Genomic DNA, 72,089 nt, shown 5'->3' with positions numbered 1-72,089 from the left:
CCGAGCCGGTCACGGGTGCACCTCAGCCACACTCAAGGTACTAAACGACATCATAACCGCCATCGATGTGGGTCCTGTGTGGCTCAGTCGGTAGAGCATGGCGCTTGCAACGCCAAGCGTCGTGGGTTCGATTCCCGCTGGGACCACCCATATGTAAAAGTAGTGGCCCCAGCCGACTTGTAAGTCGCTTTGGACAAAAGCGTCTGCTAAATGGGATATATTTATTTTTTATATTTATCGATAAAAGACAGTACTGTGCAGCCGTCTTCATCGACCTTGCCAAGGCTTTCGACTCTGTCAATCACCATATTCTTATCGGCAGACTCAGTAGCCTCGGTTTTTCGGATGACTGCCTTGCCTGGTTCACCAATTACTTTGCAGACAGAGTTCAGTGTGTCAAATCGGAGGGCATGCTGTCCGGTCCTCTGGCAGTCTCTATGGGGGTGCCACAGGGTTCAATTCTCGGGCCGACTCTTTTCTCTGTATATATCAATGATGTTGCTCTTGCTGCGGGCGATTCCCTGATCCACCTCTACGCAGACGACACCATTCTATATACTTTCGGCCCGTCATTGGACACTGTGCTATCTAACCTCCAAACGAGCTTCAATGCCATACAACACTCCTTCCGTGGCCTCCAACTGCTCTTAAACGCTAGTAAAACCAAATGCATGCTTTTCAACCGATCGCTGCCTGCACCCGCATGCCCGACTAGCATCACCACACTGGATGGTTCCGACCTTGAATATGTGGACACCTATAAGTACCTAGGTGTCTGGCTAGACTGCAAACTCTCCTTCCAGACCCATATCAAACATCTCCAATCGAAAATCAAATCAAGAGTCGGCTTTCTATTCCGTAACAAAGCCTCCTTCACTCACGCTGCCAAGCTTACCCTAGTAAAACTGACTATCCTACCGATCCTCGACTTTGGCGATGTCATCTACAAAATTGCTTCCAACACTCTTCTCAGCAAACTGGATGCAGTTTATCACAGTGCCATCCGTTTTGTCACTAAAGCACCTTATACTACCCACCACTGCGACTTGTATGCTCTAGTCGGCTGGCCCTCGCTACATATTCGTCGCAAGACCCACTGGCTCCAGGTCGTCTACAAAGCCATGCTAGGTAAAGCTCCGCCTTATCTCAGTTCACTGGTCACGATGGCAACACCCATCCGTAGCACGCGTTCCAGCAGGTGTATCTCACTGATCATCCCTAAAGCCAACACCTCATTCGGCCGCCTTTCGTTCCAGTACTCTGCTGCCTGTGACTGGAACGAATTGCAAAAATCGCTGAAGTTGGAGACCTTTATCTCCCTCACCAACTTCAAACATCAGCTATCTGAGCAGCTAACCGATTGCTGCAGCTGTACATAATCTATTGGTAAATAGCCCACCCATTTTCACCTACCTCATCCCCACAGTTTTTATTTATTTACTTTTCTGCTCTTTTGCACACCAATATCTCTACCTGTACATGATCATTTATCAATCCAGTGTTAATCTGCAATATTGTAATTATTCGCCTACCTCCTCATGCCTTTTGCACACATTGTATATAGACTCCCCTTTTTTTTCTACTGTGTTATTGACTTGTTAATTGTTTACTCCATGTGTAACTCTGTGTTGTCTGTTCACACTGCTATGCTTTATCTTGGCCAGGTCGCAGTTGTAAATGAGAACTTGTTCTCAACTAGCCTACCTGGTTAAATAAAGGTGAAATAAAAAAAATAAAAAAAAATAAAAAAAAATCTTTAATGGAGCCAACATGGCTGACTGTGAGGTACAGGGGCTAATCTTTAATGGAGCCAACATGGCTGACTGTGAGGTACAGGGGCTAATCTTTAATGGAGCCAACATGGCTGACTGTGAGGTACAGGGGCTAATCTTTAATGGAGCCAACATGGCTGACTGTGAGGTACAGGGGCTAATCTTTAATGGAGCCAACATGGCTGACTGTGAGGTACAGGGGCTAATCTTTAATGGAGCCAACATGGCTGACTGTGAGGTACAGGGGCTAATCTTTAATGGAGCCAACATGGCTGACTGTGAGGTACAGGGGCTAATCTTTAATGGAGCCAACATGGCTGACTGTGAGGTACAGGGGCTAATCTTTAATGGAGCCAACATGGCTGACTGTGAGGTACAGGGGCTAATCTTTAATGGAGCCAACATGGCTGACTGTAAGGTACATTTGACACACCCTTCCCACACAATTTCGCCTGGTGGACTGTGATATAGATCACGATGGGCTTAGATTTCAGCGCGCATACAGGTGCACACAGCATTGAGAACAAGCCGAGCACTTGCTCGAGTCCAGATCATGGAATCTATTTTCAACACACCACCTAACTACATGTTAGATGTTACTGTTTCATCGGGGAGTAACAGAGAAGAAGATATCTCATGTTCATGTTTTGTTTGCTATTTCATGCAGCCACAAATGTTGCATTGTTTGAAGTTAAGAGATACTGTATCATCATGAGACTGGGTGTGTAAGTATGCCTCCAGGATAATATGATAAAGTTTGCATCATCTTAAGGCCAAATGACGCCACTGGGCCCTCAAACAAATAAGACCAAGGACATTCAAAATCGATTAGATTAACAGTTAACGAAGACAGTAATGCTGATACCAAATTCATAAACCTATATAAAATACCAGTAATACGTTTGGACACACCTATGAATTTAAGGGTTTTTCTTTATTTGTACTATTTTCTACATTGTAGAATAATAATGAAGACATCACATCTATGAATCACACACATGGAATCATGTAGTAACCAAGAAAGTGTTAAACAAACCAAAATATATGTTATATTTGAGATTCTTCAAAGTAGCCAGCCTTTGCCTTGATGACAGCTGTAACGACCGTTGGTGGAAGAAGGTGAGGACCAAGATGCAGCGTGGTAAGTGTTCATCATTATTTTAATAAACTGAACACTAAATACAACAAGAAACAACCGAAACAGCTCCGTCAGGTGCAAAACACACTACACAGAAAATAACTATCCACAATGTGGGCAAGAGCTACCTAAGTATGGTTCTCAATCAGAGACAACTATAGACAGCTGTCCCTGATTGAGAACCACTCCGGCCAAACAACACAGAAATAAAAAACATAGAAAATGAACATAGAATGTCCACCCTAGTCACACCCTGGCCTAAACAAAATAGAGAATAAAAAGCCTCTCTATGGCCAGGGCGTAACAACAGCTTTGCACACTCTTGGCATTCTCTCAACCAGCTTCATGACGTTGTCACCTGGAATGCATTTCAATGCATTTCAATGAACAGGTGTGTCTTGCTAAAAGTTAATTTGTGGAATTTCTTTCCATCTTAATGCATTTGAGCTAATCAGTTGTGTTGTGACAAGGTAAGGGTGGTATACAGAAGATAGACCTATTTGGTAAAAGACCAAGTCCATATTATGGCAAGAACAGCTCAAATATGCAAAGAGAAATAACAGTCCATCATTACTTTAAGACAGTTAATGTTGAAAATTTCACAAACTTTGAGTGAGGTCGCAAAAACCATCAAGCACTATGATGAAACTGGGGACGCCACAGGAAAGGAAGACCCAGAGTTACCTCTGCTGGAGAGGATAAGTTCATTGGAGAAACCAGCCTCAGAAATTGCAACCCAAATAAATGCTTCACAAGTAACAGACAAATCTCAACATCAACTGTTCAGAGGAGACTGCGTGAATCAGGCCTTCATGGTCGAATTGTTGCAAACAAACAACTACTAAAGGACACCAATTAGAAGAAGAGACTTGCTTGGGCCAAGAAACACGAGCAATGGACATTAGACCGGTGGAAATCTGTATTTTTGTCTGATGAGTCCAAATATGACATTTTTTTGTTTCCAACCGCTGTGTCTTTGTGACATGCAGAGTAGGTGAACGGATGATCTCCACATGTGTAATTTCCACCATGAAGCAAAAGGGAGGTGGGATGGTGTCGGGGTGCTTTGCTGGTGACACTGTCTGGGATTTCTTTAGAATTCAAGATACACTTAACCAGCATGGCTACCACCGATACACCATCCCATCTGCGTTAGCGCTTAGTGGGACTATCATTTGTTTTTCAACAGGACAATGACCCAACACACCTCTAGGCTGTGTAAGGGCTATTTGACCAAGTAGGAGCGTAATGGAGTGCTGCATCAGATGACCTGGCCTCCACAATCACCCGACCTCAACCCAATTGAGATAGTTTGGGACGAGTTGGACCGAAAAGTCTGAACGTGGAGGTGCATTGAACAGTCCTTGCACTTTGAAATCCATACCCATTGTGATGTACTGTATAGCACCCCCCACCGGGCAGAATGGTGTGAAAAGAGTGTACAGGGTTTAGTCTAATGGAGCCAAAATGGTTCATTGGCTTACCTGGGTACTTTACTGAAAGTCCCGGCCACACCTCCTATTAGAGGAAAAAATTGGGGTATTGCCATTAAAACAAATTCAAAATAGATGCAATTTGTACATTTCCATTTTTTTTGGTGTTATAATTGTATCTACAGTGGTTAGTCTGTAACGGACCCAAAATGGCTGAGAGATTGTGCCTCTCTCCAAAGCTGTAATTTCAATAAACCAGCAAGTACACCTGCTTTAAAAGGTCAAAAGTACAACACAGCGCATGGATTCCTAAGGTCCATCCATCCATCAAAAATAAGTGGCCATCATGAAATGGACATTGTGCTAATGGGAAAGTGTTAATTGTTGTTATTTCAATTAGCATACTGGCATTATTAACGTCACAATACTATGTTTACATGAAATGGGGAGAGACATTAATTGCATTTCACTGTTAGTCTACACCTGTTGTTTACGAAGCATGTGACAAATACAATTTGATTTGATTTGACAATCTATGACAGAGAAAAATGGTGTCAGAGAGAGCAAGAGTGAGAAAGACAGAGCGAGAGAGAGAGCGAGAGAGAGCGAGAGAGAGAGAGAGAGAGCGAGAGAGAGAGAGAGAGCGAGAGAGAGAGAGAGAGAGAAACAGAGAAAGAGAGGGGGGGAGAGAAAGATAGTTGATGATCTGATACTGAGTCCACACACACCATCGCAGGCAGTGGTACGGTAATGACATGGAAATTATATGGTAATGATATGGTAATCTGGCAGCGTTATTCTACTCACCAGATAAGGAGAGGGAGAGGAACAGCCACACGCTGCACACAAACACACACACACACATTTACAAACTCACACACTCACACACTCACACAAAGACAGAACACAAACTAACTGACTGAGGGAGAGAATATTGAGACTGGGGACTGGGGACGGGGGTGGTGATGTGTTCTATCAAGGTGTAGGAGAGGAACAGGCTGAAAGCTGTGGGGTAGGGAGGATAGTTTGAATTCTCTCTCAGCAAAAAGGTCAGTGGACTTCTAAAAGGTCCTGTTTTCAACACAATACAGCAGCACACAAACTGAACCACATCACCAGAAAATGTATTTAGCCTTACCTGTGAGCTTGAACTGAAGGTGTTGACCTGTAGAGCGTGCCGTCTTTTCCTGTTCCTGTCGGAGGATGGTGTGGAGTCATGTGTAGAGCATACAGTGCCTTCAGAAAGTATTCACACCCCTTGACTTTTCCCACATTTTGTTGTGTTACAAGGTGGGAGTAAAATTGATTTAATTGTCTTTTTTGTCAACAATCTACACAAAATACTCTGTAATATCAAAGTGGATGAAAAAAAATAAATATATATATAGATTTTTTTTAAACGCTTTATATGGACTATATAACTATCCTACCCCCTTGGTCAATACATGTTAGAATCACCTTTGGCAGTCTTTAAGAGTGGTTCACACCTGGATTGTAAAATATTTGCACATTATTCTTTTTAACTTTTTATTAATTTAGAAGTGCTCTTATCAAGAGCGACTTACATGAGCAATTAGGATCAAGTGCCTTGCTCAAGGACACATCGATAGATTTGTCTCCTAGTCAGCTCAGAGATTCTAACCAGCAACCTTTCAGTTACTGGCCTAATGCTCTTAATCGCTAGGCTACCTGCCGCAACTCTGTGAAGTTGGTTGTTGATAATTGCTAAACAACCATTTTCAAGTCTTCCTATAGATTTTAAAGCCGATTTAAGTCAAAACTGTAACTAAGCCACTCAGGAACATTCAATGTCGCCTTGGTAAGCAACTCTTGGTAAGTGTAAATTTGGCCTTGTGTTTTAGGTTATTGTCCTGCTGAAAGGTGAATTTGTCTCCTGGTGTCTGTTGGCAAGAACATTGAACGAGGCTTTCCTCTAGGATTTTGCCTGTGCTTAGCTCTACGCATCTTCTTTTTATCCCCCCAAACTCCTCCCTAGTCCATGCCGTTGAAAAGCATACACATACATGATGCAGCTACCACCATGCTTGAAAATATGTAGAGTGGCACTCAGTGATGTGTTGTGTTGGATTTGCCCCAAACATAACGATTTGTATTTAGGACATAGAGTTCATTTCTTTCGCACATTTTTTTTGCAGTTTTACTTTAGTCCCATTTTGCAAACAGGATGCATGCTTTGAAATATTTTCTGTCCAGGCTTCTGCCTTTTCACTCTGTCATTTAGATTAGTATTGTTGAGTAACTACACGTTTCAGTTTTCTCCTATCACAGCGATTCAACTCTGTAACTCTTTAAAAGTCACCATTGGCCTCATGGTGAAATCCCTGAGAGGGTTCCTTCCTCTCTGGCAACTGAGTTGGTAAGGATGCCTGTGTCTTTGTAGTGACTGGGTGTATTGATACACCATCCGAAGTGTAATTAATAACTTCACCATGCTCAAAGGGATATTCAATGTCTGCTTTTAAAATATATATATGTTTTATCGACCAATAGGTGCCCTTCTTTGCGAGTCATTGGAAAACATCCCTTTCCTTTGTGGGTGAATCTATGTTTGAAATTCACTGCTCGACTGAGGGACCTTACAGATAATTGTATGTGTGGGGTACAGAGACGAGGTAGTTATTCAAAAACTCATGTTAAATGTTACTATTGCACACAGAGTGAGTCCATACAACTTATTATGTGACTTGTTTAGCACAGTTTTACTCCTGAACTTATTTAGGCTTGTCATAACAAAGGGGTTGAATACTTATCAACTCAGCTTTTCATAATTCATGAATTAAAATAAAAAATCTGAAATCATGATTCCACTTTCAAAGTATGGGGTATTGTGTGTAGATCAATGACACAAAATCTCAACATAATACATTTTACATTCAGGCTGTAACACAACAAGATGTGGAAAAAGTAAATGGCTGTGAATATTTTCTGAACTGTCAGTGCAACACTGCCTCCCTATGGTCAAACTACACTACTGCAGTGTAACAAGATGACTGATAGCGAAGAATGATCCTAAAGTGGGAGATAGAGTCCGCATTCAACAAATGATATTTCTGAAATAGACCAGACAGACACACTTATGAATATGACTGTCATGACCCTATGAATAGAATAACAAGCTAAATACTTGGGAAGGCCTGTTTACTTAGTAATGAACAATTGTACATTTTATAATATCTGCCTGTGCCTTTTATTTTAAAATGTACCACATTTTTGAAGCATAAAGAACTGAAACACATGAATAATTCAAAATAGTCAGAATACAAACAAGCAACATTGCCACGCTAGCACCACCGTTCCCTTTACCAGCCAGCCTCCCACTGTTCCTCCCAGCCCTCCTATCACCATTCCTCCCAACCAGCCAGCCTCCCACCGTTCCTCATACCCAGCTCTCCTCACAACCAGCCATCCTCCCTGCCCTCCTACCACCGTTACTCCCAGCCAGCCAGCCTCCCAACCCTCCTCCCACCGTTCCTCCCAGCCAGCCACCCTCCCTGCCCTCCTACCACCATTCCTCCCAGCCAGCCACCCTCCCTGCCCTCCTACCAATGTTACTCCCAGCCATCCTCCCAGCCCTCCGACCACCGTTCCTCCCAGCCAGTCACCCTCCCAGCCCTCCGACCACCGTTTCTCCCAGCCAGCCTCCCAACCCTCCTACCACTGTTCCTCCCAGCCCTCCTACCACCATTCATCCCACCCAGCCTTTCCAACCCTCCTATCACCGTTCCTCCCACCGTTCCTTCCAGCCCTCCTACCAACCAGCCAGCCTCCCACTGTTCCTCACACCCAGCTCTCCTACCACCATTCCTCCCAACCAGCCTACCATCGTTCCTCCCAGCCAGCCAGCCTCCCAGCCCTTCTACCACCGTTCCTCCCAGCCAGCCTCCCAGCTCTTCTATCACTGTTCCTCCCAGCCAGCCTCCCAGCTCTTCTATCACCGTTCCTCCCAGCCAGCCTCCCAGCCCTTCTACCACCGTTCCTCCCAGCCAGTCAGCCTCCCAGCCCTCCTACCACGGTTCCTCCCAGCCAGCCAGCCTCCCAGCCCTTCTACCACCGTTACTCCCAGCCAGCCAGCCTCCCAGCCCTTCTACCACCGTTTCTCCCAGCCAGTCAGCCTCCCAGCCCTCCTACCACGGTTCCTCCCAGCCAGCCAGCCTCCCAGCCCTGCTACCACGTTCCTCCCAGCTCTCCAACCACTGTTCCTCCCAGCCAGCCAGCCTGACAACCAGCCTACCAGCATTCCTCCCAGCCAACCAGCCTACCAGCCCTCCTACCAGCCCTCTTCCCAGCCCCCTACCCTGCTCTGTCTGATTGACAGGTGGCTATATTCATGCAATACCACCAGGCGCACGTTCCTACTCCCTCCCGGCCGCTCCATCCGACGGCCAAATTAACCTTCCGTGCCGACGGGAGGGGTTGCTTGGCGAGGGCCAATCAGCAGGTGATTAGGGTGGGGGTGGGCGGGGTGAAGGTTCACAGCGACTGGGCCATCACAAGCCTGATTGGTTTCAATCAGGGACAGCTGGGAACTAAGCCACAGCGGGGCACTAATCAAAGCATCCCACAGCGAAGCATGAACAGTTACACACACACACATACACACACTGAGGTCGGTGCACAAACACACACTTGAACAGATACACAGCGAGGTGTGAGGATTGGGGAGAAATGAACAGTCAAAGACAAATGGGTAAACAGAAAATCCGGTAGGCGGACACACTCACAAACAAACAGACAGAGAGAGAAAGAGAGAGCGAGGGGGAGAGGGGGGGAGAGAGAGTGAGGGGGAGAGGGAGGGAAAGAGAGTGTCTTGCAAACACATAACTATGTAGTAACTCTGTCAGAAAGAGAAGGCCTCAGTAAAGTGGAGGAATAATTTGGTAAGGCTTGTTAATTTGTCCACCAAAGGATTTGTTAGGGGAACATATCATTGGTTGGTGTCGCTCTGTCCCGTAGCCTACTCTGACACATTGCCTGTGTTGGTCTAACAGTGGGACAGCCCATATTCTCCATGTTATATGTCACACTGAATCTCCACTATGGTTCAGACCAAGCATTTTTAGAATAATTCCTCTTGGTTGATTGTAAAGAGTGGTGGTCGGTGTTGTTCTCTGATTCAACACTGAATAAATATATAAACACAACATCAAATCAAATTAAAATGTATTTGTCACAAATACAACCGGTGTAGACCTGAAATGCTTACTTACAAGCCCTTAACCAACAATGCAGTTTTAAGAAAATAGAGTTAAGAAAATATTGACTAAATATACTATAGTAAAAAAGAGTAACACAATAAAATAATAATAATGAGCATATATACAGGGGGTACCGGTACCACGTCAATGTGCGGGGGTACAGGTTAGTAGAGGTAATGTAGGTAATTTGTACATGTAGGTAGGGGTACAGTGACTATGCATAGATAATAAACACAGAGTAGTCCAAGTAGCCATTTCATTAATTGTTCAGCAGTCTTATGGTTTTTGGGGTAGAAGCTGTTATGGAGCCTTTTGGAACCTAGACTTGGCGCTCTGGTACCGCTAGCCGTACGGTAGCAGAGAGAACAGTCTATGACTTGGATGACTGGAGTCAGGTTGCCCAAAAAGTTACATATTGGGCCACTCCATTAAGTTTGCTGACGACACAATCTAGTATAGAGTATAGAGGTCCTAGATGGCAGGATGCTTGGCCCTCCTTTTCCTGTCATCTACAATAAGCTCCTTTGTCTTGCTCACGTGAGGGAGAGGTTGTTGTCCTGGCATCACACTGCCAGGTCTCTGACCTCCTCCCCATAAGCTGAGCAGTTGTGGGTGAACTGGGAGTACAGGAGGGGACTAAGCACATACCCCTGAGGGGACCCCATGTTGAGGATCAGCGTGGCGGATGTGTTTTTGCCTTCCCTCACCACCTGGGGGCGGCCATCAGGAAGTCCAGGATCCAGTTGCAGAGGGATGTGTTTAGTCCCAGGGTCCTTAGCTTAGTGATGAGCTTTGTGGGCACTATGGTGTTGAACGCTGAGCTGTAGTCAATGAACAGCATTCTCACATAGGTATTCCTTTTGTCCAGGTGGGAAAGGGAAGTGTGGAGTGCAATTGAGATTGCATCATCTGTGGATCTGTTGGGGTGGTATGCGAAACTGGAGTGGGTCTAGTGTTTCAGGGACGCTGGTGTTGTGAGCCATGGAACCATTTCAAAGATTTTACTGAGTTACAGTTCATTTAAGGAAATCAGTCAATTGAAATCAAGTCACTAGGCCCAAATCTATGGATTTCACATGACTGTATGCACAGATTACTTCAAAAATAGGTAGGGGCTTGGACCTGAAAACCAGTCAGTATCTGGTGGTACAGTCGTTTGCCTCTTGCAGCGCGGCACATCTACTTAACATAGAGTTAATCAGGCTGTTTTGGGGGCCTGTGGAATGTTGTCCCACTCCTCTTCAATGGTTATGAGAAGTTGCTGGATATTGGCAGGAACTGGAGAAGGCTGTCATACACGTCGACCCAGAGCATCCCAAACATGCTCAATGTGTGACATGTCTGGTGAGTATGCAGGCCATGGAACAACTGGAAAATGTTCAGCTTCCAGGAATTGTGTACAGATCCTTGCGACATGGGGCCATGCATTATCATGCTTAAACATGAGGTGATGGCGGGGGATGAATGGCACTACAATGGGCCTCAGGATCTTGTATCGTTATTTAGTGACGTCACCAGGAAATTATTTTTCTAACTAAATGTTGGATTGTCCACAGGTGGAAACACCACAGAGCGCCCCACTCTGCCCACTCTGCCCATCCTAGCCAATGTTACCATTCGGAGGTAACCGAAAGGTTGTAAGTTTGAATCCCCGAGCTGACAAGGTACAAATCTGTCGTTCTTCCCCTGAACATGCAGTTAACCCACTTGTAACGACTTTCCTCTGATGAAGAAGGAGCGGACCAAAATGCAGCGTGGTGGTTACTCATGTTTAATGATGGAAAAAATGACTTGACATGAAAAAAACGAAATGTACAAAAACAACAGATGGAAACGTGAAAAAACTATACAGCCTATCTAGTGAAACTAAACACAGAGACAGGAACAATCACCCACGAAACACTCAAAGAATATGGCTGCCTAAATATGGTTCCCAATAAGAGACAACGATAATCACCTGACTCTGATTGAGAACCGCCTCAGGCAGCCATAGACTACGCTAGACATCCCACAAAACCCCAAGACAAAAACACACCACAATAACCCATGTCACACCCTGGTCTGACCGAATAAATGAAGAATAAACATAATATGTTTCGACCAGGGCGTGACAGAATCCCCCCCCTAAGTTGCGTCCTAGGATAGTCCACCTTCGCCGCCGACCATGGCCTAGTAGTCCTCACCCAGAACCCCACTGGACTGAGGGGCAGCTCGGAACTGAGGGGCAGCCCGGGACTGAGGGGCAGCTCGGGACAGAGGGGCAGCTCGGGACAGAGGGGCAGCTCGGGACAGAGGGGATTCTCGGGACAGAGGGGAAGCTCGGCACTGAGTGGAAGCTCAGCACTGAGGGGAAGCTCAGCACTGAGAGGAAGCCCAGCACTGAGAGGAAGCCCAGCACTGAGAGGAAGCTCAGCCAGGTAGTTGGATCCGGCAGATCCTGGCTGGTTGACGGTTCTGGCAGAACCTGGCTGACTGGCAGATCTGGAAGAGTCTGGCTGACTGGCAGATCTGGAAGAGTCTGGCTGACTGGCAGATCTGGAAGAGTCTGGCTGACTGACGGATCTGGCTGCTCCATGCTGACTGGCGGCTCTGGCTGCTCCATGTAGACTGACAGCTATGGCGGCTTCTTGCAGACTGGCAGCTCTGGCTGCTCCATGCAGACTGGCAGCTCCATGCAGACTGGCAGCTCCATGCAGACTGGCAGCTCCATCCAGACTGGCAGCTCCTTGCAGACTGGCAGCTCCTTGCAGACTGGCAGCTCCTTGCAGACTGGCAGCTCCATGCAGACTGGCAGCTCCATGCAGACTGGCTGCTCCATGCAGACTGACAGCTCTGGCTGCTCCATGCAGACTGACAGCTCTGGCTGCTCCATGCAGACTGACAGCTCGGGCTGCGCTAAACAGGCGGGAGACTCCAGCAGCGCAGGAGAGGAGAAAGGCTCCGACAGCGTTGAACAGGCGGGAGGCTCCGGCAGCGCAGGAGAGGAGGAAGGCTCTGGCTGCGCTAAACAGGCGGGAGACTCCGGCAGCGCAGGAGAGGAGGAAGGCTCCGGTAGCGCTGGAGAGGAGGAAGGCTCGGACATCGCTGAACAGGCGGGAGACTCCGGCAGCGCAGGAGAGGCGAGGCGCACTGTAGGCCTGATGCGTGGTGCTGGCACTGGTGGTACTGGGCCGAGGACACGCACAGGAAGCCTGGTGCGGGGAGCTGCCACCGGAGGACTGGTGTGTGGAGGTGGCACTGGATAGACCGGACCGTGCAGGCGCACTGGAGCTCTTGAGCACCGAGCCTGCCCAACTTTACCTGGCTCGATGCCCACTCTAGCCCGGCCAATATGAGGAGCTGGTATGTACCGCACCGGGCTCTGCACCCGCACTGGAGACACCGTGCGCTCCACAGCATAATACGGTGCCTGCCCGGTCTCTTTAGCCCCCCGGTAAGCACAGGAAGTTTGCGCAGGTCTCCTACCTGGTGTAGCCATACTCCCTGTGAGCCCCCCCCAATAAATTTTTGGGGCTGACTCTCGGGCTTCCAACCGCGTCGCCGTGCTGCCTCTTCATACCATCGCCTCTCCGCTTTCTTCGCCTCCAGTTCTTCCTTGGGACGGCGATATTCTCCAGGCTGAACCCAGGGTTCTTTACCGTCCAGTTCGTCCTCCCATGTCCATACCTTCTCTCGCTGCACCTTGGGGTGGCTACACTCCCCTGGTTTAGCCCAGGGTCCTCTCCCGTCAAGGATTTCCTCCCAAGTCCAGAAGGTTTTGTCAACCTGTTCCTGCTGCGGCTGTTGCCTGTTACCACGCCGCTTGGTCCTGTTGTGGTGGGTGATTCTGTAACGACGTTCTTCTGTTGAAGAAGGAGCGGACCAAAATGCAGCGTGATGGTTACTCATGTTTAATGATGGAAAAAATGACTTGACATGAAAAAAACGAAATGTACAAAAGCAACAGATGGAAACGTGAAAAAACTATACAGCCTATCTAGTGAAACTAAACACAGAGACAGGAACAATCACCCACGAAACACTCAAAGAATATGGCTGCCTAAATATGGTTCCCAATCAGAGACAACTATAATCACCTGACTCTGATTGTGAACCGCCTCAGGCAGCCATAGACTACGCTAGACATCCCACAAAACCCCAAGACAAAAACACACCACAATAACCCATGTCACACCCTGGCCTGACGGAATAAATGAAGAATAAACATAATACATTTCGACCAGGGCGTGACACCACTGTTCCTAGGCCGTCATTGAAAATAAGAATTTGTTCTTAACTGACTTGCCTTGTAAAATAAAGGTAAAATAAAAATTAAAAAAAAAACATTCGGAGGTGTCCATAGTGGTTGCAAAGCAAATCAATCTGGAGCACATCTCACAATTAAGGCTGAGCCTCAACTAAGACCACAAACCAGACTGCTTATTGGAGAGTAGATGTGATTATCTACAACTATAACAATTATGCTTTATGTTGAAGCCCGCAGTAATGACATAATAATGAATAAACAACTAATGACTAGATTACCCTCCCCTGACAGTGTGGTCTTTTTAGTGATGAAACTATGTTTTTGTGTATTTGAGTTGTTGTATTGAATGTGTTGTATATTTATACCGGTAGTGATATCTCATATGTTATCTGTGGTCTAAGATTAGTTACTGTTTGACGACGGGCATCCTGAGCGACCCGTTTCCACCATGAAGACCCGTTTCCACCATGACCAGTTCCTCTGTTCCCCAAAAACGTCTGTCTTCTTTGGCTGGAAAGACATTTATGCCAATCTCCTGTTGGCACCGGCTGCCCTGGGGGTCCTGCTCATTCTCATCATGAGTATCATCTTCCTGGAACACTGGAACACCCCCGTGGTGCGGGCATCTGTGGGCCCCATCTTCCTCCTCATCCTCCTCTCTCTGCTGGGCACCTTCGCCAGTGTGGTGCTGTTTGCCGGTCAACCCACTGAGAGGCAGTGCCAGGCCCGCCAGGTCCTCTTTGGCCTCAGCTTCACCCAGTGTGTCTTTTGCATCCTGGTCAAGTCCCTAAAGATTGTCCTGGCCTTAGAGTTTGACCCAGATATCAAGCTGGTTCTTGAAAAGCGATACCACCCGTATGTTATCATCGATGTGTTTGTATCCCTGCAGGTTGTCATCTGTGCCTTGTGGCTGGCCCTTAAGCCCCTTCAGACTAAGTGGGAGGGTCTTAAGAACAAGCAGGAAAGACTGTTTTTTTTGCGACGAATGTTCAAGGCGTTCGGGGCCATGTTGGGCTACATTGGCCTGCTGGCCCACGTCGGCTTTACTTTCGCCTTCAAAGAAAGGAACCTGCCAGGCAGCTACAACGAATCTGAGTTAATCACCTTTGGCATGCTCATCTACTTCCTCTGCTTGGTCATCTTCGGCCCTGTCTACAACACCACCACGTGGAGGTACCATCCTGCCTTGGAGATGGTGGTCATCCTCATCTCTGCTTATGGCATCCTGTTCTGTCACTTCCTGCTAAAGTGCTACATCATCTTGTTCAAGAAGGAAGCGAACACGCAAGACGCATTCCAGAAAGAGGTATGGAGCTACAACTCCAGGGACGTGCTTACAGAGAGCCTGGAGACAAGGAAAAACTCTCTGGGGGTATTGGGAGGGGTGGAGAACCTGGGCCTGCAGCCGGAATCTTCATTATCATCATCTTCAACATCATCATCGTCCCTGTATAAAGACAAGGATTTGTTGAACACCCCCTCGCTCCTTGTTCCTCCTAGCAGAGAGCAGTCCCAATCGAAACCACAGCACATTAAGGAATAATGAGATCATGAAGCTAACAGAGGCCCAAAAGGTCTATGAGACATATGTCAGTGTGCCGTGATAAGTGTACAATGGGCTGAATGAAATCAGCAACAACAACAAAAATACATAGGGGTGAGCTATTCCTTTAAACTTCATACTACTTCATTTTGACCCCAGAGGCAAATTTTGGGGTCCTCAAATTTTTCATGACTTTGTCAAAGAACTTGTTCTTAATAATAAATCTAAATCAACATGGCATTTCTTTTTAAAATCATGTCCCATTTGGGTCATTTTGTCCCCAGCCAAAAACACGTAATTCCTTCTACAGTAATTTGATAGATAGGACTTTTATTTGAATCTAGATTTCTCTGGAGACAAGTTATCTATACCACCAGAGGGCGGAGGGGGACCTGTATCAGGATTCTGACCAGACAGACAGATCATCTGCAGAGATATAGCTCCCTGTCTATTCGCCTAACATTATACTTTTCTATACCACGCATATGACAGTGAACAAAACCTTACTTATGTGCATATAAAAATCTGCCAATTGTATAAGAAGTCTGCCAATGGTGTGACCGAGTACAACATCTAAATTAACTTCCATACTGTATATGCTCAGTTTCAGTCAAAACAGCTCATAAGAATCTGTAATTGGTATGAACTGTAATACAGAAACCAGCTATCCTCTAAATGTACACATAGTGCTGCTGTATTGGTGTGTATTCCCCCGAAAATGTTTTATTCTACAGAGAATGTTATATACTTAAGTACCAGAAGTCCTGCAATAGTATATACAGTTGAAGTCGGAAGTTTACATACACCTTAGGCAAATACATTTAAACTCAGTTCTTCACAATTCCTGACATTTATTCAAAGTAAAAATTCCCTGTCTTAGGTCAGTTAGGATCACCACTTTGTTTTAAGAATGTGAAATGTCAGAATAATAGTAGAGAGAATTATTAATTTCAGCTTTTATTTCTTTCATCACATTCCCAGTGGGTCAGAAGTTTACATACACTCAATTAGTATTTGATTGGCATTGTCTTTAAATTGTTTAACTTGGGTCAAACATTTTGGCTAGCCTTCCACAAGCTTCCCACAATAGTTTGGTGAATTTTGGCCCATTCCTCTTGACAGAGCTAGTGTAACCGAGTCAGTTTGTAGACCTCCTTGCTCGCACACACTTTTTCACTTCTGCCAACAAATGTTCTATTGGATTGAGGTCAGGGCTTTGTGATGGCCACTCCCAATACCTTGACTTTGTTGTCTTTAAGCTATTTTGCCACAACTTTGGAAGTATGCTTGGGGTCATTGTCCCTTTGAAAGACCCATTTGCGACCAAGCTTTAACTTCCTGACTGATGTCTTGAAATGTTGCTTCAATATATCCACATAATTTTTCTACCTCATGAAGCCATCTATTTTGTGACTTGCACCAGTCCCTCCTGCAGCATAGCACCCCCACAACATGATGCTTCCACCCCCGTGCTTCACAGTTGGGATGGTATTCTTTGGCTTGGAAGCCTCCCCCTTTTTCCTCCAAACATAACGATGGTCATTATGGCCAAACAGTTCTATTTTTGTTTCATCAGACCAGAGGATATTTCTCAAAAAAGTATGATCTTTGTCCCCATGTGCATTAGCAAACTGTAGTCTGGCTTTTTTATAGTGGTTTTGGAGCAGTGGCTTCTTCTTTGCTGAGTGGCCGTTCAGTTTATGTCGATATAGCACTCGTTTTACTGTGGATATAGATACTTTTGTACCTGTTGTCTCCAGCATCTTCACAAGGTCCTTTGCTGTTGTTCTCGGAGTGATTTGCACTTTTCGCACCAAAGTACGTTCATCTCTAGGAGACGGAACGCGTCTCCTTCCTGAGCGGTATGACGGCTAAGTGGTCCCATGATGTTTATACTTGTGTACTATACAGATGAACTTGGTACCTTCAGGAGTTTGGAAATTACTCCCAAGGATGAACCAGACTTGTGGAGGTCTACAATTTTTTTCTGAGGTCTTGGATGATTTCTTTTGATTTTCCCATGATGTCAATCAAAGAGGCACTGAAGGTAGGACTTGAAAGTTTGAAGGTAGGACTTGGAATTCATCAACAGGTACACCTGATGATGTCAGTTAGCCTATCAGAAGCTGTTTAATGGCACAGTCAACTTAGTGTATGTAAACTTCTGACCCACTGGAATTGTGATACAGGGAATTAAAAGTGAAATAATCTGTCTGTAATCAATTGTTGGAAACATTACTTGTGTCATGCACCAACTTGCCAAAACTATAGTATGTTAACAATACATTTTTGGAGTGGTTGAAAAATACGTTTTAATGACTCCAACCTCAGTGAATGTAAACTTCCAACTTTATGTTCAACCTGTATTTGGGTTGCTATAACATTTGGTTTGAAGTTATTTTAAGGTTTTAGACATGCTTTTTGAAGCATCCTGCCATGGGCCCTACCATGTCCATTGTTTCACTAGCAGTGATGCTACTGCTGACTGTGTGGTAAGAAAATATACTGAACAAAAATATTAACGCAAATTGTAAAGAATATCCCAGAAATGTCCCATACGCACAAAAGTGTATTTCTCTTAAATGTTGTGCACAAATTTGTTAACATCCCTGGTCGTGAGCATTACTCATTTGCCAAGGTAATCCATCCACCTGAAAGGTGTGGCATATCAATACACTGATTAAACAGCATGATCATTACACAGGTGCATCTTGTGCTGTGGACAATTATAGGCCACTCTAAAAAGTGCTGTTTTGACACACAACACAATGACATGACAAAAAAAGTTGTCTCAAGTTCTGTGGGAGCATGCAATTGGCATGCTGACTGCAGGAATGTCCACCTTTATTTAACTAGGCAAGTCATTTAAGAAAAAATTCTTATTTACAATGACAGCCTACCAAGGAACAGTGGGTTACTGTCCCAACACTCGAACCACTAGGCTACCTGCCACCTCATTATCTGTTGCCAGATAATTAATTTCTCTACCAACGTTTTACAGAATTTGGCAGTACGTCCAACCGGACTAAACACTGCAGACCACGTGTGTAACCACGCCAGCCCAGGACCTCTACATCCGGATTCTTCACACGCAGGATCGTCTGAGACCAGCCACCCGGAGAGCTGATGAAACTGGGGATTATTTCTGTCTGTAATAAAGCCCATTTGTGGGGGGGAACTCTTTCTGATTGGCTCCCCAGTGGGTGGGCGTATGCCTTCCCAGACCCAGCCATGGCTGCACCCCAGACCAGTCATGTGAAATCCATAGATTAGGGTCTAATGAATTTATTTCTGACTGATTTCCTTATATGAACTATAACCCGTTAAAATCTTGTTGCATGTTGTGTTTATTTTTGTTCAGTAAAAATACAACTATGTCATATTTTTGTTAGTTGTCTCTCAGGATAAATTTACAGAATATGCCAATTACTGTAATTTTGCTAAAATAAGAAAATATATTTTTTATAAAATGTTATTTACATGTCTAATGATGTTTTGATAAAAAATTAAGAAGATATTCTTCCATGATTGTTGCTTTTTCCAATAGTTTATTTTTGAGGTCTAAATGACCCCAGTTGGTAATCCATTCATGTAAATTATGTTGGCAGTATACAGGTTAAGGGTATTTTTAAAATGTATTTTATTTCACTTTTTTGTAACCAGGTAGGCCAGTTGAGAACAAGTTCTCATTTACAACTGCGACCTGGCCAAGATAAAGCAGCGCGACAAAGCAGCGCGACTAAGCAGTGCAACAAAAACAACAACACAGAGTTACACATAGGATAAACAAACGTACAGTCAATAACACAATAGAAAAATCTATATACAGTGTACAGTGCAAATGAAGTAAGGAGGTAAAGCAATAAATAGGCCATAGTGGCAAAGTAATTACAATCTAGCAATTAACACTGGAGTGAGATAGAAAGTAGAAATACTGGTGTACAAAAGAGAAGAAAACAAAAACAAATATGGGATGGGGTAGGTATGTAGGTAGGTAGCTGGTTGGATGGGCTATTGCAGATGGCCTGTGTACAGCTGCAGAGATCGGTAAGCTGCTCTGACAGCTGATGCTTAAAGTCAGTGAGAGAGATATAAGTTTCCAACTTCAGGGATTTTTGCAATTTGTTCCATTCATTGGCAGCAGAGAACTGGAAGGAAAGGCGGCCAAAGTAGGTGTTTGCTTTGGGGATGACCAGTGAAACATACCTGCTGGAGCGCGTGCTACGGGTGGGTGTTGCTATGGTGATCAGTGAACTGAGATAAGGCAGAGCTTCACCCAGAAAAGACTTATAGATGACCTGGAGCCAGTGGGTTTGGCAACGAATACGTAGCAAGGACCAGCCAACGAGAGCATACAGGTCACAGTGGTGGGTATATGGGGCTTTGGTGACAAAATAGATGGCACCGTGATAGACTGCGTCCAATTTGCTGGGTAGAATGTTGGAAGCTATTTTGTAAATTAGTCAGTTTTACGAGGGTATCTTTGGCAGCCTGAGTGAAGGATGCTTTGTTGCGAAATAGGAAGCCGATTCTAGATTTTGGATTGGAGATGCTTAATATGAGTCTGGAAGGAGAGTTTATAGTCTAGCCAGACTCCTAGGTATTTATAGTTGTCCACATATTCTAAGTCAGAACCATTCAGAGTAGTGATGCTAGTCCGGCGGGCGGGTGTGGGCAGCGATCGGTTGAAGAGCATGCATTTCCTTTTACTAGCATTTAAGAGCAGTTGCAGGCCACGGAAGGAGTGTTGTATGGCATTGAAGCTCATTTGGGGGTTTGTTAACACAGTGTCCACAGAAGAGCCTTATGTATACAGAATGGTGTCAAAGAATCACCTGCAGCAAAAGCGACATCATTGATATATACAGAGAAAAGAGTCATATCAAGTCTGTCCTTTGACTGCTGCTGAGACTGAGAGAAGCACCTCTTTATCAAATAGACATTTTCAAAGAAAAAAAATGACATCGTCAGAGCACACAATAACCTCATGACTCAATCAAGTCATAGTGTTGATGTATTTTTTTATTGGTGAGAGGTAGTATGTAGGAAGCATACTGCCATGGGATATCCTTTTGTTAATTCTCAATGAAGATACTTATGAACTTTGACATGTCTATTAGGACTATGAGTTACTTACTGTCTTCCAGGAAAATGTTGTTGTTTTTCTGTCCTGTCCATCATGACCTATTTACAAAATCTGATCCTAGGATTCCCTCAGCTGGTTTCGGTTTCATGTTCGTAGGATAAAGAAGTTTGAGGAAGTACTACTTCAGTTATTTCTTCCTGTTCTTTTGCAGATAATTATACTTAACACTGGTCTGTTCAGTTCCAAAAAGGCACACACACACACACACACACGCTCACACACACCCCCACACACACAGTTGAAGAACACTCAGAGCATATGGCCAGTGCATTTACTTGTTCAGACCATATGGCCAGTGCACCAGGCGGGTAGAGCTGGAGGAGAACAGTCTCAGGAGAAACTAGAGTGCTTGTGAAGTTCCTCGGCATACACATCACGGACAAACTGAATTGGTCCACCCACACAGACAGCGTCGTGAAGAAGGCGCAGCAGCACCTCTTCAACCACAGGAGGCTGAAGAAATTCGGCTTGTCACCAAAAGCACTCACAAACTTCTACAGATGCACAATCCATCCTGTCGGGCTGTATCACCGTCTGGTATGGCAACTGCTCCGCCCACAACCGTAAGGCTCTCCAGAGGATAGTTAGGTCTGCACAACGCATCACCGGGGGCAAACTACCCTCCTTCCAGGACACCTACACCACCCGATGTCACAGGAAGGCCATAAAGATCATCAAGGACAACAACCACCCGAGCCACTGCCTGTTCACCCCGCTATCATCCAGAAAGCGAAGTCAGTACAGGTGCATCAAAGCAGGGACCGAGAGACTGAAAAACAGCTTCTATGTCAAGGCCATCAGACTGTTAAACAGCCACCACTAACTTTGAGTGGCTGCTGCCAACACACTGACTCAACTCCAGCCACTTTAATAATGGGAATTGATGGAAATTGATGTAATATATATCACTAGCCACTTTAAACAATCCTACTTAATATAATGTTTACATACCCTACATTACTCATCTCATATGTATATACTGTACTCGATACCATCTACTGCATTTTGCCTATGCCATTCTGTACCATCACTCATTCATATATCTTTATGTACATATTCTTTATCCCTTTACACTTGTGTGTATAAGGTAGTAGTTTTGGAATTGTTAGGTTAGATTACTCGTTGGTTATTACTGCATTGTCGGAACTAGAAGCACAAGCATTTCGCTACACTCGCATTAACATCTGCTAACCATGTGTATGTGACAAATAAAATTGATTTGATTTGATTTGAAGTACTTTGAAACCTCACAAGACATGCACTCAGAGGTGAACATGACTCATCATCACCATTGTAAAAGCACTGACCATTAGCTGACCTTAACTAACAACAGCACATAGGAGTGACACATTCTAAAAGCATCTTCCAAACAACACTGAGCATCTTACAAATGTTTTCCTAGATGTGAGATCATTACGGGTTCTCTGTAATATCATATCCTGTGGAATCGTGACATGATGTACTTTTGAGGAAAATAGACAAGTTTCTTGACTAATACCCTGACTTTGAGAAGGGATTGTAATGCTGAGCAACGGCGTGACGCAGCATGACAACGTGAATGCGATTGGTCGACAGTCTGCTGGGTGAGGCGTTACATTTGATACAGTATACATTGATTGGTATGTTTCACCATATTTATATATTTCAAATACTACCTGAGATGCCTTTACCATTTGTCTCCGTACTCAATAAATGGTTAAACACTTTTTGTGATGGTGTTCTTTGTTCGAATGTATATGCATGGAATACATTATGGAAAACATGTCTCACACAGTCATAGTCAGTAGAATAATGAATGGATTGGCAAGCTTTTAGCACCGTCAACTTTCAGAAGTTTAGTAGGAAAGTTAATCATGTAAACCACCTAAATACACTCCATGAAATGTGGTGTCTATCAGTCTAATCAATGACAACTACAGAACACAACTGTGAAGAGTTTACGCAAATATTTAGCGTCGTAGCTCTTATTGCGGGAATCTGAAACCACTGTGAAATGAGCCACATTAAGCTTATCAGTCAACATACTATGTGCATTGGACATTCATATTACACTGCACAGCCTTACATATGGATTGTGGATCACAATGGTTTCAAGTCCTGCAATAAGAGCTACGATGCAAAATAGTTGTGCAAACTTTTCACAGTAGTGTTCTGTGAGTGTCACTGAGTAGACATATACCCCATTTTCATCGATCCACAATCCATGAGGCTGTGCAGTGAAATGCATATGCCCCAAATGCAATTCTGAAGTCAAATACATCCACAGTATGATTTCAACAGATTTTTACTTTTTTTTGTCAAATTAACTAATTATTGTATTTTTTTGAGTTTATATAACAACATTCCAACCTTGTTTAGCATTATCCAGTCCAAATACAGTGTCAAGAAAACGTATGTGAACCCTTTGGAAATACCTGGATTTCTGCATAAATTGGTCATCGCTTTTAATCTGATCTTCATCTAAGTCACAATGATAGATAAACACAGTGCGCTTAAACCAATAACACACAAATTATTGTATTTTTCTTGTCTATATTGAATATATCATTTAAACATTCACAGTGTAGCTTGTAAAAAGTATGTGAACATCTAGGCTAATGACTTCTCCAAAAGCTAATTGGAGTCAGGAGTCAGCTAACCTGGAGTCCAATCAATGAGACGAGATTGGAGATGTTGGTTAGAGCTGCCTTGCCCTATAAAAACACTCACAAAATTGAGTTTGCTATTCACAAGAAGTATTGCCTTATGTGAACCATGCCTCACACAAAAGAGATCTCAGAAGACCTAAGATTAAGAATCGTTGACTTGCATAAAGCTGGAAAGGATTACAAAAGTATCTCTAAAAGATTTGATGTTCATCAAGCACCCAACGACCACGGTAAGACAAATTGTCTATAAATGGAGAAAGTTCAGCACTGTTGCTACTCTCCCTAGGAGTGGCCGTCCTGCAAAGATGACTGCAAGAGCACAGCGCAGAATGCCCAATGAGGTAAAGAAGAATCCTAGACTGTCAGCTAAAGACTTCCAGAAATCTCTGGAACATGCTAACATCTCTGTTGACGAGTCTACGATATGTGTTCATGGAGGACATCATGGAAGAACCCACTGCTGTCCAAAAAACCCATTGCTGCACGTCTGAACTATTGCAAAAGTCCACCTGGCTGTTCCACAGCGCTACTGACAAAATATTCTGTGGACAAATGAAACTACAGTTGAGTTGTTTGGAAGGAACACCCAACACTATGTGTGGAGGCACAGCACACCAACATCAAAACCTCATCCCAAATGTAAAATATGATGGAAGGAGCATCATGGTTTGGGGCTGCTCTGCTACCTCAGGGCCTGGACAGCTTGCTATCACCGACGGAAAAATGAATTCCCAAGTTTATCAAGACATTTTGCAGGAGAATGTGAGACTATATGTCCTCAAATTGAAGTTCAACAGAAGTTGGGTGACGCAACAGGACAACGACCCAAACCAGATGTAAATTAACAACCAAATGGTTTCAACAGAAGAAAATATGCCTTCTGGAGTGGCCCAGTCAGAGTCCTGACCTCAACCCGAATGAGATGCTGTGGCATGACCTCAAGCAAACAGTTCACACTAGACATCCCAAGAATGTTGCTGAACTGAAACAGTTTTGTAAAGAGGAATAGTCCAAAATCCCTACTGGCCATTGTGCAGGTCTGATCCGCGGATACAGAAAATGTTTGAAAGAGATTATTGCTACCAAAGAAGGGTCAACCAGTTATTATTATTAAATCCAAGGTTTCACATACTTTTCCCACCCTGCACTGTGAATGTTTACACGGTGTGTTCAATAAAGACATGAAAATGTGTAATTGTTTGTGTGTTATTAGTTTAAGCAGACTGTTTGTCTACTGTTGTGACCTAGATGAAGATCAGATCAAATTTTATGACCAATTTATTTCCAAAGGGTTCACATACTTTTCTTGCCACTGTATGGGTGTGTTCGTAAATTCACTGTGGAGTGCCAGAGTGTGCTCAGAGTGTGATCTGGGTGTTTGTAAGTTCGAACGTTTCGCTCTCGGCGTGTCCGAGGAGTAGGGTTGATCTGAGCGTTCTGACCTCACAACGGCAGCTAACAGGCTAATATTGGCTAGCTTGCTAGCTACTTCCAGACAAAATGAGAGAACAACTCACTCTGACCATTTTACTCGCCTTAGCATAGCTGGTTAGGCTGTTTTCACATTATCCAGAGCGTTGGTGATTGTATCTGTGATGCTGGCAACATCTTTTTGGTCCAACGTTTACTAGCACCGACCATATTCAACGGGTGTTGAGCGTTCGTAAACGCATCAGGTATTCTGTGCCTTGGCACACTCAGACGAGAGTGCTCTGAAATCGGAGTAGATAGCCAGAGTGAATTTTCGAACGCACCCTGTGTCATTATTACACTATTTTTTACAAATTTGCATCACTTTCATTGAGGGACATTTATTTTGAAGGCCAACTGCAAATTACACCATTTTATGGCAAGCTTCACATAGGCTAGCTTATTATGGCTATCTTCATATAGGTCCAGTGACACAAGGAACAAGATCCTGTTGTTAATCTAACATTGGTAGAGAAAATAAAAGATTGGTCAGAAGTCAGTGATATAGGGAAATTGGTTGACAAGTACATTGGTAAAGGATTTTAAGCATTTTTGCTGCTTTTTACAGATGGATCCAAGGACCTAGATGGCATACAGGAGCAGGTGGTTACGTTCCTGAATTTGATTTGCAGATATATAGAAGACTAACAGATGAATTGTCAGTATACTCAGTTGAACTGTTGGCGATAGTAGTTGCCCTCCAGTGGGTGGAGGATGTACAACCTGTCAGAATTATAGTGTGTCTCAAAGAAGTCTAAGAAACTGGACATTATTGTGGCTGCGGTAGGAACGTTTTTAGGACTTAAGAATTTTACATCTGACTTTCAAGGGGTACTGGCACCGGGTTCCCCTTGAGACTGTGTAGGGATCAGATCTGTTGTATTTTTTTAACAGAAACATTTTCGTTTTATTTTTTGATAGTTTGTTCAGTTTATTTTAGGGGGTATCCTGTTTCCATCCCGCATAGTAGGTGGTGGGATGTACATTAAATTGTGCGATCGCCAATATACCATAGAAGAAGAAGTAGCGGTAAGTGTGGATGTGGAGCAATTGCAGTTAAATTCCTGGTGTTTGTGACACCGGATGTTTGGTGTGACTCAGACCAGGTGGGGAGTGTGGTGAAACACAAGAGTCATTGTCAGTTTTTTTAGTGAGTTTTGAGTCTCTACCGAACATATATACACACACACACATATATATATATATATATATATATATATATATATATATATATATATATATATATATATATATATCCTAACATTTGAGTCATGTGTAGTGTAGGTGATGGTGTCTTGGAACAGGACGAATGAAGATGATTTAATGTAAGTAGGCCATGACTGGGCTCACACTCCAGTACAGTAGGAGGCGGTGTAGGCATTTAAAAGTTCGATCCGATCCGCCAACCAAATCCTTAAGAAGAAGGTCCAGTGACCACAACCTAGTTGTTCCTATCTGTGTTATTACCGCTAAAAGTTTTGTCCCCGTAATTTCGGGTATCAGAGGCTGTCCCAGGTATGTTTGTCTTGCCAAATCAGGTTGATGCATTTTAAATCGTGTTGTAACATTTGGAGACGAGACAAAAACAATGAAATGCGGAAGTTAATGTTGCCACTTGTTTTAGCAACCACAAGACTATATGCACTAGTTCAGCTTGCGTTTGAGGGATTTGTCAACTTTTCGCTGTCTCAAACTATTTCTATCATGTGTTTATGTCTAAGTTATAACAGGGAAGTAATTGCAATGTATAGCTAGTTAGCTAACTACGTGCTAGCAAACATTACGTGAAGCTAACAGCTGTTCAGGGATTGACCCGCGTGACACACTGTCAATGAGATGATATATACTTAACCTAATTTCAGAGATACAAAATATTGCTGTCACTGATAAAAATAAAAGTTGTATTTGTAATGTAATGCTCAGTCTTCAATACTTGTCTATCATATCGTTGAACTGACACATTGTAACATTGTGATACAATCTTGATATGAACAATGTTTTTTATTCAGCTGCTGTGATGTCCACTTGGTGGGGGCTGGTGAAAAATGGTAGTGCACATCATGTGGACAATAGCAGTTGTTTCAGCTCCACAGAAAGCACCGTCCTCAAGGGAAACAACTTTGGAGGGGTGCCTGTTGTACTGCTGCTGGACTTCAGCTTCTTCTTGGTGTGTGTGTGTGTGTGTGTGTGTGTGTGTGTGTGTGTGTGTGTGTGTGTGTGTGTGTGTTGCATCAACTGACACTCATACTGAAACTCATATGACCACATAAGGGTGATTCCAAACCCTAATAGGATAGCGTTACACAACACATGCACACAAACCAAGCCATTTCCTCATTCTGTTGTTGTGTACTTGTCTCAGGCGTTGCTGATCCTCTTCTCCATCATCAGGAGGAAGCTGTGGGACTATGGCCGTCTGGCGCTGATCTCTGACAGGGAAGGGTCCGTTATGACATCAAACAGTATAATTTCCGGTTGTAACCTGAGAAAAACAATATAAACACACCTACCTAAAGACATATGACTACAAATAATTCTGCAGTGGGTGTGACTGCCTGCCAATAGTTGAATGAATTGTCTATAGAGATAAGTGTCCTATTGACCCCGACCCGCCTGCCCTGTCCCAATGATGACGACCTTAGCTGTCTGTGTTTCAGGTTCAGTGAGACATCACACCGCCGCTATGGGAGAATGTCGTCCTGTGTGTCCAACGTGGAGGAGCCGGAGCACGAATTGGTGAGGAAGATGTTGTAATCATCACCATCATCAACTCCATCTATCAGTCATCTTTATCTTTCTTTTTCCTCTCTAGGGATGCTGCTCCTGGCTCCCCTACATCATCAGAATGGAGTGAGTATTCTTGCTCTCTCTCTTTCTGTGCGTGGGTGGGGCTGGCGGAGCTGTCATTGTTTTCGTATTTGAGGTTGAGGTTGCACCCTCAATTTGTGTTTCTTTTTCCAGTGAGGAGATGGTGAAGGCGCGTTGTGGGATCGACGCTGTCCACTACCTGTCCTTCCAGCGTCACCTGATCACCCTCCTGGTGCTGGTTACCGTCATCTCCGTGACTGTCATCTTGCCTGTCAACCTGTCTGGTAACCTGCTAGGTGGGTGTGACACACCATGTCAACACAACGCTAATATAATGCAAACACCACCATGTCAACACAATACTAATATAATGCAAACACCACCATGTCAACACAACACTAATATAATTCAAACGCCACCCTGTCAACACAACAGTGTTACAAAACTCTCAATATTACTGTATAAGAACCTCACTGTATTACACTCTCACAATGCAATGTGAACCCAAGCACAACACTGCCAGGCAGTGCTTCATTTTAACTGTAACAATGACATTACTTCCAACAACTCAAACTTTACTCACACATAACAGATGTATACATTTAACATTTACATTTAAGTCATTTAGCAGACGCTCTTATCCAGAGCGACTTACAAATTGGTGAATTCACCTTCTGACATCCAGTGGAACAGCCACTTTACAATAGTGCATCTAAATCATTAAGGGGGGGGGGGGGGTGGTGAGAAGGATTACTTATCCTATCCTAGGTATTCCTTGAAGAGGTGGGGTTTCAGGTGTCTCCGGAAGGTGGTGATTGACTGTGCGTGGGTGTATAAACAGTGTTTAACATAACACTCTGCCATGCTAATCACGCTGTACACACAACATTGTTTCGTTGCTATGTCTCTCTTTTGCCAGAGCGAGACCGAGAGTATTAACATCCTCTTTTGTACGACATTACCTACCACCGATGTGTGGCAGTGAAAGTTAATCTCTTTCAACACAATGGTGTTACTTACCACTGACTGAAGCATAGTTCTTTTACATTTACTCTTTCAACATTGTAATCAACAACAACATTGCTGTCAGTCCTCTTATCCTGCTATAATGACATGTTTTAACAGTCTCAGGAAATTTAAGTGTGATATGTTATTTTTTTTAAGGAAATGACCCGTACAACTTCGGAAGGACTACTGTGGGTAATCTTCAGAAGGAGTAAGTGTGTGTTCGTGCATGTGTCTGTATGTATGTGTGGTTCTTTCATTGTATATAATATGAACTTCCATTATAATGGTTCCTTAATGCTTTAGGTAACCGTTTGTTTGTTATGATTTCCTCAGTAATAACCTGCTGTGGATACACACAGTGTTTGCAGTCATCTACCTGATCTTGACAGTGTTACTGCTGAGGCGACACACCTCCCAGATGAAGGGCATGGGCAGAGGGCTGGTCAGTTCCTCTGTTCCATCTGTCACAAAACCAACAGTTCATCCCCTCACTAGTAGTGATACTGATGAGTGTGCTTTGCTCCCCCCGTAGACCAGAAACACCCTGTTTGCGTCTTCCATCCCCAAAGAAGCCAGTGAAGAGGACATCAGGACCCACTTTACGTAAGTAGACTGGACCGCACCATTCTCCCAACATGGGGGGTCCACACTCACCCACTAACCCTGTCTTCTGAACATACACCCACACCTGTAGTGTCTTTGTCTTCACCATGGTAATACAAGTGATTCAGTTTGACTAGTGATAACTTGCCTGAATGGGCAGACAATGGCTTACAAGGATGAACATTGGACATACATGTACCTGTATATATTTAGACCCTGTGCCTTATCCTCACCTCTATTCTCCCCCTTGCCTGTTCTGCAGTGAGGCCTACCCTTCCTGCCGTGTGTGTGAAGTGCACTTGACATATGATGTGGCCCAGCTGATGCACCTGGACAAGGAAAGGTCGGTGCTTTGTCAAACTGCCCTGGTAACGTCACGCTGCCAAGCTGCCCTGGTAACGTCACGCTGCCCTGGTAACGTCACGCTGCCCTGGTAACGCCACGCAGCCCTGGTAACACCACGCAGCCCTGGTAACACCACGCTGCCCTGGTAACGCCACGCTGCTCTGGTTATGTTACGCTGCCCTGGTAACGTCACGCTGCCACGGTAACGTCATGCTGCCATGCTGCCCTGGTAACGTCACGCTGCCCTGGTAATGTCACGATAGCCAAGTAACGTCACGCTGCCAAGCTGCCCTGGTAATGTCACGCTGCCAAGCTGCCCTGGTAATGTCACGATAGCCAAGTAACGTCACGCTGCCCTAGTAATGTCACGCTGCCAAGCTGCCACGGTAACGCCACGCTAAAGAAATGCATAGCATGTAGTTCTTTCTGATCTGACATGTAGTCAGATATAGCAGTCTGGATTGACTGACTGATCCTTCCCTACCTTTTGTTTACACTAAATCCTGCCTGTTGTTTTCTGTCTCTCAGGAAGCGAGCAGAGAAGAACCTGCACTACTACGAGCGGGTACTTCAGCGAGGGGGCCAAAGGGAGGTGATCAACCCCCGTCTATGTGGTCACCTCTGCTGCTGCTGCACCCGCAACTGTCAGGAGGTGAGAGGAACAATACCAAGAGAAAGCCAGGAGAGGGGTGGCGGGATCTGGGCTATGTTAGGAGCAGTGAGATTCGGTCGGTGTATCCAGATGGGTATGTCAGTCTGATGGGGCTTGTAGTGAGTGACTGTGGAGCAACGTGTCGGGCATTTCACACAGATGATACTCTCTCTGTTGTTCCTAAGGTACTATTTGTGTATGTTTTCTTGACTGTAATGTGATATTATGCTTTGTCCAGGTGAGTGATACAGAATGTGTATCTATGTGTCTGTGTTTATATATATATATATATATATATATATACTGCTCAAAAAAATAAAGGGAACACTTAAACAACATAATGTAACTCCAAGTCAATCACACTTCTGTGAAATCAAACTGTCCACTTAGGAAGCAACACTGATTGACAATAAATTTCACATGCTGTTGTGCAAATGGAATAGACAACAGGTGGAAATTATAGGCAATTAGCAAGACACCCCCAATAAAGGAGTGGTTCTGCAGGTGGTGACTACAGACCACTTCTAAGTTCCTATGCTTCCTGGCTGATGTTTTGGTCACTTTTGAATGCTGGAGGTGCTTTCACTCTAGTGGTAACATGAGACGGAGTCTACAACCCACACAAGTGGCTCAGGTAGTGCAGCTCATCCAGGATGGCACATCAATGCGAGCTGTGGCAAGAAGGTTTGCTGTGTCTGTCAGCGTAGTGTCCAGAGCATGGAGGCGCTACCAGGAGACAGGCCAGTACATCAGGAGACGTGGAGGAGGCCGTAGAAGGGCAACAACCCAGCAGCAGGACCGCTACCTCCACCTTTGTGCAAGGAAGAGCAGAAGGAGCACTGCCAGAGCCCTGCAAAATGACCTCCAGCAGGCCACAAATGTGCATGTGTCTGCTCAAACGGTCAGAAACAGACTCCATGAGGGTGGTATGAGGGCCCGACGTCCACAGGTGGGGTTGTGTTTACAGCCCAACACCGTGCAGGACGTTTGGCATTTGCCAGAGAACACCAAGATTGGCAAATTTGACACTGGCGCCCTGTGCTCTTCACAGATGAAAGCAGGTTCACACTGAGCACATGCGACAGACATGACAGTCTGGAGACGCCGTGGAGAACGTTTTGCTGCTTGCAACATACTCCAGCATGACCGGTTTGGCGGTGGGTCAGTCATGGTGTGGGGTGGCATTTCTTTGGGGGGCCGCACAGCCCTCCATGTGCTCACCAGAGGTAGCCTGACTGCCATTAGGTACCGAGATGAGATCCTCAGACCCCTTGTGAGACCATATGCTGGTGCGGTTGGCCCTGGGTTCCTCCTAATGCAAGACAATGCTAGGCCTCATGTGGCTGGAGTGTGTCAGCAGTTCCTGCAAGAGGAAGGCATTGATGCTATGGACTGGCCCGCCCGTTCCCCAGACCTGAATCCAATTGAGCACATCTGGGACATCATGTCTCGCTCCATCCACCAACGCCACGTTGCACCACAGACTGTCCGGGAGTTGGCGGATGCTTTAGTCCAGGTCTGGGAGGAGATCCCTCAGGAGACCATCCGCCACCTCATCAGGAGCATGCCCAGGCGTTGTAGGGAGGTCATACAGGCACGTTGAGGCCACACACACTACTGAGCCTCATTTTGACTTGTTTTAAGGACATTACATCAAAGTTGGATCAGCCTGTAGTGTGGTTTTCCACTTTAATTTTGAGTGTGACTCCAAATCCAGACCTCCATGGGTTGATGAATTTGATTTCCATTGATAATTTTTGTGTGATTTTGTTGTCAGCACATTCAACTACGCAAAGACAAAAGTATTTAATACAAATATTTCATTCATTCAGATCTAGGATGTGTTATTTTAGTGTTCTTTTTATTTTTTTGAGCAGTGTATATACAGTGGGGCAAAAAAGTATTTAGTCAGCCACCAATTGTGCAAGTTCTCCCACTTAAAAAGATGAGAGGCCTGTAATTTTCAGCATAGGTACACTTCAACTATGACAGACAAAATGAGAAAGAAAATCCAGAAAATCACATTGTAGGATTTTTTATGAATTTATTTGCAAATTATGGTGGAAAATAAGTATTTGGTCACCTACAAACAAGCAAGATTTCTGGCTCTCAGACCTGTAACTTCTTCTTTAAGAGGCTCCTCTGTCCTCCACTCGTTACCTGTATTAATGGCACCTGTTTGAACTTGTTATCAGTATAAAAGACACCTGTCCACAACCTTAAACAGTCACACTCCAAACTCTACTATGGCCAAGACCAAAGAGCTGTCAAAGGACACCAGAAACAAAATTGTAGACCTGCACCAGGCTGGGAAGACTGAATCTGCAATAGGTAAGCAGCTTGGTTTGAAGAAATCAACTGTGGGAGCAATTATTAGGAAATGGAAGACATACAATACCACTGATAATCTCCCCCGATCTAGGGCTCCACGCAAGATCTCACCCCGTGGGGTCAAAATGATCACAAGAACGGTGAGCAAAAATCCCAGAACCACACAGGGGTCCTAGTGAATGACCTGCAGAGAGCTGGGACCAAAGTAACAAAGCCTACCATTAGTAACACACTACGCTGCCAGGGACTCAAATCCTGCAGTGCCAGACGTGTCCCCCTGCTTAAGCCAGTACATGTCCAGGCCCGTCTGAAGTTTGCTAGAGAGCATTTGGATGATCCAGAAGAAGATTGGGAGAATGTCATATGGTCAGATGAAACCAAAATATAACTTTTTGGTAAAAACTCAACTCGTCGTGTTTGGAGGACAAAGAATGCTGAGTTGCATCCAAAGAACACCATACCTACTGTGAAGCATGGGGGTGGAAACATCATGCTTTGGGGCTGTTTTTCTGCAAAGGGACCAAGAAAGAATGAATGGGGCCATGTATCATGAGATTTTGAGTGAAAACCTCCTTCCATCAGCAAGGGCATTGAAGATGAAACGTGGCTGGGTCTTTCAGCATGACAATGATCCCAAACACACCGCCCAGGCAACGAAGGAGTTGCTTCGTAAGAAGCATTTCAAGGTCCTGGAGTGGCCTAGCCAGTCTCCAGATCTCAACCCCATAGAAACTCTTTGGAGGGAGTTGAAAGTCCATGTTGCCCAGCAACAGCCCCAAAACATCACTGCTCTAGAGGAGATCTGCATGGAGGAATGGGCCAAAATACCAGCAACTGTATGTGAAAACCTTGTGAATACTTACAGAAAATGTTTGACCTCTGTCATTGTCAACAAAGGGTATATAACAAAGTATTGAGATACACTTTTGTTATTGACCAAATACTTATTTTCCACCATAATTTGCAAATAAATTCATAAAAAATCCTACAATGTCATTTTTTGGATTTTTTTTCTTCTCATTTTCTGTCATGTTGAAGTGTACCTGTGATGAAAATGACAGGCCTCTCTCATCTTTTTAAGTGGGAGAACTTACACAATTGGTGGCTGACTAAATACTTTTTTGCCCCACTGTATGTTATGTATGTATGTTTTCTGTGGCTCTAGGTAGATGCCATAGAGTACTTCCGTGGTCAAGCGGCAGGTCTGTTGGAGGAGGTGAGGACGCAGAGAGAATTTGTGCCACAGCACCCTCTTGGGATGGTCTTCGTCACTCTGCAGTCTGAGGCAATGGCCACATAGTGAGTTTCTCATCTCTGGGGCTGGTGAGGGGCTAAGTGTCATATTGATGATAATGATAGAAATCATTCTCCAACCTTAGATTGCGTCTCTCACCATCCCCAGCTCTAGAGAGCTTCAGGGAGTGCAGGCTTTTGTTCCGACCCAACAGGAAAATGAACATGGAATTGATGACTGTGCCATCATTAGTGGAAACAATATTAGTTGATGTATCCACATTCTTGGGTTATGTAAATATGATGATTGACAGCTGTCACTCACTCCCCTCAGCATTCTGAAGGACTTCAACGCCCTGGACTGTGGAAATGGGGACAGTGCAGTGAGGTGTGGGTGTGGCCGAGAGCCCCAGCCTTCGTCTTGTAGCGCGACTCTGAAAGTGAAGAACTGGAGGGTTGACTATGCCCCTCATCCCAGAAATGTGTACTGGTGAGTTACCCTATAACCTAACCTACAGTGTGCTGTTTGATAACAATGGTACAGTATATTCTGCTCTGTTTTCTCCTCTCTCTCCTCCCTCCATACCTCTCTCTCCTCCCTCCATACCTCTCTCTCCTCCCTCCATACCTCTCTCTCTCCTCCCTCCATACCTCTCTCTCTCTGTCCCAGGGACAACCTTTCAGTGCAGGGCTTCCGCTGGTGGTTCCGATGCCTGCTGCTCAACTTCTTCCTCTTCTTCCTCCTCACCTTCCTCACCACTCCCTCCATCATCATCAGCACCATGGACAAGTTCAACGTCACCAAGCCCATCTACTACCTCAACGTGAGTCAGTCACTATCTACTAAAATAAAATAGAATATAACTGTATGTGGTTGGTTGGTGAGAGGAATGCTGGTGTGGCGAGGCCAGAGGAATGCTGGTGTGGCGAGGCCAGAGGAATGCTGGTGCTCATTTAACCTTTATTTAACTAGGCAAGTCCGTTAAGAACTAGTTCTTATTTTACAATGACTGCCTACCTCAGCCAAATCCTCCCCTAACCCGGACGAAGCAAGGCCAATTGTGCGCTGCACTAATGGACTCCCGATCAAGGCCGGTTGTGATACAGCCCGGGATTGAACCAGGGTCTGTAGTGACACCTCTAGCATTGAGAAGCCGCTGTGCCACTTGGGAGCCATTTGCTGTGTTTTCAATTAGTTTTAATTTGTATGCTACCATGTAATGTATTTGTTTGTTTGTATGTGTGTGTGAGAGCCATTTGCTGTGTTTTCAATTAGTTTTAATTTGTATGCTACCATGTAATGTATTTGTTTGTTTGTATGTGTGTGTGAGACAGAGTGCTGTGGTCAGTCAGTTTTTCCCCACTCTGCTTCTGTGGTCCTTCTCTGCCCTGCTGCCCACCATAGTGTACTACTCAACTCTGGGAGAGTGCCACTGGAACAGGTACACACACACACAGTAACTTCACTGACATACTGTATCTGTACAAATACTTTAAAGTACTACTTAAGCCATTTTTTGGGGTATCTGTACTTTAATATTTGTATTTTTGGCAACTTTTACTTCACTACATTCCTAAGGAAAATGATGTACTTTTTACTCCTTACATTTTCTCTGACACCCAAAAGTACTCGTTACATTTTGAATGCTTAGCAGTACAGGAAAATTGTCTAATTCACACACTTATCAAGAGAACATCCCTGGTCATCCCTACTGCCTTTGATCTGGCAGACTCACTAAACACAAATGCCTTTTTTGTAAATTATCTGAGTGTTGAACTATGCACCTGACCATCCGTAAAATTAAAAAAAAAAAAACAAGAAAATCGTGTCGTCTGGTTTTCTTAATATTAGGAATTTTAAATGATTTATGTTTTTACTTTTCATATTTAAGTAAAACCAAATACTTTTAGACTTTTACTCAAGTAGTATTTCACTGGATGATTTTCACTTGAGTCATTTTCTTTTACGGTATCTTTACTTTTATTCAAGTATGAAAATTGGGTACTTTTCCCACCACTGTTATCTATGTACTGTAGGTCCAGGGAGCAGTTGATTATGATGCACAAGCTGTACATCTTCCTCCTGTTCATGGTTCTGATCCTGCCCTCTCTTGGACTCACCAGGTAATTAATTACCCCGCCCTGATCACTTAATGATCAATCCAGATAATCAATGAAATATGAAATCATGTTTTTGTTTCTGTAATTGTACTACATTTATCTTATGTGATTGGCTCTCTTTTCTAACCACAGTCTGGCTGTGTTCTTCCGCTGGCTGTTTGACAAAGAGTTTCTGGCTGATGGGAAGCTAAGGTTTGAGTGAGTAATACACTTTTATCTATGCCTCTGACCTGCCTCTCTTTCTCTCCCAATAACTAGTATCTCATTTACTGTGTCCGTGTATAATAACTAGCATCTCATTTACTGTGTCCGTGTATAATAACTAGCATCTCATTTACTGTGTCCGTGTATAATAACTAGCATCTCATTTACTGTGTCCGTGTATAATAACTAGCATCTCATTTACTGTGTCCGTGTATAATTACTAGCATCTCATTTACTGTGTCCGTGTATAATTACTAGCATCTCATTTACTGTGTCCGTGTATAATAACTAGCATCTCATTTACTGTGTCCGTGTATAATAACTAGCATGTCATTTACTGTGTCCGTGTATAATAACTAGCATCTCATTTACTGTGTCCGTGTATAATAACTAGCATCTCATTTACTGTGTCCGTGTATAATAACTAGCATCTCATTTACTGTGTCCGTGTATAGTAACTAGCATCTCATTTACTGCGTCCCTGTATAGTAACTAGCATCTCATTTATTGTGTCCATTTCTCTATCTCGTTCTCTCTCCCTTGCCTCATATCCCCCCTCCTCCTTCAGGTGTGTGTTCCTGCCTGACCAGGGGGCGTTCTTTGTGAATTATGTCATCACGGCGGGCCTGGTGGGCTCTGGGATGGAGTTGCTGCGGTTGCCAGGGTTACTGCTCTACACCATCCGCATGGCGCTGGCTCGCTCCGCCGCAGAGAGGAAGTATGTCAGACAGGTGAGACTAAGACTCCGCCCCTGTATCAATCAGGGCTCAACGTTACAGGAAGTTCAGATCGAGATATACAGTACAGAAATAGACAACAATCTGTCATCCATGGTTAGTATGGAATGATCAGCTCAATGTTGACCTTTTCTATCTATATAGCCATGGATGAAGTTCAGATGATGTGTGATTTAACCTTGTCCTGTCTGCAGAACCAAGCGTATGAGTTTGAGTACGGAGCCATGTACGGGTGGACCCTGTGTGTGTTCACTGTCATCATGGCTTACAGCATCACCTGCCCTGTCATAGTGCCTTTCGGTGAGTGATGGGCAACACACACACACACACACACACTGCTGACCTTGACCTAAAGTTACATTCCCTCTCCTCCGTGTGTCCAGGTCTGCTGTACCTGATGCTGAAGCATCTAGTGGACAAACACAACCTTTACTTTGCCTACTTGCCCGCCCGCCTGGACAGACAGGTGCACCTGGGAGCTGTCAATCAAGCCCTGGCTGCACCCATCATCTGCCTCATCTGGCTCTATTTCTTCTCCGTCCTCCGGACAGGTAACGCACACGCCTGGATGTTTACTGGAGCTCTCATACATAGGAGGCTTACTTATGTCCCTTCTTCTTCTTCTAACTTGGCTGTTTCCCTGGAGTTACCTGCTCGAGTTAAAGCACCATTATTAACGTATCCTCACACTTCTGTATGTGTTTTTGGGTCAGGGTTCATGGCGGACACATCTCTCTTCACTCTGGTGGTCCTGTGTGTAACTGTCTGCATCTGCATCAGCTACACCTGCTTCGGACACTTCAAGTACCTCAGCCCTCACAACTACAAGGTGTGGTGTTCGTGTGGTGTTCGTGTGGTGTTCGTGTGGTGTTCGTGTGGTGTTCGTGTTGTGTTCGTGTGGTGTTCGTGTGGTGTTCGTGTGGTGTTCGTGTGGTGTTCGGACACTAACAGTCTCTGTTCTACTTGCAGTTGAAGGAGGATGAGGATGCCTTGGATGGATTGGCGGACAGCAACATGGTCAGTAACAGGTTTATTCCTTCACCATGAATTTATAGACGGAGGTTCAAATCTGTTTGGAAGGGGGGAAGCAATATGGTGGTACCCCTCCCAGTTCTGCCCAGTTCTTTCACAAAAATGAGGATATGAATCGTAGAAACAAAAGCCAATTTAAGAGTTTCAGAACATATTGTATATTATTTCTGTCTCTTAATCTAGGCGGCAGATAGCTTAGCGGTTGAGAGTGTTTGGCCAGTAACTGAAAGGTTGCTGGTTCGAATCATTGAGCCGGCAAGGTGTGAAAAATCTGCCATTCTGCCCTTGAGCAAGGCAGTTAAACCCCCAACAACTGCTTCCCTTGTGGCGATGACATTGATTTAAGGCAGCCACACAAACATCTGATTCAGAGGGGTTGGGTTAAATGTGGAAGACACATTTTGGTTGAATTAATTCAGTTGTGCAACTGACTAGGTATCCCTTCCCCCCTCTCCCTTCTGCACATGTACAGTACCATAGTTTTGATGTTTTCACTATTGTTCTACAATGTAGAAAATTGTAAAAATAAAGAAACCCTGGAATGAGTAGGTGTGTCCAAACTTTTGACTGGTACTGCCTCTCTGTGTCCACAGGTCTACCTTCCAAGGGTGCTTAGAACCGAGTCCCCCGCCACATCACCTGATGGGTGTAAATCCCCCCAGTCATATGGGACGACAGACAGCAGCCCATCCTGTCAGAGCCCAGTAGATGATGAACTGTTGATGAACCCCTGAACTTAAAATATCTTCCCCTTCTTTTTGATTTTTTTCCATGAGTCCCGGAGGCATCCAGTCTCAGAACTGAGGTGATGGCATAGGGGAGTTTATCCCCAAATCTATTGCTGTACCATCCAACACAGGCCCTTCAAATACCCCTAAAATGAATCCTTTCTCTCTTCTTTCATCAAGCTTAGCATGTGTCTGATATCAATAGATTGGTCCAAGTAGAGTCTTTGCTTTCACTTATTCAATAGTGGTCCATCAGTGATTCTTTCCAGGAGGGGAGGAGAGAATAAATTGTTACGGGCCTCCTGAGACAACTCTGCCAAGGCTCCACCGAGAGCTGGCAGCCACTCAGGAGCCAAGCCTTCTGTCAGAAATGCCCAAATCTGACCCTTTTCCTAAGACCTTCCTATCAGGACTGCCTTGGCTAAAGACTATTCAGCACCAATACAGTGGAGTTTTGTTAACCAAAATTGCTTTTATAGCATAATGTTGGGAAAAACTGTCATGCCATGCATTTCCACTGAGTTTGCGTTTTAATATCCAGGATGCCAGAATAGAAGGCATTTTGGTTCTCTGACCAACAGAGGGCACTCTTGTTACATGGCAGTTAGTGTTCACCTTAAATTACTTGTACTGAACCAGGGCCTTTCAAATCTGGACCTCAAGGTCTGATGATACAAAAACTATTTTTTACAAATAGTTTTTGTATTATTAGGCAAGGAACTATTATTTCATTTTGACTGAATCATTTTAACAAATGTTTTATATTAAGCTGATATATTTAACATATTATAGGTTTTTAATTATTATCAGGATTTTGAACCATAACACAATCTGAACATGAATTGACATAACTATTGACGATGAATGAGAGTAGGCCTATTTATGTGAATATGAACAGCATGGAACTTCTCAGTGTTAAATATATTGCTTTAAAATGTTAAATGGTTGATACATTATGAGAGTTTGGTCATTATTAGTGTTTGAGATTTTGTACCGAATAAGTTAATATGTAAGTAACCAAGTGTCCATAGCCATAGGGGGCACTGCATGACAGATTTTCTATTAGGATTTAGCAGTAGCTTCAACAGTGTCTTGTTACTACAGGACTTGTTCTTCTTTGATCCCCTTGTTTCCAGCCTTCTCTCTCACCAGGGCGCCTCAGTTTTCAAAAGGACATGTTTGTTAGTACAAGTGATTGGCCGATTAATGAAGTGCTAAGCCCGCCAGATATCTGGGTGGAGGCTTTTCACAGAGCAGAAAAATAGGGTTTTGTTATTAGATTAGGATCAGTGTAAATTCACCTTGTTTTTGTGTGTGTGTGTGGGGGGGGGGGGGTGAATGGAACATATCAGGAACAATAGCGGGCTGCAGAAGTGGTTCTTATTGGCTTACTTCAAATTGGTACGCCCTGATTTTGTAGTTTTACCACTGACACTTAATTCACTGTTAATTAGCTGTGACATACATACACACACAGAAGTACATAATATAGTTCAGTTCCTCCAAAAGCCTCTTAAACCAACAAAATAATCTGCAAAACAAACTTTAGTCCAGGGGTGATCTGGAGCGCTCAGCTCTGCAATCAATGGCTCTCAATCATGGACAAAGAGACAACGTAAAGCAGGGCGAGTTCACCATGTAATCACAGATTGTGTAACAGGCAACTCTAGAGACGTGGAAATAACTTTTGGCAGTATTAAGCTTTGACACCATTTCCTCACCCCTAGCACATGTACTGAACAAATGTGAATAACTACACACAAACATGCATACACCTTTACTTAGGGGGCCCTCAAGACATTATACTGTTGGACGCTCAAGGAGCACATGGGTTATCAGGTTTGTTTGGTGTTGTTTGTTGGACAGAGATTTTCAGTTGCACAAGAATTAAAAACATTTTCCCTCGTTATGTTAAGGTTGTGTGTGTGTGTGTGTTGGTGAATGAGAAAGGGAGAGTGTGGGTGAGTGGGTAATAAATAGTAGATTTCATCAGAATGGATTACTGGTGTTAGCCTGTACCTCCTTGGAGTGTGGTTGGGTAATTGGATAGCTGAACACTCAGAAGGCAATTAAAGAGCCATTGAGACTACAGGCAATAATTTGCTTCAGCAACTCATAATAGCAAATGTGCTAACAACCAGTCAGATCTCTATGCCTGTTTATAACACTCACACACGAGAAGAAGCATGAGTTTTGGGACAGTGAGAGAGTTTGCGGGGGCTCTAATTGCTTGCAGGTCATCTGCAAGCTCTGGATGAATTGGGAAAGAGATGTGTGTGAGAGTGGACGTCTTGTCTGGTGTGTGTCTTTCCCCATTGGAGAGGTGTTGGAATTGGTGTTATTCTCTACTGGCTCTCAAGTCAAAATTAGACGTTCATCCATGTTTCTCAACGTCAAAGTGTTTAAGGTTCAGTTTAGGCATTAATTCCAAATTCGTAAGGTTAGACATTAACTCTGAATGGTTCAGGTTTGGGATAGGCTTAAAACAAAAATATAAAAACCAACTTTCTATCGCTGGATTCACACTCGCAACTTTTGGAATCAGAGGCCGGCGCTTACACCCATCCACCATCACGGCCTACAACCAAAACCTACTTGAAGGTAACATCGCTCACTCTTGCCCTAGTGGCCAGTTTCCACCTCATCTCCTGACATTCTCAGACATGGATTGATGTCAGATACTGACTTGTATCACGGGTGACCTTGCTGGTTATGCTTGATATGTGTGTTTGTAGGTGCATGTTGTGTGTGTGTGTGATAGTCGGTATTGCTGGTGAGCAGAGAGGAAAGCACCAGTTGTTTGCCAGCTCAGTAGAGCAGAAGTAATCTGGAGTTAGGAGCAAAGGAGCCTGGGAACCTGCCTACGCCAGACCCAGCAGTCAAGAAGCAGTCCAAACATCACAGTGAGGACTAACCAGCGGTCAGACCACAAACACAGTGCCTCGGTTCTGACACAGTAGGGTTTGGGCTGCAGCAGAAGGAGTGTGTGAAAGTGTGAATATGTCAATGTGAGAATTGTTTTCAAAAGTTTTTCAATCAATTTAGCTGATCATACTGAAGTGGGATATGGACCAAAGCAGAGCCAAAAGACTTACACCCACACACAATCTCTTTGGTAATGAAGGAGAGGAAGCCATTGATTTAGAATATTGAGACACAGCCCATGTTGCTGTGTTTAATCTGTAGGTGTCGGGCAAGGCCGTATCATTCACCATGTAAAGGGGATCACAGAGCATTTGAGACTGGGCTACAGTCCTAGTCTGGATCAAGACATTTATCCACTGCTAATCCAGATTTACTGCTGCAAGGAGTGCGTACGCGAGTACGTGCAAGTGTGTGTACATTCGCACATGTGCTTAGGTACTTGTGTGTGAGACAAACCCATTGAACCCAGGGCCCTCACCACATTCTTGGCATTGTGTATTTGTGCTTCATTACACCACAGACACTTCTTTAATAAGTAATCTCTCTCCCTCTTTCTCTTTTCTAGCTGTTTCTGTCTTCTCTCAGCTCAGGGCAAAGAACTTACCCATGGCCTATCGCAAGATAGTCTCTCGAGCCAGACGGCTTTCTTCCGCAATCTTTGAATGCTTCGTTGCCTATAGGCTTATGTTTCTCCAAGGTCGGGGACATGCGAGAGTAATTGCAAGATGGAGGGTTGATGTGTGTTGAATGGGTATAAACCATGTTAGTTCCATGGGGGGATCACTCTTCCTTCATGTCACCGCAATGATTGATGGATCTGACCTCTGACCCTGTGAGTTTCTATCTAAACTTAGTTCCAACCAATCAGGCGATCGCGTGGCCCAATGCCAACCAATCAGATACTACAGAGGCATCGTATTCTACACCCTTCCCACCTTTTGTCCCTCAGGATTAGTTCCTTGGCAACGCTGGTCGCCTGGGAGGTGAGGTTCCCAGAGGAGTGGGACCACAGCCCACCAACACCAAGTTCAGGGAGGTGGGGGCGATGTTTCATTTAGCAGACACTTTTATACAAAGCAACTTACAGAATTTGTTTCATGTAAGGTTGGCCTCGGGAATCAAACCTTCAATCCTGACATTGCACGTGCCATGCTCTTCCAACTGAGCCATAGGGAGTTTTTGTTAGTGTGTTTGGGTATGACTGTGTGTGAGCACCTGCTCATTTGCATGTACAGTATGCAGAATGTGAAGCTGCACCTGTGTATATAATTGTGTAAGTTTGTGTGAGGGTGTGTGTGCACATGCACGGCTGTTCTGTGGGGACAAAAGGAAAAGGAGAAGTCACCCCACTCGGTCTCTTTGTGTTCTCTGGCTGCGGTCGGGGCCAGGGGGAGGACAAGGAATGGGGCGAGGGAGGGGGCTGAAGTCTCCAGTCTCCACCGAGGCGGTAGCATGTGATTCCGGCCTGCCAGGTCCTTTTGTTCGGCAATTACACCAAACGCATAGATCTCTGGAAACGGTAATGTTCTGGTGGCCCGCGGAAGGCATGGGAACAGCCAGCCAGGAAAGAAGGGGAAGCGAATACAGAGCAGGATTTATGAGAACAGTGTTACCTACTTAGCCTTAACAACTGCTTCAGAGTCAGTTCTGTTGCTCGGCTTGTGATGGTAAAGGTTAGGAGAGATGTAGGGAGGGCTGAGCCTAAATCAGTATTGAAAGAAAGAATCAAGTGATTTAAGGGGGCATGTTCAGCAGGAATGAGAAGATGGTGTTCTTGTTTTACGAGAGGGTGTTTCAATCTAATCTCTGCTATCAGGGGCATGTACCCCTGCTACCTAAGGGGGCCGCTGTTGTAGCACTGTTCCCACAGGGTTGCCAGATGTGTAGAACATTAACATTCACCAAGACAGAACAGTCTGAAGTTACAGTGCTGCAACATCCCACAGTGCTACAACTTCAAATGATTTGAACTATTTCCTCCCTCTATCATCCATCCCACATTCTTCATGTTTCCTGCTACTCCTGCTACAAAAAGCTGCCCTGCAGACTTCCCTGCTTTATCTCCATATAGTATCTCTCTCTTCTTCTTTATCCCCACTCTTCGACCCCTATCCCTCTCTTCCCATCTCCTCCCTAATACCTCTCTTCTTCCTTTCTGTTACATCCTCTCTGCTCTCTTTCCGGTCCCAAATGCACCTCGTGAGATCTCAGACAGACTCAGGGGTGAGAGGATGAGAAGCTGTCTTGAGCTGGTAAGTTATGATGAGTTAGGGTCATAGGAGTGCTCTAACTCATGAAGGCCCTCTCAGCTCCTGTGCTGCTGTTATAGCTTATAGATCTAAAGACATCTGTATAAGAAAGTGTACCTTTGGCATGGAGAATTCCCCATCTTCCATTATAAAGTTACGATGGTGGGAAAATATGGCAATCCAATAATATATATAAAATACGGGCTATATACACACACTTATTATGTACATGACATGAATCTTATATAAGTACGTAAGTACACAGATCGAGGGACATGAACCCATTGATGCACGCACACACATAAACATTATTGACCCCCTGTCCCATGTGCTCAGGATTCAAAGTGGTATAATCTCAGTTCCTCTCAGTTCCTATATACCATAAAGTCCTATCCTCCTTTGTGCCAGCTGTGCACTGGGTCCAAGGTCTCTCTCTTTTTCTCAATTAAATGTAAGCACTTTATTGGCATGGGAAAACATATGTTTACATTGCCAAAGCAAGTGAACTAGATAATAAACAAAAGGGAATTAAACAATAAAAACAAATGCACAGTAAACATTACACTCACACATGTTCCAAAGGAATAAAGACATCTCACTTTTCCCTCTCTCACTGTCACTCAATCCACAGCTAAATGGGTGAGAAACAACTCATACTGACAGATCCATTCATCAGAAAGCATTGGGAAACCTCACAATAGCTCAGAAGAACAGGTTTCTGGCTGTGACTTGAAGGAAAGGCCTTGGAAATCTCCCCCATTCTTTACTCTCAACACTGAAATATCTGAAGTAGCTAAGACTGTAAATTAGAAAAATATGAGATGAGGATAGGTAGCCTAACAGACAAGTACGTGGCAGATTGTTGATGAATTAGAGCCAAGTGTTGAAGATCAGTTCGAGAATTTAACTAATTCAATCTCTAGCTAATTTGTGCAGCTCAACTGCTTTGTCGACGGGGAGCAATCCGCAGTTGCCATGACTACACGTAACTAAGGAGATTTGTTGACATTGGCAACCGGACGTTCTTGGCAGCTGTCCCCACGTAACCTAGATACCAAACATTTTGCCTTTTTATAGAAAAGTATTTACTTTTCATTGAGACACGCTTTATGTGTGCAATGGACTCCAGTACGTTATACTACTCATTGGACCTCGTTTCTGGTAGCGGTTTAACTTTGAGCAGTGAGCAAAAAGCTGCCCTGCAGACTTCCCTGGTCATTCTGAAGAGGAACAACAAATTCAATCGTGTCCTGTTTTGGGGCAAGATTCTGGGCTTAAAGGGTGACTATTTCATTGCTCAAGGGGTTTCAGAGGATGAAATGACGGATAAAAAGAGCCTTTACAGGTAAGAGGTGCAAAGGAAATAGTTTTAGAGCCTCTAGTCTATTTTACTACAGGCATATTATTATAGCTAGCTTGCATTTTGCTGTTGTCACTTGTGGCTTTGGAGTTGTGAACCATTCTCCTATTCAAGATGTTCTCTCTCTCTCTCTCTCTGTATGTGTGCCCTCTTGCACACGTGTTTGTGTCCTTTCCCTACTCCAGTTTCAACTGTGTGGACTGGCACTTGCTTCCCCCTGCCACTGAGGCAATGCTAGCGGAAGTTTCTGCTACAGCAAAGGGTCGCTTCGTGGGAGACCCCTCACATGAGTATGAGCACACCGAGATACGGCGGCAAGGGGAGGGGGACGAGGCTGTGGAGGAGGAAGTCGTGGTGGGGACAAGTGTGACGAATTATATTGTTTAATTTTGAGCTAATTGTGTTTTGTTTATTAATAAGTGTCAGTGATTAATGTACAGTGACTAGCTTCATATGACCTTCGTGACTGTGTGTGGTATTATTGCAGAAGAGTGATGACTAGTTTGTTTGGGTGTTGTGACAGATGTTTGGTTTGTGTTGCAGGTTAAGGTGAAAGAGGAGAAGAGGCTGGCCTCCACTGTCCACACCATTGATAAGGAGGTGTCTGTGGTCCCGCGCGGTGCCTTCATCAAGAGTCCCCATGGCCTGGTGCAGACCAATCGCAGCTTTGAGGGTAAAGCTACCTTTCAAAGTTATTAATTAAATGGATGGCTCCACATAGAGTGTGGTGGTTCCCAGTTGAGAATGTGGTCTGACTGTGGAGAGACTAGTAACCGGAAGGTTGCAAGTTCAAATCCCCGAGCTGACAAGGTACAAATCTGTCGTTCTGCCCCTGAACAGGCAGTTAACCCCACTGTTTCTAGGCCGTCATTGAAACATTTTTTTTGTTCTTAACAGACTTGCATAGTTAAATAAAGGTAAAAAAATTAATAAAAGTTGGGACACAGCTGTGTGTGTTACTGGCTAGAGAGGATGACTCAGCTGTGTAGTTTTTAGCTCAGTGTGTTGGAAGTTGGAACCAGAATCCAGACCGTCATTTATCTCACACTGTACATTGTACATCTATAGTGTACACACGTTTGTGTGTTTTCTTTTTCATACACATACAGAATCATATCATACTATCAGTTACTGAGCGAGTGAATCTGTTCTGTAGGTCTGTCCTCATCGGAGGCAGGTAAACTCAGCTACTTCCTGCACTTCACTGAGCCGCAGAAACTGAAGAAGAAATCCATCCTGGAGCTGGCTGACCTCAACCCCTCCATTGACTTCCTGGATCCTTTGAGTGAGGATATCCCCAAAGGTAACAGAGTTCCAAATCTCTCACTACACCACTCCTTTACAGTCATCCTACCATTCCCCCCATGGGTGGGGTTTCTTTCCCACATGTTGTCTGTCTTTAGAAATAGAACCAGTTCCTTGAAAGTACCGCCCTTTTGTGGGAGACAAAAATGTAATACGAACATGAGATTACTCGTTTGGCATGCTCTGATTTTTTATTTTTTTATTTAGCTTTTATTTTACCAGGTAAGTTGACTTAGAACACATTCTCATTTACAGAAATTACCTGGGGAATAGTCCAATGGTCACTCTCTATTATACTAAACTAGCCTTTTAATTGGCGCTAATAATAATTTGGGTTGGCAGTTGAGAGCCCAGTTTATCAAGGCATCCGCCTCTGCAGGGCTGGCTCTAGCCTTTTGGGGGACCTAAGCGGGATTTGGTTTGGGGGGAGGCCCACCACACTGCAAAACATTTGTGGCCCCCCTCTTGTCGATGGAGAAACACATTTTAGTTTTAAAGTTAATTCTTGTAATTCTACACATTTTGCTATGGTGTGGAGAGAAAACAGCAATTTTATAAACACATTTCATGCAATTCTACTCGTTTTGCCATGGGGCAGATTTTTCAGCAAATTTCCTTCAAATTCTATTTTGCCATGGGATGGAGATTACATTTTTCAGTTTTAAAACACAGTTCCTGCAATTCTACACATTTGGTAATAACTTATGCCATGTTAATATGATATCTGAGTGAGAATGATTTTGTTAGTTAATGGGGTTCTCCTGAAGGTCAGGGCCCCTGGGCACGTGCCCTGTGTGCCCGGTCCATATTCGGCCATGGTTTTATTTCTACAGGTAAGTCAATTAAGAACAAATTCTTACTTACAATGGTGATTTGTCAAACACATCAATAAACAATCACACTATACATATCTATATACACATCAATTACACAATACATAAGAAAGCAAACTCAAAATACGAAAAGAAAAACACAATCATATGAAACAAATACATTCTTCAGTAAAAAGGCCCTCTAACATCCATCTGAATTGCCTTAGAGGCACCAAATCCAACAACTTTAAAGGACTTCTGGAGATCATGTCACATTATAGGTATAAAAAAAAAATGAATGCAGATTTACCTAACATGTGGAGATTGAAGGGAAATCCAGGGTAAGCCATCCCCAATGGGTATTTGTTCACTCAGGTTCCCTTTATCTAATATTAGCTTTTGGTTGAAGATCTGATAACATTCAGTATCAAAAATATGCAGACGTAGAGAAAATTAGAAAGGGCGCAAATACTTTTTCACAGCACTGTATTTATAAGAGGGGCACCATCCAAAGTATGTATTGCATACAGTACCAGTCAAAGTTTTGGACACCTACTTATTCAAGGGTTTTTCTTTAGTTGGACTATTTTATACATTGTAGAATAATAGTGAAGACATCAAAAATATGAAATAACACATATGGAATCATGTAGTAAGCAAAAAAAGTGTTAAACAAATCAAAATATATTTTATATTTGAGATTCTTCAAATAGCCGCCCTTTGCCTTGATGACAGCTTTACACACTCTTGGCATTCTCTCAACCAGCTTCATTTCAATGCATTTCAATTAACAGGTGTGCCTTATTAAAAGTACATTTTTGGAATTTCTTTCTTTCTGAATGCATTTGAGCCAATAAGTTGTGTTGTGGTATACAGAAGGTAGCCCTATTTGGTAAAAGACCAAGTCCATATTATGTCAAAGAACAGCTCAAATAAGCAAAGAGAAACAACAGTACATCATTACTTTAAGACATGAAGGTCAGTCAATCTGTAAAATTTCAAGAACTTTGAAAGTTTCTTCAAGTGCAGTCACAAAAACCATCAAGCACTATGATATGAAACTGGCTCTCATGAGGACCGCCACAGGAAAGGAAGACCCAGAGTTACCTCTGCTGCAGAGGATACGTTCACTAGTTAACTGCACCACAGATCTCAACCCAAACGAATGCTTTAGAGTTCAAGTAACAGACATCTCAACATCAACTGTTCAGAGGAGACTGCGTGAATCAGGCCTTCATGGTAGAATTGCTACAAAGAAACCATCACTAAAGGACACCAATAAGAAGAGACATTAGATCGGTGGAAATCTGTTCTTTGGTCTGATAAGTCCAAATTTGAGATTTTTGGTTCCAACTGCCGCATCTTTGTGAGACAGAGTATGGCACACTTAATCAGCAAGACTACCACAGCATTCTGCAGCAATACGCCATCCCATCTGGTTTGCGCTTATTGGGACCATAATTTGTTTTTCAATATGACAATGACCCAAAACACACCTCCAGGCTGTGTAAGGGCTATTTGACCAAGAAGGGGAGTGATGGTGCTGCATCAGATGACCTGGCCTCCACAATCACCGACCTCAACCCAATTGAGATGGTTTGGGGTGAGTTGGACTGCAGAGCGAAGGAAAAACAGCCAACAAGTGCTCAGCATATGGGAACTCCTTCAAGACGGTTAGAAAATCATTCCTCATGAAGCTGGTTGAGAGAATGCCAAGAGTGTGCAAAATTGTCTTATGGCTTTATTTTTTTTTACCCTTTCCTCCCCTTAATCTACACCGATTTAAGTGGATTTAACAAGTGGCAACAATAACATCATATATTTCCCCTGGTCAGTCTGTCAGTTTATATCTGGATGATATCAAACTGTAGTTTGTCTAAACAGACATATATCACCATTTGTTTGTGGTGTGGGTGCTGTGGAAAAGTGAGAGGCTCTGGGCACACAGCAGTATCTGTCTAAAACATCACAGCTGTTGAGCATCTCTGTGGTGTGTGAATGTGTGTGCAGCTTTCCCAAACCAGCTTACATTACACAGCTGTCCCAGTGACAGCATCACCCTCACTGAGAACTTAACGGCCAGGCCTCAAGCTTGCTGAAGGGAGCGAGAGACCCAGACTAAAGACAGTTTAAGGAGAAAATGATGGATCTCCATCAAAAGTGCTTTCCTCTGGTATCTCTGAGTAAAGCTACCCCTCTCACCACAGCGATCCTCCAGACTTGCCTGGAAGTATGTGGCAACAGTTGCAGTTATCGACTTCTGATTTATGCCTATACCCCTTCCATGCCTGTTCTCCCATTGGGTTCCTCCCTATGCCACGTGTGAGTTTGAAACCGCCAGTGTGTTTCGGTGGAAAGTAGACTTATCTGGACACCATCACTGAACAGCTTCTCAAATCACGTCAACCTGACAGGAGTGCCTTTGGGTCATGGAAGATGAATCTCTCCCCACAGACAAAGAACCATTGTGAAACACCTCCCAATAGACCCTATTTCTGGAATCTCTGTTTCTAGATATCTCTTGCAAAAGGTTTCAATTAATTTCCCGCCCCACAGCATTGTGAAACTGAAATATGAGAGAAAAACAGTATCAGAACAGCTGACACAATTTACTGGAATCGCTGTTCCTAGATAGCTCTGGCACAAGGTTTAATTTCATGTTTAGTGCTTTGATAATTGGGGAGGTTCCAGATGAATGAATTATTTCCAAGACGTCCTGGTGCCCCGATTAATGGTGCAGTGAATCTGCGGTGAGAGAATTCTGCTAGGCTCCCATTCAGCATGAACAGTGTTCTCTGGCTAAGGGTGATGGCCATGAGCAGACAGCTGCTCCACCAGGCCACCCTGATATTTAGAGTCAGGGAAAGGACTCACTAAACCCTTTTAAATTATTGAGCTATCAGCCAACTGTTACCTTTTTCTGTGTAGACTTCTTTACATAGGGAAGAGTGGATTCAGTTAATGAGGGAGTAATGTGAGATCTGTACACGGTCTCTGTTTATGAAAGGTCAGTTTGTGTGATAATCTTCATAACCCATATACTTGTGTGTGTAGGGTCGTGGAGCTTGCAGTTTGAGCGTGGCAGCACAGTGTGTGTGATCCGTAGCATGCTGTGGCTGGGCCTGACCTCCTTCCATGTACCCATGACCCCCCAGCATGGATACATCTACATGGGCGACGGACTGAAGAACCTGGACCTGCCCTTCATGCTTTAAAGAGCCAGTGAGATCCAGAGCTGGAGAGCCAACACCTACCACTTATCTAAACTGAGAATCATCATCAACCTCTCATCTCAGCAAGCAGTGTTTCATCCCCACCCAAAACAGTTCTATTTATGCAAGAGATGTTTCTTTAGTGTTATTTAAAGTAAATAAACAAACTAAAATCATTCATTATTTGTGATTTACCTCCACATGCACTTGGTTCATTTCTGTCAATAGGCCCAGTAAATGCTTACTTCCACTCTCATGCAAACACACATGGTGGAGGGAGAAAAAGCAAATCAGATTTATTTGCACATCTGGGTTGTCTCGAAGTACAACATCCCACCTACATCAAAACAGTGTAACACTGACCCAATTGATCTTACAGCAAGGGCTCTAGTCAATCTGTATTGCTGAAGCGTTACAGATTCCGCAATAGAAATGTAAAGGTAATGCCCGATTGATCTGACATATGCAGTGGTTACCGTGAATGCAGTCTCTGGTAAAGCTGGAACCTTGCCTTTAAAATGTCAATCATGCTGTAAAGCTGAACTGCCGCGATGCGGATTGAATAGAGCCCCTAAATGTGGAGTTTAATAGTTTTGTTTCAGGGCATCTTCAAAAAGGTCAAATGACAGAATGGGTTTCCAATGGGCAATGTCCACCAATAGATAAATAGGCTGGACAAATACAGATGCTCCCCCAGCTTTTCCAATGGCTAGTTCTCGAAGTCAATGGAGCTCCAAAGGGGCCAGGAGTACTATAAGGAAGGACGTCCAATAGAACTGTTGAACCCCATCTCTGTCCCGCCCACACTGACTCCTGCTGCTGTGAGTTGACATGCCCCCAGGTCATCAATGTTTCAGGTAGAGGATTTTTTTGCCGTACTGTACGTTGTTTCCGAGAGCTGGGTGGCCGACAGAGTTGCGGTTTTTACACCACTTCAGCCCCGTCCTATAGATGGGCTTCATGAATCAATGGACCAGCGAGTCAGATATCTGTGATGCAACAACAAAGGTGTGAGTTAGTCAGAGAGAGGATGCACAAGAGTTAGTTGAAAGGTGTCATGACGTTGGCCTGGGGGTAGGTTTATGACAGTCATAAATACTTCTTCCCCCCTTTTTCCTCTCTCTACCCTACTGATGTTACATTTGAAAACCCCTTGGTTAACAGAGATTCTGGGAACATCAGATGGTGAGGGGAAATGAACTATATTCTGGTAATCTGACCAATTGAACATATGTAGTGGTACTTAATAAATATAATGTCAGTTCAGTTGTCATCTGAGACATTCTCATCAATGATAAGATGACATAAACTCTACAGTGGAAAGTCTACACATCAGAGTTATCGGATTCACATGGAATTGTTGTTCAATTTAAATGTTTGAATATGAAATTATTCATGATGGGATTAAATGTGATTTTAGCTTCTAAAATGAGAGAATTAGGTTTTCATGAGTGAATTAGGCCCGACTCAGTGGCCCGCCCACGTGAAGAGACATAGGTTGTAAACTATGAAACACACTCCTTTTCTCCCTCCACTATATAAGCCCTTGACGAAAATGTAACCTCCTGTTCCGAGGATGTGGGGACGATGGTCCGATGTCAGAATGGTTCAGATAATAACTACAGAACGAAGCCAACATCAGCGTGAGCTTTGGTTGCGAATGGTATGAACTTTGAACTCTTATTCACTACAGAAGTGATACCTCCTAGCCGTTGAGTTAGCAACAGCAGCTGCAAACGAGGTTTAGGAAGAAACAAGAGTATCCCGACTATCACACAACAACGTTACTACAACGTATCCAATTGACCACCAGAGACATTCTGCAAAGGACAAAGGACTCGGGTTGGCAACACGGTCTTCCATCTACCACCAACCTACCGAAGCGCAGCTCAAAGTAAATATTTATTGCATTTTCCTTTTCCAAATGGGCGGTAATTTAGAATGCATAAAATACTGTATTTACGAAAGCACAGCTTCTTCCTTTGGTCCTCAGTCTTCCCGCTCTTTCACTCAAACCCAGCCCTTTTCTTTTGTGTAACCAGCTGTCATATATGTTCCGCCCGCTAGGGACGTTTTCTCTTTATGACGTCATTTGTAATCAAGGTATAATTAATTCTGTGTATATGTAATTCTGTGTGATTAGTTAGGTATTTAGTAAATAAATAATTAAACCCAATTTTGTATTGCTGATTCAACTTGTTAGGCAGGGATTGTGAAGATAACCAAGAATTTACAACTTTCAGATGAGACTGAATGGGGTCAGTAGATACTGATGGGGTCAAACGCACTCGTTACCTGTTGAGCTGTGGCTTGGGCTTCTTTGGGATGTGTCCCTCTGTTAGTGTTGGTTTGTAATCTGGGAGCAGACCTGGAGTAGAAAAGAGAGTACTTTTACCACTTTGAAGAGAATACATTTCATAATCGTTGTGCATCCAGAGCAGACACACACAGCATCGTACCTGCTCTGTGAGCCATCTGCACACAAATAGCGATCTTGCGGTGCTCCTGGGCACAGAGACCAGTGACTCTACGAGGCAGCATTCCTCCATCAGACCTGATGAACTGACTGAGCAACAGGACATCCTAACAAATACAAACACAGGGAATTACTGTACGCCTGAGCTCATAGAACAGGCACACATATTGACATAACATGCATGAGACATGGCAGATGAACAGTGCTGCTCCACACTCACATCTCACTCTGTTATTCTGGCAGAACAGTCGAGAGGCAGTAAGTATGCAGTCAGGTATCACTGAAACACTTACTGTGTAGTTGTATTTGTTCTGCAGGTTCCATCGATAGATGGGGCACTGGGCTGTGGCGTTGGGTGGCTGTGGGCCACTTGGGGTATCCTCAGTTGTTCCCTCAATCTGAGAAAAGAATGCGATGCTGGTCAATGAATAAATAAGCACCACACAAATACTTCCATCAATCTACTGTTCACACAGTTCACATTTACTAGCCATTTAGATAAGTGTTCATACTTAACACAATGGTATAGAGCTTGTCTTATACTTTATATCCTGAAGTGTGTGGATACTGTATTGACTAGTACTGACTCAAATGCAGTAATCCACAACATAGCTAAAGTAAGAGATAAAAGTAACCCATTGCCACTCAGTGTACAATGATGAACCAACAGGTTAGCAAGCTTGTCACTTACTATTGTTGTTTTTCATTCTTTCTTTTCCACGACTGTAAACACAAACAACATAGTCAATGTCAAAGTTCGTATAGCTACAATCCAGGGCATGTCATTCAAGCAGTGTTTCATAACAAACCGGTGTTGTGCCGAAAAGCTTCCCCCTGTCGTGCTTTTCCCTATTATGGCTTTTCTGACATTTAAAAAATATATTTCTGTTTTAGTTAAGAATGTAGATACAGTAGTAATAATAAAATAATAATAACAATAATAAATCAAAAATGTGTACTCTGGGCAAAAAATAAAGTTCAAATATGTAAGTCAACATGAGTGCAGAGGAAATGGGGCAAACTAGATCCCAACTATCTCGGCCATATACGATTTGTGGTCTCGAAGGGAAAAGCGTGGACTTGGAAGATGACAAGGGGGTTAGCTTCCCTAAAATATGTGTGGAACACCAGAGGCCTCATATAGAGGAGACTCGTCAGAACCCTCATAAAATAAAGTCAACAGCCTCCAGAACCACCACACCAGCAGGTTTTAAAATAATGTTATTTTACCTTTATTTAACCAGGTAGGCTAGTTGAGAACAAGTTCTCATTAACAACTGCGACCTGGCCAAGAAAGCAAAGCAGTGCGACACGAACACAGGGTTACACATGGAATAAACAAGCGTACAGTCTATAACACAATAGAAAAAAATAAAGTATATATATATATATATATTTACAGTGTGTGCAAATGGTGTGAGGAGGTAAGGCAATAAATAGTCCATAGTAGCGAAGTAATTAAAATTGAGCAGATTAACACTGGAGTACTTTTGATGATGTGCAAGTAGTGATACTGGTGTGCAAATGAGCAAAAAGTAAATAAAGTAAATAAAAACAATATGGGGATGAGGTAGGTAGATTGGGTGGGCTATTTACAGATGGACTATGTACAGCTGCAGCGATCGGTTAGCTGCTCAGATAGCTGATGTTAAAAGTTAGTGAGGGAAATGGAAGTCTCCAACTTCAGCGATTTTTGCAATTCGCTCCAGTCACTGGCAGCAGAGAACTAGAAGGAAAGGCGGCCAAAGGAGGTGCCGGCTTTGGTGTTGACCAGTGAGATATACCTGCTGGAGCGCGTGCTATGGGTGGGTGTTGTTATCGTGACTAGTGAGCTGAGGGGGAGATTTACCTAGCATAGACTTATAGATGACCTGGAGCCAGCGGGTCTGGCGACGAATATGTAGCGAGGACCAGCCGACTAATGCATACAGGTCACAGTGGTGGGTGGTATAAGGGGCTTTGGTAACAAAATGGATGGCACTGTGATAGACTGCATCCAGGTTGCTGAGTAAAGTATTGGAAGCTATTTCGTAGATGACAACGCTGAAGTCGAGGATCGGTAGGATAGTCAGTTTTACTAGGGTAAGTTTGGCGGCGTGAGTGAAGGAGGCTTTGTTGCAAAATAGAAAGCCGATTCCAGATTTGATTTTGGATTGGAGATGTTTGATATGCGTCTGGAAGGAGAGTTTACTGTCTAGCCAGACACCTAGGTATTTTTAGGTGTGCAGCCTCCACAACCACCACACCAGCAGGTGCAGCCTCCACAACCACCACACCAGCAGGTGCAGCCTCCACCCCAGCCGCCTCCACCCCAGCCGCCTCCACCCCAGCCGCCTCCACCCCAGCCGCCTCCACCCCAGCCGCCTCCACCCCAGCCGCCTCCACCCCAGCCGCCTCCACCCCAGCCGCCTCCACCCCAGCCGCCTCCACCCCAGCCGCCTCCACCCCAGCTACTGATAAACAAATGTATGTACAGTGGGGCAAAAATGGCTGAAAATGGCTAAAAGTATTTAGTCAGCCACCAATTGTGCAAGTTCTCCCACTTAAAAAGATGAGAGGGGCCTGTAATTTTCATCATAGGTACACTTCAACTATGACAGACAAAATTAGAAGAAAAAAAATCCAGAAAATCGCATTGTAGGATTTTTAATGAATTTATTTGCAAATTATGGTGGAAAATAAGTATTTGGTCACCTACAAACAAGCAAGATTTCTGGCTCTCACAGACCTGTAACAACTTATTTAAGAGGCTCCTCTGTCCTCCACTCGTTACCTGTGTTAATGGCACCTGTTTGAACTTGTTATCAGTATAAAAGACACCTGTCCACAACCTCAAACAGTCACACTCCAAACTCCACTATGGCCAAGACCAAAGAGCTGTCAAAGGACACCGGAAACAAAATTGTAGACCTGCACCAGGCTGGGAAGACTGAATCTGCAATAGGTAAGCAGCTTGGTTTGAAGAAATCAACTGTGGGAGCAATTATTAGGAAATGGAAGACATACAAGACCACTGATAATCTCCCTCGATCTGGGGCTCCACGCAAGATCTCACCCCGTGGGGTCAAAATGATCACAAGAACGGTGAGCAAAAATCCCAGAACCACACAGGGGGACCTAGTGAATGACCTGCAGAGAGCTGGGACAAAAGTAACAAAGCCTACCATCAGTAACACACTACGCCGTCAGGGACTGAAATCCTGCAGTGCCAGACGTGTCCCCCTGCTTAAGCCAGTACATGTCCAGGCCCGTCTGAAGTTTGCTAGAGAGCATTTGGATGATCCAGAAGAAGATTGGGAGAATGTCATATGGTCAGATGAAACCAAAATATAACTTTTTGGTAAAAACTCAACTCGTCGTGTTTGGAGGACAAAGAATGCTGAGTTGCTTCCAAAGAACACCATACCTACTGTGAAGCATGGGGGTGGAAACATCATGCTTTGGGGCTGTTTTTCTGCATAGGGCCCAGGACGACAGATCTGTGTAAAGGAAAGAATGAATGGGGCCATGTATCGTGAGATTTTGAGTGAAAACCTCCTTCCATCAGCAAGGGCATTGAAGATGAAACGTGGCTGGGTCTTTCAGCATGACAATGATTCCAAACACACCGGCCGGGCAACGAAGGAGTGGCTTCGTAAGAAGCATTTCAAGGTCCTGGAGTGGCCTAGCCAGTCTCCAGATCTCAACCACATAGAAAGTCTTTGGAGTTGAAAGTCTGTGTTGCCCAGCAACACCCCCAAAACATCACTGCTCTAGAGAACATCTGCATGGAGGAATGGCCAAAATACCAGCAACAGTGTGTGAAAACCTTGTGAAGACTTACAGAAAACATTTGACCTAGAATGTGATTTTCTGGATTTTTTTTCCTCTCATTTTGTCTGGCATAGTTGAAGTGTACCTATGATGAAAATTACAGACCTCTCTCATCTTTTTAAGTGGGAGAACTTGCACAATTGGTGGCTGACTAAATACTTTTTTGCCCCACTGTATGTAAGCTTGTCAGATTGATCCATTTGTATCTCTCAGTACACTTACAGGTACATTTTTCCAGGTGTTGCAGAGGCAAATATGTATATGTGCTGTTGTCTAGAATCGGCCCATATACATTTAACACAGTCAACAGAACTGGTCCAAATATGGAGTTGGAACGTGAGGTAAGACTGTGTTGCACATACAGTGTTTACATATACTGTGTGTGTGTGATTAATCTGTGTATTTATGAGGAAAACCTAAATTGTTGTTTTTCCATGTAAACAGGATTTACCTTCATTGTCTTTTTTTCTGTCAGACCATCAATGCCTACATGCTCCATCTGGTGCGGAATTTTTAAAGGCAGTCAACCGAGCAAGCTTTCTACAATGACACCTTTAAAATTACTGGCATTTGGGGAGCAAGAAATCAAAACTTAAGGTTGGTTGGATTATTCTCATAATATTATATGTTATATTTGACAGATTTTGAACTCAAGCAACTATCCCTGCTCTTTGAAATTTCAGATTGATCCAATGATGTACAAGTACATTATTGGCATCATCAATGAACACAACCACTGGACTGTGACGGTAAGAGCCGCTAAGGCAGTACTAAGAACTATGAAATACATACATTATACAGAATATACATGTGAACACATACGTGTGTAAAATGTGTATGTGCTATACAGTGAGGGAAAAAGTACTTGATCCCCTGCTGAATGCATTTCAAGACCCCAGAATTTTTTTTGTAGACCTCCTCAAGTCTGGTTCATCCCTGGGAGCAATTTGCAAATGCCTGAAGGTACCATGTTCATCTGTACAAACAATAGTACGCAAGTATAAACACCATGTCGACCACGCAGCCATTATAACGCTCAGGAAGGAGAAGCGTTCGGTCTCCTAGAGATTAACGTACATTGGTGCAAAAAGTGCAAATCAATCCCAGAACAACAGCAAAGGACATTGAGAAGATGCTGGAGGAAACAGGTACAAAAGCATCTATATCCACAGTAAAACGAGTCCTATAACAACATAACCTGAAAGGCCCCTCAGCAAGGAAGAAGCCACATCTCCAAAACCGCCATAAAAAAGCCAGACTATGGTTTGCAACTGCACATGGGGACAAAGATGGTACTTTTTGGAGAAATGTCCTCTGGTCTGAGGAAACATAAATAGAACTGTTCATCCATAATGACCATCGTTATGTTTGGAGGAAAAAGGGGGAGGCTTGCAAGCCGAAGAACACCATCCCAGCCGTGAAGCACGGGGTGGCAGCATCATGCTGTGGGGGTGCTTTGCTGCAGGAGGGACTGGTGCACTTCACAAAATAGATGGCAACATGAGGCCGGAAAATGATATGGATATATTGAAGCAACATCTCAAGACATCAGTCAGGAAGTTAAAGCTTGGTCGCAAATGGGTCTTCCAAATGGACAATGACCCCAAGCATACTAGCAAAGTTGTGGCAAAATGGCTTTAAGGACAACAAAGTCAAGGTATTGGCCATCACAAAGCCCAAACCTCAATCCTATAGAAAATAAAAAAAGCATGTGCGAGCGAGGCGGCCTACAAACCTGACTCAGTTACACCAGCTCTGTCAGGAGGAATGGGCCAAAATTCACCCAACCTATTGTGGGAAGCTTGTGGAAGGCTACCCAAAACATTTGACCCAAGTTAAACAATTTAAAGACAATGCCAATCAAATACTAATTGAGTGTATGTAAAACTTCTGACCCACTGGGACTGTGATGAAAGAAATAAAAGTTGAAAGAAATAATTCTCTACTATTATTCTGACATTTCACATTCTTAAAATCAAGTAGTGATCCTAACTGACCTAAAACAGGGAATTTTTACTCAGATTAAAATGTCAGGAATTGTGAAAAACTGAGTTTAAATGTATTTGGCTAAGGTATTATGTAAACTTCTGACTTCAACTCTAAGTAATGCAAAATTAACCTACTGAAAGTATACTGACTAAAAGGCAAAACAGAACTGTGAAATTATATTATAGCTGTGTCGCTGTATACTTGCAAATTATAATCTTAAATGTAACAATTTTGTTGGGGAAAACTGAAATGGCCATCACATTTTTCTGAATGTGTTCTGAAGGAGGAGTCGATTGTCTTTTCAAATACGGACAAAGACGTTAACTTCATGAGAGAAGAAATAGCAGTCACTCTCCTCCAAAACACTGGTATTTCCATTTCTAATTTAATTGTAGATTTTTTTTAAATAACATTTATATGGATCTTTCATCTTTGATCCAACTTCTGACTAGGATGGCCACTAAAACACATGTATTTAAATAATTGTGTTACAAGAAACCTATACTATTCCCTTGTTCCCTGCTCGCTTTGAAAAAAAATACACATAAAAGATCTATAGACTACTAGACATTATGTTTTGCTAAATCACCTGAGCCAACTGTGGCACTTCTGTGGGAAGGTGGACAATGAGGAAGACACTAACTGGGCAATTGCTTGTTCACTTCTGAAGGCACATTTTTACGAGTACGAATTTGTATAAGCAGTCATATTTCTAGAGGTAGTATTGTCCACTTTGTCTGATAATGAAATACTTGTAATTCAATAAAAGTATTTAATGTTTTAAATATATGAATATTTTTCATCATAAATTTTAGATTGGTTGGTACGCGTCCAGTGAAGGGGGGGATTCTGGCAGGGGGGGAGCTTTTCAGGCACAATACCGGCAAGCTAGTTTAGATGATATACTGCTAGTTCATGCAACTGCAACATGGTCGTTCAAATGATCGAACTTATTATCAACTAGCACAATTATGCCTTTAACCTTTGATGCCTTAAATAATCATTTTCGAAGGGCAAAGATTACTAAATGGATACGCTATTTTACCTAGCTACAATTTCCAACGCTAACAGAGTGAACTGTCATATGGCTACAACAGAATTCAACAAGAAACTTACTGTGTCGAATTCCTCTGCTTTGAATATTTCCAGAAAACGAGAGCTGAGGGCAACTTGTTTTCCTCTGAAAGGCACTCATATTGCTGCAGCTGGCTACACATTTAAACCCAGAAAGAGAGATCCATATGTACCCAAGCACACAGCGCGGTGCCATCTTGGAATGTTTACCTTTTTCTTCTTCTCTGCTATAATGGCGTTTGCAGAAATGCAACGTGCATTCCGCCACCTACTGTACGAGTAGTGAACGGGAAGGAAAAAACGAAAGAGGATTGCGGTCAGAGTGCAGTATAACTGCACTATGCGGCAAATACTGCGTCGAAAATAACACCGTTTTTTTTATTGCAGTAATTTTGCAATGTAACTGGAATTAGAGTGCAGTATAACCACAGTTCAGTTATTCTGTAATTACTGCATCCAAAATAACGCAGTCGACTGCAGTTACTTCATTTTTACTGCACTTTCAAAACTGCAATCTTTTTTTGTAAGGGAATGGAAAATGGATAAATCATAAACCTATCCCATTCCTTCAGTCACATTCCATTCAAGATAACATCCCACAGGCTCAAGGGCCTGGGAGGGGCAAACATCTTCTGACAGTATTCCCTGTAATGTTTCAGCTGTTACCCATCTAGCACATTTGGTTATTTGGAAGTTGTGGGAACGTATGTATTTGGTTTCACATTGGTTGTGGAAACAAAGACATACTTTTCCTGACCAGTAACACTGAAAATGTTTTAAACATTCGGAGAACACAAGTGAAAATGTTGCCTGTTCTGGTAATGTTTATTTTTAGTTTGCAGGGATGTTCTTAAAACGTTTTACTCTGGTTCCTAGAAAGCTTTCCCGGGAGGTTCCCAGAATGTAGTAAGAAATGATAGTAAGTAGAACCACATGGGAACTTGTGTGCAATGTTCTGTGGAAATACTGAAATTACTACAGACAAACAACGTTTCTTAACGTTCTTGGAACAATTTGAGAACATATCTTTAAATAGAACCATACAATTGTATTTATTTTTATTTAACCTTTATTTAACTTAGCAAGTCAGTTAAGACATTTTTTTTTACAATGACAGCCTACCAAAAGGCTTCCTGTGGAACGGCGGCTGGGATAAAAAAAAATTATATAGGACAAAACACACATCACGACAAGAGAGACGCCACAACACTACATAAAGAGAGACCTAAGACAACAACATAACATGGCAGCAACACATGACAACACAACATGGTAGCAAAAACACATGACAACAACAACATGGTAGCAACACAACATCACAGCAGCACAAAACATGGTACAAACATTATTTGGCACAGACAACAGCACAAAGGCCAGAAGGTATAGAGAACAATAGATCACAAGAAGCAGCCACAACTGTCAGTAAGAGTGTCCACGGTTTAATCTTTGAATGAAGAGATGGAGATAAAACTGTCCAGTTTGAGGGAACTGAAAAGAGGAGCGACCCAGGGATGTGTGCTTTGGGGACCTTTAACAGATTGTGACTGGCAGAACGGGTGTTGTATGTGAAGGATGAGGGCTGCAGTAGGTATCTCAGATAGGGGGGAGTGAGACTTAAGAGGGTTTTAATAAATAAGCATCAACCAGTGGGTCTTGCGACGGGTATACAGAGATGACTAGTGAAAACTTCTTAGGGCTGCAATCCCGTTAACGGGATTGATATGACAACAGCCAGTGAAAGTGTAGAGCGCCAAATTCAAACAACAGAAATCTCATAATTAAAATTCCTCAAACATGCATGTATCTTATACCATTTTAAAGGTAACCTTGTTGTTAATCCCACCACAGTGTCCGATTTCAAACAGGCTTTACAAAGAAAGCCCCACAAACGATTATGTTAGGTCAGAGCCACAGAAAAACACAGACATTTTTCCAGCCAAAGACCTGAGTCACAAAAAGCACAAATAGAGATAAAATTAATCACTAACCTTTCATGATCTTCATCAGATGACACTCATAGGACTTCATGTTACACAATACATGTATGTTTTGTTCGATAAAGTGCATATTTATACAAAAAAATCTCTGTATACATTGGCGACATGTTCACTAGTTCCAAAAACATCTGGTGATATTGCAGAGAGCCACATCATTTGACAGAAATACTCATTATAAATGTTGAGGAAAATACAATTGTTAGACATGGAAATATAGATACACTTCTCCTTAATGCAACCGCTGTGTCAGATTTCAAAAAGGCTTTATGGAAAAAGCAAACCATTTAATAATCTGAGTACAGCTTTCAGACAACAAAGTAGCCAAAAACATATCTGCCATATTGGGTAGTCAACATTAGTCATAAATAGCATTACAAATATTCATGCATTCCCAGGAATCCCAGTTCCACATTAAATGTTTGATTTGTTCGATAATGTACATCATTTTTGTCCAAAGAGTTACTTTTGTTAGCACGTTTGGTAAACAAATCCAAAGTCATAAAGCGCGTTCCCCAGTTGCAGACGAAATGTCAAAAAGTTCCGTTACTGTCCGTAGAAACATGTCAAACGATGTATGGAATCAATCTTTAGGATGTTTTTAACATAAAACTTCAATAATATTTCAGAAAAGCAAAGGAACGCAGCTACCTCTCATGTGAAATGCGATTGACCAGCACGTGACTGCTGGCAGACCTCTGACTCATTCCTCTCCCATTTGGTCCCACTTCACAGTGGAATCCTCAAGCAAGTTTCTAAAGACGGTTGACATCTAGTGGAAGCCTTAGGAAGTGCAACCAATAACCAATATTCCACTGTGTATTCAATAGGGGCTGGGTTGAAAATCGACCAACCTCAGATTTCCCACTTCCTGTTTGGATTTCTTCTCAGGTTTCTGCCTGCCATATGAGTTCTGTTATACTCACAGACATCATTCAAACAGTTTTAGAAACTTCAGAGTGTTTTCTATCCAGTATGCATATGTTAGCAACTGGGACTGAGGAGCAGGCAGTTTACTCAGGTCACCTTTCATCCAAGCTACTCAATACTGCCCCTGCAGCCATAAGAAGTTAACAGAGGAGTATTGAGTGCAGTGATGTGTCCTATAAGGAGCATTTGTGGCAAATCTGATGGCCAAATGGTAAAGAGCATCCAGCTGCTCGATAGCACCCTTACCTGCCGATCTATAAATTACGTCTCCGTAGTCTAGCATGGTTAGGATGGTCATCTGAATCAGGGTTAATTTGTCAGCTGGGGTGAAAGAGGAGTGATTACAATAGAGGAAACCGAGTCTAGATTTAACTTTACCCTGCAATTTTGATATGTGCTGAGAGAAGGACAGTATACCATCTAGCCATAGTCCCAAGTACTTGTATGAGGTGACTACCTCAAGCTCTAAACCCTCAGATGTAGTAATCACACTGGCGGGGAAAGGGGCTTTCTTCTTACCAAACCACATGACCTTTGTTTTGGAGATTTTCAGGACAAGGTTAAGGGCAGAGACACTAAGAAATCTTTGTTGTAGAGCGTTTAACATAAAATCTGGGGAGAAGCCAGAGACACCAATAATCCTTATCCGGCACACAAGAATGGTATGGTCTACCATATCAAAAGCTTTGGCCAAATACAAATAGCAGCACAACATTGCTCAGAATCAAGGGCAATGGTGACATCATTTAGGACATTTAAGGTTGCAGTGACACATCCATAACCTGTTTGGAAACCAGATTGCATACAAGAGAGAATACTATAGACATCGATAAAGCCAGTTAGTTGATTATTGACAGGTTTTTCCAACACTTTTGATAAACATGGCAAAATAGAACAGTTAGGATCGGCCCGATCTCCCCCTTTAAATAAAGGCTGCCTTCCAAGCAATGGGAACCTCTCCGGAGAGGAAAGACAGGTTAAAAAGGTCAGACATTTACATTTACATTTAAGTCATTTGGCAGACGCTCTTATCCAGAGCGACTTACAAATTGGTGAATTCACCTTATGACATCCAGTGGAACAGCCACTTTACAATAGTGCATCTAAATCATTTAAGGGGGGGGGGTGAGAAGGATTACTTTATCCTATCCTAGGTATTCCTTAAAGAGGTGGGGTTTCAGAGATAGGCTTGGCGATTATAGGTACTGCAACCTTAAAGAAGAAAGGATCTAAACCGTCTGATGATCTTTTGGGGTGAAGTTTAAGGAGCTCCTTTAGCACCTCAGACTCAGTGACTGCAGGAAGAAACAGCATCAGGGCTAGTCGCATTAGAAGGGGTGGGAGATGAGGAAATGTTGGACGGGCAATGAGGCATGGCTGAGTCAAATAGGACTCCTGACTTAATGGTGGTGATTAAAAAGTGAACCTGTAAGAAACGTTATGCTGACGTACTGAAATTCCCACAGAATAACATTGATTTCTTAGCATTCTCCGAACTATCTGAAAACATTCCCAAAGCCAAACCAGTTGTAGAACATTCCTAGAACATTACCAAAATTGAAAGTAATGAAATACCAAGAAAAAATATATTTTTTATCTAGTTCATTAATTGTGCTCAGAATAATCCGAAGCAAAGCAACTATCCTGCACCATTCCCAGAAGGTTGTGGGAAGGTAGTATGAAAAATACAGTAACCATAGAACAACCATGCTCTCACCAAGCTCTAAAAACATTTGGTTCTCAGAACATTATGTGCTAGCTGGTTAGTTCCTGATGACCCCAAAACCTTTCAGCCAATGACACAATTATGTCAATTTTTTTTGACTCCTTGTTTGTTTGGGCAGTACAATTAATCACATGAGCAATAAACGCCACAAAATCCACCTTCTTCAAAATCAATGTATCAGTTTCCCTCAACTGCTGAATAACCTCTTGAATCTCCACAGGCTGCAGTGTATCCACTGTCATAGCTTCCTCAGCTCCACTCTCTCCAACTATTTTCTACACATCCACGTAGAAGACCTACTGGACAGCCTGGACAGTGTAGTAAGTGTATATTTTAAATTTGTTAAATTATTTTGATGAGATATGAAAGGTAAGGGATTTTTGTTTCTACAACCGTGTCACAATTGAGAATTGATTCATGTTTAGATGGAATATTTGGCTGACTGGCAGTCAGTTTACTTTTGAGCATAGCATATAAGAGTTGTGTTATCAATCTTGTCTGTAACTTGAGTAAAATAACTATTAACGGTGTTTCTTTATGAAGACTCATTTATTGCTAACTGGACGTTGCTTCACTTTACAAGCCACATGAGAGAGAGATGCTTTGCTCATGAACCCTTACATTCCCACAGGCCCTCATTAGCATATGGCCAAACAGGATGAAAAATGCAAATAACACCACATCCCCCCTTTTAAGAGAACAAATGGTAGACTGCCTATGTCTCAACATACCTCAAGGGATTATTCTGCCCTTATGTCGGTATGTCTGTTCCTGCCTAGATCTTCTGGAACATTTCAACATAGTCATGAACATAACATATTTTATGTAAACTTGAACAAAAAAATCCATCTCTCATTTCTTTTAACACAAATCTACCCCACAGGTAAGTTGGAACTGTAACAACTTGACTGCTGTTGTTTTGTGTATTTATATTTTCGGAGCTCAGTCTTTTGTTCTTGTTTGCTCTGACCCATAAGTCCAGTCTTTGAGATTTAAATATTGCTCGCCCGGACCTTGTTCTGGGTGTAACAGGTACATCTAAGTGTCACGTTCTGACCTTTATTTCCTTTGTTTTGTCATTACTTTGTATGGTCAGGGCGTGAGTTGGGGTGGGCAGTCTATGTTTGTTTTTTTATGTTTGTTTTTCTATGATTTGGGTATTTCTATGTTCCGGCCTAGTATGGTTCTCAATCAGAGGCAGGTGTCATTAGTTGTCTCTGATTGAGAATCATACTTAGGTAGCCTGGGTTTCACTGTGTGTTTGTGGGTGATTGTTCCTGTCTCTGTGTTTGCACCAGATAGGGCTGTTTAGGTTTTCTCACGTTTATTGTTTTTGTTAGTTATTCATGTATAGTGTCTTTATTAAAGTACCATGAATAACCATCATGCTGCGTTTTGGTCCACCTCTCCTTCACCAAAAGAAAACCGTTACACTAAGATTACCTTGGATATGAGGTGGCAATGAGGTGTGTCTGAGTGGTGAAGCCACGTGAATCTTCTCCTGCCTTGCGTTGTTGTTCTCAGGTCCATCCATAGGGATGAGGTGATGGAAGTTCTGTCATCATGTAGGATCGTGGTCCTACATGTTCCCCCAGCGCTGTTCCTGTGACTTTTGAGTCTGTCATCCACACCTGTTTTCCTGGACTTGCATAAACTCTGTACTCTGAAACTTACATAGCCGGAACGAGGTGTCTCTGTCCCGAACAAGGTGTAATGAACCTCTGTTCTAAGAACTCTCAGAACTCGCATGAGACAGGGCCTCTCAGGAAGTTGTGATGGTATGACTGGTTCTGTGTGGTTTGTGCACTCTTTAATGCATGTCCTGCAGTTAAGCACAAGTTCATTCAGTTTCTGGCTGAGTCCAGGCCAGCACACAGACTGTTGTGCGAGTTCTCTGCACTTGACCACGACTTTATGACCCTTGTGCAGCTCAGTGAGGATATCATTTCATATGGCTGATGCAATGACAAGCCTTGTTCCTTTCAACAGAAGACCGTTGTGCACTGTGAGAAAAGCGCATTCTGGCCAGTTCAGTTTCAGTGGTCCTTCACATCCTGAACTCAGACCATCCTTCCTGACACATGGTTCTGACTTTTGAGCACACACTGTCAGCTTTCAGTTGCTCTCTCAGATTGTCCATGTAGGAAACATTCGCTGGAAGTTGATCAAAAAGAAAGGAGGACCACGGCAATCTCGCTGGAAGCTGTTCCATGATGGCTCCTTTTCTGCAGCAGTAGCTTTGGCTAGTCCACAGACTCTTTTCAGGGACATTCACAATCGTGTAGGAGTATCTCATGAGTCTCTTCCTGAAGCGTAGGATACGTGGGGGAAGGTTGTCCAAGGGTTGGTTCCCCAGAAGGCTCGGGAGCGGTTTATGACCAGTTTCCAGCTGAAAGTGTTGACCAATGAGAAAGTCTCTGAATTTTTCACATGCCCATGACAGCCCCAGAGCTTATTGTTCCACTTGAGCTTATCTCTGCTCGGTTGGTGTGAGAGACCGGGAAGTGTAGGCAACGGGTTTCCATTCCTTACTCTTCTTCGGCAGCAGCAGTCCACCGAATCCGTAAGAAGACACATCGGCTGACACCTTGATATCTTTGTTTGGGTCGTACAGGGCTAGCATGGGTGTGGTTGTCAGATCCTCCTTCAGCTGTTTGACGGCTCTAACTTTTTTTTCTTTGAGAGTAGGTCTCTGAGAGGTTTGTCCTTGTCTGATATTGAGGGATGAACTTTCCCAGTTGGTTCACCAGTCCTAGAAAACTCTGCAGCTCACTGACATTGGATGGCTCTGCCATCTCCGTGACAGCCTCTGTCTTTGTCGGGCCAAGCTGTACTCCTTTGTCCAAGATAATGTCGCCCAGGAACTTCACTTCCTCCTTTGACCAGTCACATTTGTCCATGTTCAGAGTTAAGCCGGCTTTTTCCATCTTCTGCAATGCGGCATGAATTCTTGTATCATGTTCCTCCTGTGTTTGGCCCCAGACCAACACATCACCCATGTGACAGACCACACCTTCCAAGACTTCAGTGACCTCTGTCCTTGGCTAGCGGGATCTGCCAGAAGCCCATGTTCGCATCTCTACACACTGATTCATTGAGACTGGTGTAATAGATACATATCCGCACGTCCCCATTCTTCTTTGGGACAACCACCAAGCCGGCGCACCAGTCTGTGGGCTCCTCCACTCTGGTGACAACCTTTAACCCTTGCATGCACTCTAGCTCTTTCTTGACATTTGGCAGCAATGTCAGAGGAATCCGTTGTGGAGTGTGGAATGAGTAGGGCTCTGCGCTGGGTTTCAGTACTATATGGTTGTTGTGCTGTGCCAAAACTGCTGCAAAGCTTTGGATAGCTTTCTTTCAGTGTCTGTAAATCAATGCTGTCAAGTCGAGCAACGAGCTCAAGCTTTGTGATAGCTGGAATGCCTAGTAAAGCTGTGTGTAGATCTCTGATGACATCATACACGTCCTCCAGTGTCTATTTTCCCCCCTTTAGTAGAACCACACTTGCGACGCCGATCACGTCCAACAGAGCTCTTCCTGGTGCTAGCAGAAGTTTTGTAGGTTTTTGCCAAGCTGGCTTGCTGGTTCCTGCAAAACTGTGACTGAACAAATTGTCTGGGATAACAGTCACATCGGCAACAGTGTCTATTTTGATTTTCACATGTTTGTCCATCACTTGAATGTCAGTCATCTCCTGCTGTTATTGTTCCTAGGAAAATGCTATCATCCTCTTCTTGAACCTCATTTATGGCTCTTGATGACGTACACACACGTTGGTAATGTCTCTTCTTCCCACAGGAGTGACACACTACTACATTAGCTGCACACTGTGCTCTTGGATGTGCAGCTGCACAGTTGCGACGCCTTGACTGTATTTTGTCATGATCATTTCTATGGCTAGCTTTCTCATGTTTCCAAGGGCTGCCTTTCTGCATAACTATATCCACTGAGCATGCCTCTTTTGTTCTTACTGTGTCACCTCGCAGGCAACTTTTGCTGCTTTTTCACTTCTTCAGTTTGCCTTGCCATCTCAATGGCTCTCTCTAGCATGAGATATTTATCTACGTAGGGCTATTGCAAGAAACTACATAAGAAACATTTTCAGTTAATATCCATTTATTGCTTTATTGGACTGTTTTAAATGTGAATTATTTGGTCCAGACAAGGGCATTTCCATGCATAGAGCCGACATGAATATTAATAATATTGAAAGTATTTAAAATTCCCCTAAAAGTACACTTTAAGCTCAAATAATGCAACAAAATACATTTTCTTCAACTGTAAAAGCAAGTTTTCCCTGCCAGACAAGGAATGTCCTGACTTTCAAGAATCTCTTAGCTAATTTTCTGCTATTCAACGCCTTGCGGGGGCTGCGGGGGTATGTGCTAGGCCAGTGCTCGAAGACTGTTGAAGACAGACGCAGAAAGATACACATATGCGCGCTGGACTGTCAAACGAAGCACAGCACTGGAAATCTATTCGCATCCACACAAACTAGTCCAGGCATTGTTCTTTGACGAACACAGTAGGTTGTATATTGAATTCAATATAAGAAAACAGAGAGAGAGGAAGAGAGAGAGCCTGCCAGTTCCTTAATGTAGCCCTTGGCTGTATTGTACAGCCAACACATGAAGGAACTGGCAGTCTCTTGCTCTCCTCTCTATCTGTTTTCTTCTATTGAATTATATGTAGCCTAACATTTAAACACTTAGCTAAGTGGGCAGGGAGGAACACTTGACATGTACTAATTTGAAATATGCAGTTATAAGGTATTATATGAGCCAATGGTCAAGACATTTATTCAGTGATTTTCTCCTTTGTCTAATATATGTGTTTATTCATTCACAACCAGGATAGTCAAACTTTATTTGAAGTGTTCGTCATAAAACATTTATAATGCAATTTATAAATTGCATGTTCACCCTTTATTAATCATTACTCCCACATTAATAAACCATTTAGTAATCATTAGTAAACTATTTTTGTAGTTCCTAATCTAACGTGAGCGCTGTCTATACTTTTGATTGACCAGTGTAATTTCTCACAAAAAGATGGGCATGCCATTGGTAGATATTCCTGCAGTGCCTGATTAAAGAACAAGCACACAACACAGGATGTTTAAGGAAATATACATGTGTGAATAACCAGCAGAGAGAGAGAGAGAGACACACACTGACACATGTGCAGGCACTTTATTGCTATTTTGGCTGCATATTAAATAGACCAGTTAGGTGCAGTGAAATGTGTTGTTTTACAATACTTTTACAAACTGTTTGCTCACCATTTATTAATCAAATTCCACAAATTAACTTTTAACAAGGCACACCTGTTAATTGAAATGCATTCCAGGTGACTACCTCATGAAGCTGGTTGAGAGAATGCCAAGAGTGTGTAAAGCTGTCATCAAGGCAATGGGTGGCAGTTTGAAGAATCTCAAATGTTAAATATATTTTGATTTGTTTAACACTTTTTTGGTTAGTATGTGATTCAATGTGTTTTATTCCATTGTTTTGATGTCTTCACTATTATTCTATAATGTAGAAAATAGTAAAAACCCTTGAAGGTAGGTAGGTTTTCCAAAACATTTGACCGGTTGTGTATTTAATATTAATTAAACCTTAGGATGGGGGGGGGGGCATGAATGACAGCCATACATTCAGCAGTAATCTTTCTTCTTTATCTAATAAATGTGCTTATTCATTCACAACTAGAATGTTGCTGGGCCCAGCACAGCCAGTGTGGTCCCCTGGTCTTCTGGTACCAGTACTGTGGGAAGTTGCTAGCCTTAGCACAGACAGCTCAGAGGTGAGTGCATGTAGGTAGGAAGAAAACAGAGAGCCACAGATGTACTGCAAGTTCCTTAATATGTAGGCTCTATATGTAATAGCAATTAACACTGAACATATACAGAGAGAGAGAGACAACAGAGGAGCATAATGAGAAGCAAAGACAGACAGACAGACAGAGTGAGTGACAGCTGAGAAGATGCAGAGATAGACTGCACAATAGGAAGGCAACAGAGGCACAGTTATAGTGGTGAGTATCTCCAGTGGTGCTTTTACATGCTGTATTTATCTTAAACATGAGCGGGTTAAAAAGAGCTGTTTAAAAGGGTTGGACTATATGTCACAGTAAGAGTTGAGAAACGCTATACTATAGTTACCTATGTTTTGTGTTGGTAGCATTACTGCCTGTGTGTGTAAGTAGCACGCATACTGATCTGAACTGGTGTGGCTAAAATGCCAGTCTGCCCTTGGAAATGTGTTGTTCAGTACAATGAGGCAAACAAGCAAACTGTTTTTCTAACTTGAACCTACCTTTTGACCTATTATCAGTCATGTCAGGCTGGGCTAAAGGACACGACATAGGCTTTTTGGTTTTTGTCCTTAGACATTTAGGAATGAAACAGGTAGATTCATTCTGGTGTCTTCTTGCCACTAACTCCAATGTGACTCCATTTCACCATGTGTCTCTGATGTACAGTAGGCCCGATTTTCTGTACCGCTTGATTTGAGAAGAGGGAAGAGAAAAATATGTTCTGTATGTGATGGTGTTGCCTCTGCGACAGGCATGTTATCCCTCGCTGATGGTATGGAGATGAGATCAAAGTACTTACAGAGTGTTTTTTGTAAGGTGGTGATGTTTGTTGTCCTAGCAGTAACGGACACTTTCACTCTCAATGGCACCAATCCATAGTACTGTACTATTCTACTCTGTGATGTTACCTTGAAATCAAATCAGTGACCACAAAACATGTGATATTTAAGAACAGGCAGGCACCCAAACAGCTCTCCCACCACATAGCAATATTTCAGTTTATGTTGGAACTTTGTCATGGCATATTGAGCTATGCTCTTCAGTAAGGACAGCTGACTTTGACATCTTTTTTACTATTTAAACGGCCACTTTAAGTTCTAAACGCAGATGCCTCTCGAAGGGAAATCTGATGAAATGAAAAGCCTTGAAGTGGGACAGGGTCGTGCACGTACTCAAATCATGTTACTGCCTCAGCATGAGCTAAAACTTTCTGCCCCACTTCACATCCGTCTATATTTACAATCGGTCATGTGAAGGAAGCACGGCTTTTCCAAATGTGTGCAGTGAATGTAGACTGTGAATTGTACCCATGTGAGGATTTAAGTCCAAATATACAGTATCAACATGTGCCGTGCAAAGGAAAGGTTCTGTAACGCATATGAACATATAGCAATGAATGAAATGAATGAATAAAATTGTATTTTTTGTGTCAAATCGCCTTATGGGATTAATTGACACATAAACAAACATTACAATAATTCACTATTGTAATTAAATGGTAAATATTTTTCCGGTGTTCTCTGCATTGTGCATCGCCTAAAGAGTGAAAAGTAAGGTAAAAATCAATACATAATAGTGAAAAAGGTTATCCAATCAAAAATTACACCCCTAAGCAGTAAAATAACATACATACATACAAACATTCAAACATACATACATACATACAGTACATACATACATACTGTATATACAGTGGCTTGTGAAAATATTTACCCCCCTTGACATTTTTCCTATTTTGTTGCCTTACAATCTGGAATTAAAATAGATTTTTTGGGTGGGGTTTGTATTTGATTTACACAACATGCCTACCCCCTTTGTAGACCCACCTTTTGCAACAATTACAGCTGCGAGTCTCTTGGGGTATGTCTCTATAAGCTTGGCACATCTAGCCACTGGGATATTTGCCCATTCTTCAATGCAAAACTGCTTCAGCTCCTTCAAGTTGGATGGGTTCTGTTGGTGTACAGCAATCTTTAAGTCATACCACAGA

The 72,089-nt window shown here is 43.3% G+C and overlaps 2 protein-coding genes and 1 pseudogene across 4 annotated transcripts; 2 read left to right on the top strand and 1 right to left on the bottom strand.

The window, feature by feature from the left end:
* The first annotated feature begins 26,023 nt into the window (after positions 1–26,023).
* Positions 26,024–39,368, top strand: tmem63a (transmembrane protein 63A). Of its 3 annotated transcripts, none has more exons than XM_064991188.1 (23): positions 26,024–26,127; positions 26,622–26,779; positions 27,004–27,054; positions 27,270–27,348; positions 27,425–27,462; positions 27,574–27,716; positions 28,585–28,636; positions 28,762–28,870; positions 28,961–29,031; positions 29,294–29,374; positions 29,905–30,028; positions 33,525–33,658; positions 33,927–34,082; positions 34,263–34,416; positions 34,928–35,034; positions 35,630–35,716; positions 35,846–35,911; positions 36,486–36,648; positions 36,849–36,954; positions 37,038–37,205; positions 37,368–37,483; positions 37,624–37,671; positions 38,280–39,368. In XM_064991188.1, exons 2-23 carry the CDS (start codon positions 26,658–26,660, stop codon positions 38,418–38,420), a joined length of 2,316 nt encoding a protein of 771 aa, XP_064847260.1. In that variant the 5' UTR covers positions 26,024–26,127; positions 26,622–26,657; the 3' UTR covers positions 38,421–39,368. The 3 variants fall into 3 exon arrangements, with proteins under 3 accessions (XP_064847260.1, XP_064847259.1, XP_064847261.1); XM_064991187.1 differs by having other exon boundaries at positions 26,975–27,054; XM_064991189.1 differs by lacking the exon at positions 26,622–26,779 and having other exon boundaries at positions 26,975–27,054.
* Positions 39,369–44,610: 5,242 nt separating this feature from the next.
* On the top strand, positions 44,611–50,453 carry rsph9 (radial spoke head component 9). Its single transcript, XM_064991186.1, has 5 exons — positions 44,611–44,933; positions 45,134–45,302; positions 45,492–45,621; positions 46,105–46,251; positions 50,120–50,453. The coding sequence occupies exons 1-5, from the start codon at positions 44,698–44,700 to the stop codon at positions 50,278–50,280; spliced, it is 843 nt and encodes a 280-aa protein (XP_064847258.1). The 5' UTR covers positions 44,611–44,697; the 3' UTR covers positions 50,281–50,453.
* Positions 50,454–50,550: 97 nt separating this feature from the next.
* Positions 50,551–59,831, bottom strand: LOC135557677 (large ribosomal subunit protein mL66-like; annotated as a pseudogene).
* Between the last annotated feature and the right edge of the window lie 12,258 nt (positions 59,832–72,089).

Source organism: Oncorhynchus masou, chromosome 16 (assembly GCF_036934945.1).
Source record: "Oncorhynchus masou masou isolate Uvic2021 chromosome 16, UVic_Omas_1.1, whole genome shotgun sequence".
Taxonomy (NCBI): Eukaryota; Metazoa; Chordata; class Actinopteri; order Salmoniformes; family Salmonidae; genus Oncorhynchus; species Oncorhynchus masou.
The sequence above is the reverse complement of the archived record's forward strand: the minus strand, read 5'-3'. Positions and strand labels throughout refer to the sequence as shown.

Coding starts and splice junctions, on each gene's coding strand:
- tmem63a (XM_064991187.1), top strand. CDS start 26,630: ATGTCCACTTGGTGGGGGCTGGTGAAAAATGGTAGTGCACATCATGTG. Junction 26,780..26,974: donor TGGACTTCAGCTTCTTCTTG/GTGTGTGTGTGT, acceptor TACTTGTCTCAG/GCGTTGCTGATCCTCTTCTC. Junction 35,912..36,485: donor GATGGGAAGCTAAGGTTTGA/GTGAGTAATACA, acceptor CTCCTCCTTCAG/GTGTGTGTTCCTGCCTGACC.
- rsph9 (XM_064991186.1), top strand. CDS start 44,698: ATGTGTGCAATGGACTCCAGTACGTTATACTACTCATTGGACCTCGTT. Junction 44,934..45,133: donor GATAAAAAGAGCCTTTACAG/GTAAGAGGTGCA, acceptor TCCCTACTCCAG/TTTCAACTGTGTGGACTGGC. Junction 46,252..50,119: donor GAGTGAGGATATCCCCAAAG/GTAACAGAGTTC, acceptor TTGTGTGTGTAG/GGTCGTGGAGCTTGCAGTTT.